The sequence below is a fragment of the Nicotiana sylvestris genome, chromosome 11 (genome assembly GCF_000393655.2).
Source record: "Nicotiana sylvestris chromosome 11, ASM39365v2, whole genome shotgun sequence".
Lineage (NCBI taxonomy): Eukaryota > Viridiplantae > Streptophyta > Magnoliopsida > Solanales > Solanaceae > Nicotiana > Nicotiana sylvestris.
In genome coordinates, this window is record NC_091067.1 from 122,001,093 (window position 1) to 122,073,181 (window position 72,089).

Here is a 72,089-nt window from a genome sequence, read left to right on the forward strand (position 1 = left end):
GCGGAGCATGACCGGAGAAGCTATAGAAATGAAGATCTGAGAAGATCTGGAAGAACCATCGAAGTCAACCTTCAAAACATCGAACACCCAAGGTATAATGATGGAGAGGGGTGAGTACATACCGTCCATGTCCTGAGAAGCCATGGATTCCGATGAAAACATGGTGCAATAAGGTAGGAGGAGGCTAGGGTTTCGAAGAGCTGATGAGAGGATTTAAGAGCGTTTGGGATTCAAAGGCGGCAGGTCAGGTGAGAATGAGGGATATTAGGGTATGGTCGTTTGGTTTAATTATGGAAGGGTGAGTTACGGCCGTTGGTCTTGTGTGATCAACGACCCAGATTTAGGAGAGTAGGTGGGAACCGGGTAAGGGTCATTTGGATCGGGTTGTGGGTTTGGTCAAATTAAAAATTGGGCTGGTCCAAATGGGTTAAGATTGTGTCAAGTAATGGTTAAAATTGAAAGGTAAAAAGGCTGTTTTTGAAATGGAATGAGGCTAGATGTTAAATAGCTAGTTTTCCCTTTTATTTTATAAAAATAGTAAAAAATAATTTTAAAAGCAAACTAAAAGTACTGAGCCAATTAATAATAATAAATATTAATTTAAAAATACTGGAAATAATTTAACAATTGTAAAATGCTATTAATCTTAAAGTAGGCTAGAATTGCAATTATATGCAATTTAGCTTTAAAAATACCAAATAAAATTTGTAAAAATATACAAAAATCACCTTAACTATATTTTGGTATAAATATGAGAATAAGATAAGTTATTCACCAAAATGATAATCTTGGGAATAATTATTGATTTTTGTACTACTAAAGTGGACAATAACTTGATTTTAAAATCTTTTAAAAAAAATTAGAAAAAATACCAAAACACTTGGGCATGCTTATATATGCATATATATGCTATTTTGAAAGTATTTTGTTTATATAAAAATACATAGAAAAAAATTGGGTATCAACAAGTAGTTAATTATTTTGTGTAGGGTTTTGATGGAACCTGTTGAGGGATGAGCTTCTTGTTGTGTTAATAGTTTGCCCAATTTAATCTCTATTTGTTCAACTACATTATTGTAGTTAATTGATAGGATCCTCAATTAGGTTTGCCTATTTAATATGTATTACTCGGGAGAGACTGCATATTTAGGTAGTTGTTGAACAACACCACTCCCAAAGTATATGAGGAATAAATAACCGAGGGTTTAAAGGTGGGATTAGGGAAAACGAAACCTTGGGTGCAATCTAAGTGAGCTATAATAAAAGCCAGCTAGCGTAACTCGGGAGAGTGCGTCTAGTAAATTGTCGTAAATTACTGGGGAGAGAGTTACAGTAGGAAGAGTGCTCATGATCAATAGAGACGAGTAGGCAAATCTATACGAAACATAATAGGAGAGGATTCCATCAATAGGGTAAATCACAACTTTAGATCCTTCTCTTATTTGTTTACAACTCAGTCATAGTTAGCTCTTAGTTTACTTAATTTTATTCAGTTATAGTTAGTAGAAATATCACCAAGTATTATTCAAAATATCTGGGAAGTTAATTACGGATAATTCAGTGAGTCTAATAAAAGTAATTAGTAGGTTAATTCCCTGTGGGATCCGACCCTAGGCTAAATACCCAGATTATAATTGCAACGACCGCTTAGTCCTTTTTATAAGGCATAGTTGGGCAAGATCAAATTTTGGCGTCGTTGCCGGGAAATTAATGGTGTTATCAATTACAGTTGAAAGAAATACAAAATTCTTAGTATAGTTAGTTTTCTTTATTTTCAATACATACATTGAAATTTTAACATTTGTTAACTTGGTTGTACATGTGCATGCCTAGAAACTCATCGAGAACTGGTGAAGTGTTTGAAGCATTATCAGATCCCGAGAAAGTTTTTAAGGCCTTGAATCGGGCCAATCTGAAAAACAAATAAGAACAATCAACTGAATAACCTGAACCAGACATGGCAGACCAGGTAAACAATAGAGAAAACAATAGGGATAACGTGGTAGACCCAGCTGCGCAGGTAGTGGTGCCTCTAGTGCCAGAGGCTCCTTTATATGGCTGGGTGCAACCCACAGAATTTGGCCACAGTGATATTAGTCCCACAGATACATGCTGAATCTTTTCAAATCACAAACAACATGTTGCACTTGTTGCAAAACAAGGGACTATTTTTGGGGTCATACATTGAAGATCCTCAACAGTACTTGAAGAATTTCCTGTCAATCTACAAAACTCAAAGGCAGCCCAATGTAACTCAGAAAGCAATAAAACTATTGTTGTTTCCATTCTCAGTGACAGGAGCTGCCCAGACTTGGCTAAATTCACTCCCTATTAATTCCATCATGACTTGGGAGTTAGTCAAGCAATTTGTGAATAAGTTTCATCCACCCAAAAAGACTGCTCAGTAAATTGATGAAATTTTGAGCTTCAGACAGAAACCAATGGAAACATTGCAAGAAACATGGGAACGATTCAAAAGGATGTTGGTTATATGTCTGCACCACGGTATTCAAAAGAAACATGGGAACGATTCAGCTGGTGGAGCATTCTTGAGTAAATCATGGAGAGAAAGTCAGATCCTACTTGACAAGATGTCACAAAATTCGGGGTGGACAACCAGGAATGCACCTATCACTCTAGTAGTTCACTCAGTGCCCTTAGATCCAGCCAACACTCTTGCTGAAAATATGGCCACCTTAATAACACAAATGAGCATACTCACCAAAAAGGTGGAAGAGTCAGGGCAGAAGCAATAAGTGCACATTGTAGATACAACCAATGGGGGCTTATGTACATCTTGCATTAATCAGCCAATTGGTAGCCAGTGGAATGTAGAAAGCGATCATCATCATTACCCTGAGGACATGAATTATGTGTCTAATTATGGGGGTCAGAGACAGGGTGATCAGAATTGGGGGCAATAGAATTAGCCATATAGGCCAGTCTAGCCACAACACAACAATGGAAATATGGGAGCCATGCGACCTCACAATAATGTGGCGCCCTACCAAAGACCACAGGGGTACAACAACCAAAATCAGTAGCAGGGTTATCATCCTCCTCAGCAGCGACATGGTGGGAGACAAAAAGATGGGTTTGCTAGACTTGAGGCAATGATGCAGCAGGTTATTGGGTCAAATGCGAAAATGAGTGAAAGAGTAGATGCACATGAGTCAGCTATAAAGAATATTGAAGTGCAAATGGGCCAAATCTCGATGTCTTTAAATAATTATCCTCATGGGACATTGCATGCAGACACTCAGGTAAATACAAAAGATCAAGGTTCGAAGCAGCTGATGGCACTGGGTCTACGTAATGGCAGAGACCTAGACTTGGAGTAAGAGAGGGCTCGAGAAAGCAGACAGGCTGAGACAATTATACCAGTGCCCATTGAGCTAGATGATTCAACAAAACTGATAGAGGTGACAGTACAACCTGCCTAGGAAGAAACCAACACACATATTGAGGTTGAGAAAGAAGCTGAGACAACCCAGGAACCGGTAGTTGAGGTGGTGTCTAACAAGGAGAAAACCCAAATCACTGGAAAGAAGAGACCTCCAGCACCATTCCCACAGAGGCTAGCCAAATACCAGAAAGAGGAACAATACAAGAAATTCTTGGAGATGTTGAAACAAATTCAGGTAAATATTCCATTGATTGATGCTTTGAAGGAGATGCCTGGTTATGCAAAAATGATGAAGGACTTGTTGTCCCAAAAATTCGACTTCCAAGAATTGGCCACAGTGACTCTAACTCAGACCTGCAGTGCTGTGGTGACTAGACCAGTTGCTGAAAAGTTGTCTCATTCAGGGAGTTTCACAATTCCTTGCACCATTGGTAACTTTGCCTTTGCCAAGACACTCTGTGATTTGGGGGCTAGCATAAATCTTATGCCCCTGGCGATCTATAAGAGGTTGGGGATTGGAAGAGCTAGACCCACGTCTATGTTGTTGCAGTTGGCTGACAGAACTGTGAAAAGACCCTCAGGTATTTTGGATGACGTGTTGATACATGTAGGAAATTTGTGTTCCCTGCAGATTTTGTGATTTTGGATTGTAGAGTGGATGAAGAAATTCCCATAATTTTGGGAAGGCCATTCTTGGCAACAGGGTGAGCCCTCATTGATTATGAAACTGGGGAGCTCAAGATGAGGTTGAACGATAAGGAGATAACATTCAACATGTAGAAATCTATGAGGCGACCAAGTGAATTCGCCAATTGTTCTCTTAATGATATCGTGGATGTAATCGTGGAAGAGGATGATGAGACATTGACTATTGAGGATCCTCTTGCTGCATGTCTTATGAATTTAGATGAAGTGAATGAGGAAGAATTGGCAGAATATGTGCTGGATCTATAGGGCAGAGGGTTTTGGGAGAGATCACTTGAATTCGAGCCCCTGCACTTAGAAAAAAGAGAAACTCATCCAGCCAAGCCATCCATAGAAGAACCATCAAAGCTGGAGTTGAAGCCACTGCCCGCCCATCTCAGGTATGCGTTCCTAGGACCTAACTCCACATTACCTGTTATTATCTCATCTAGTTTGTTAGATGTGCAGGCACTACAGCTTTTGTAGGTACTCACGGAGTGCAAGACTGCCATTGGGTGGACCATGGCAGACATTAAAGGGATCAACCCGACATATTGTATGCATAAAATTCTGTTGGAAGAGGGGCACAAACCTTCCAGGGAGCACCAAAGAAGGCTGAACCCCAACATGAAGAAAGTGGTGAAGAAGGAGGTTATTAAGTGGTTGAATGCAGGAATCATTTTCCCCATATCTGATAGCAACTATTTTAGCCCGGTGCAATATGTTCCTAAGAAGGGTGGTTTGACGATGGTAAAAAATGATAACAATGAGCTGATCTCAAAAAGAACCGTCACCGGCTGGAGAATTTGTACGGACTATAGAAAATTGAATCTGGTCACCCGGAAAGATCACTTCCTACTTCCCTTCATTGATCAGATGCTTAGCAGACTAGCAGGGAGGTTCTACTTCTTTTTTCTGGATGGGTACTCAGGGTACAACCAAATCTCCATTGCACCAGAGGATAGAGAGAAGACCTCATTCACATGTCCATATGGGATTTATGCCTTCCAGAGGATGCCTTTTGGCCTATGCAATGCACCCTCCATATTCTAAAGGTGCATGATGGCCATATTCACCAACATGGTTGAAGACATAATGGAGGTGTTCATGGATGATTTCTCAGTGGTAGGAAACTCATTCGATAAGTGCCTTACAAACCTGACCCGAGTGTTGAAAAGGTGTATGGAGACTAACCTTGTACTTAATTGGGAAAAATGTCATTTCATGGTACAAGGGTGTATAGCTTGGGAAACCGTGTATCAAGCAAGGGAATCAAGGTGGATCGTGCTAAAGTTGATGTGATAGAAAAACGGCCACCCCCCACATCAGTCAAGGCAATCAGGAGCTTCCTCGGGCATGTCGGTTTCTACCGGAGATTCATCAAAGACTTCTCAAAAATTGCCAACCCTCTATGTAAGTTGTTAGAAAAAGATCACCCTTTCATGTTTTCTGATGATTGCAGGGTAGCATTCAAGGAGTTGAAAAAGAGGCTAGTCACAACACCCATTATTTTTTCCCCCGACAGGGAGCAACCATTCGAACTCATGTGTGACGCCAGTGACTATTCAGTTGGGGCAGTGCTAGGATAGCGGAAAGACAAGATAATGCACCCAATTTACTATGCCAGTAGAATGTTGAATGGAGCCTAGCTGAACTATATTGTGACTGAAAATGAGATGTTGGCTATGGTGTTTGCATTCGACAAGTTCAGATCATACCTGATTGGCTCTAAGGCAATTATATATACTGATCACGCTGCTCTCAGGTACTTGATTGAAACAAAGGAGTCCACACCATGCCTGATTCGTTGGGTGCTGCTACTGCAAGAGTTCGACCTGGAGATTCGTGACCGTAAGGGCACTGAAAACTAGGTCGCTGATCATTTATCACGACTTGAAGGAGCTAAAAACTCAGTTGAGGCAGAGGATATTATGGAAACCTTTCCAGACGATCAACCACTCGCTATAAGCCTTAAGGAAGTGCCATGGTATGCAGACTTTGCAAATTGCCTAGCAAGCGGTATAGTTCCCTATGACCTTTCCTCTGTTCAAAAGAAAAAGTTTTATTGTGACTACCACATGTATTACTGGGACGAACCTTATCTGTTTAGAATTTGTGTTGACAATATGATCCGGAGGTGCATCCCCTAGATAGAAAAATCTTCTGCTTTGTAGGCATGTCACGTATCGGCATATGGCGGACATTTTGGAGGAGTCAGGACGGTAGCAAAAGTTCTAGAAGCCGGGTTCTACTGGCCAACCGTGTTTAAGGATGCACATCAATGGGTGAAGGGCTGTGATGAATGTCAGTGAACCGGGAACATCTCTCGTCGCCATGAGATGCCCATAAACCCAATTCAAGAGGTTGAAGTATTCGATGTATGGGGTATAGACTTTATGGGTCCCTTCGTCAGCTCCTTTGGCAATAAGTACATACTTGTTGCTGTAGATTATGTGTCCAAATGGGTGGAAGCTGCAGCACTCCCCACCAACGATGCAAGGGTGGTGGTGGGTTTTTTATAAGAATATATTCACCCACTTCGGGATCCCGAAAGCTATTATCAGTGACAGAGGCACTCACTTCTGCAATCGAGCCTTCGAGAAATTGCTAGCAAAGTACGATGTGCGCCACAAGGTGGCAACCCCATATCATCCTCAAACCAGTGGATGGGTTGAAGTGTCAAATAGAGAAATAAAGAGTTTGCTGACTAAGATTGTACACGCCACAAGAACTGATTGGGAGAAAAATCTAGATGATGCACTCTGGGCCTGCAGAACCGCTTTCGAAACACCAATTGGTATGTCACCATACAAGTTGGTGTTCGGGAAGGCCTAATACTAGCCAGTGGAACTAGAACATAGAGCTTGGTGGGCAATGAAACAACTAAATCTGGACATTGAGACTGAGGGAACAAATAGAGTCACAGAATTGCATGAGCTAGACGAGTTCCGATTTCTTGCTTTCGGAGCACGAGGTTATACAAGGAGATAATGAAGAGGTTGCATGACAAGAACATTGTTGAGCAAAATTTCAATCCCGGAGACATGGTGTTGCTTTATAACTCACGACTAAGGCTATTTCCGAGTAAACTCAAGTCACGATGGTATGGACCATTTCGGGTGGTCGAAGTGCTCCCTTCAATTTCCATAGAGATTGCCTCAGAGAAAGATTCCCATACATTTAGAGTTAATGGGCAAAATTGAAACCATATGTGGGCATGGATGAAAACAAGGAAGTGTCAATGATCCATCTGACTGAACCTCAAAGGTCGAGCGAGCCTTAAATGCGCTCATCTGCATCGTGCCGTGGCATTAAATCAGGCGATGCATGGGAGGAAACCATTGACTTGTTGTAACTGTCGTGCCACGACATTAACTAAGGTGCTGGTTGGGAGGAAACCCAATGCATAGTGACTTTAGTATAGTTAGTATTTGTTATTTTTTATTTTGGTAAGTACTAACCAGTGCAGGTGAGCTTGGGCGAGTGATAAGTCCATCAGACGCTGAAGGAAAAGGTAAAAAGTGGAAATATTTCGAGGCCCAGAAGCGCGCCCGTGCTAGTGGCCATGCAAAAGGCAAAGTATTCTACCTCAAACCTTCCGCCCAGGAGCGCGGTTGCGCTATGGACATGCTAGTGACCGCACACATGGCCAAGTACTCTGTTTCACTAGCACGGCCGCGCTCGGACCGCGCTAGTGCTGTTCTACCTGCCACTTTGTAAAACTTAACATTTTTTTATTTTTTATTTTTTTTATTTCCTTATTTTGTATGTTAATTGTTTTATTTTATTTATTCCTCGCCCCCCACCATAACTATTCCCCTCTTCTCCTATCAACACCCCATAATCCGAGCCCTAATTCCCATCTTCTCCTAATTCCTCTATTCTCCAAATTTCCTTCTTCTCCATTCCCAAATAATCCTAGCCCTAATTCCCCAAGGTTCAAGCCAATCCCTCCACTACTCTTCTTCACTTCTCACAATCTCCTCCCACTGCAGGTAAGGTTTTCTTTTTACCAATTTTCGTGGATTTTTTTGACTTCTTAATTATGTAGTAGCTTTTCTTCTCTTTTCTTAGAAGTAATTTGTAGTGTATACGTAGTACTTGTGGGTGGTGATGTTTGTGGAGTTGTATCTCTTAACTTAGTTGGGTGAATTTGGGGCAATTGTGGTGGTAATTGTGTTACAACATGTTAAATTGGGGGTTTCGGTAAATGATGCCCAAAAGGTGTTTATTTAAATGCCATAGTGAGTGTCAATGGTAATTGTGACCAATTGTGCGGGTGAAGTATGAGCAACCGTAGTTGAGTCACACCTTTTATGTTGTGCTAATGCTATTCTTCTTCCAGGTACTATGGCTCCCTCTAGGAAATGTCGAACCATCGGTGCTTCATCCAGCGGTCAATCTGGATCTTCCAGGGCGCGCGGGTCAGCTCCTACTCGTCCTTTTGATAGTAATAGGTTTGTCTCCGCCAAGGCTCAGGACCATTTTGCTGATAAGGCTTCTAAGAAACCAATACCGGAGAGGGGCATAGATATAGGGTCGCTCCAACTTGGCTGCCCCAACTTGTATGATGAGCTGGTCAAGGGGGGCTGCAAATCTTCTTTGAAGAGCCGAATGATGCGAATTTGATGGTTGTACGCGAATTCTATGCCAACGTAAAAGAACATGTGAATGGTATAGTAATAGTGCACAAGAAGGCTGTGGATGCCTCTGTTGAGGCTATTCGGAGGATATACCGGCTACCCACACCTGTGGAAGAGTTGGACGACTATTATGAACTGTATAGTAGAAAATACACCCAGTGGGATAGGTTCTTTGAAACCATTTGGGTACCCGGCAAGGAAATTGTGTGGATGAAATATGGGAAGAAGTTTCATTCAGCGATGCTCACCTTTGAAGGGAAGTGCTGGTTGTATGCCATCAACAACCGCCTACTCCCGTCTTACAACACAACGGAAGTGAATTCTCCTCGAGTTACTTTAATTTGGTGCTTTGTAAATAGTCACAACTTTGACGTGGCCAAGCTTATTCACTAAGAGATGTTTACACGTTGTCCGGTGAAGAGGTATGGTTTCTTTTTCCCTCCCCTAGTCACTAGGATTTGCCGGGCAGCTCGGGTGCCGGAAAATTTGAATGTGGATGGGATAGTGCCGAGAGACGCCAAGTTCCGAGCTGATAATGTGACTACTGGGAAGGAACCTGTGGCACCTGGTGGTGATGATAGTGATGACTCAGATGCATCTGAGGAGGGAGAGGATGAGTAGGAGGAAGCGGAAGTCGAGCCTCCCACCCATGCTCCAGTTGCAGAAGCTACAGGACCATCTGGAGTTGGTCGGGTTACCCGATTAACAACCTTAGAGCAGGATGTGGCAGGGTTGCATACTTCGGTAGCTGACATAAGCACGCGTGTTGATGCGGTGGCCACCCCGCAAGTTAAATCTGAGAACAAAATAATGGGCTGGCTGCGAGCTCTGGGTCGTGCATATCATCTGGACCCGGGGACGGTCTCCGATCAAGATTGATCCATCAGGGAAGTTCCTTTACCTCATTGTTATTTATTTTGTATGCCTTGAGGACATGTCTTCTTTTCAAGTGTGGGGTGGGGGGATACTTCGGTGTATGTGTATATATGTAAGAACTTGATTGTTTTATGTTTTCTTTGGTTTTATGGCTTTGAGTAGCAGTCAAATTAGGTAAGTCGACTTGTCCCGATGACAGATCTCTTTCGATGGGGTTCTTGAGAGTCTAAGTCGACCTTTAAAAAAACATAAATATGTTGGATTCTTCCTGATGACGGATTTTATAGACAGTTTTCTTGAGGGAAGTAAGTCTAAAGAAAATACCAAAAAGATTTTCTGTTTTAGGTAGTGTAGTAACTCCCCCTTGATTTTTCTTTGGGTTGCGATTCTTTTCCAAGGCTTTTGCTTGAACCGGGTGTAGTTAGTTTTTGTTTATTTTGTTTCTAGTTTTTAGTTGGTACTTATGGGCTGTGTGTTGAGATAGGAAGAGAATCCCTTAGCGTTAAAACACCTGAACCTGGTAGACACTAAAGTGTGATGCTTAGTCTTAGTTGTTGCCTCTTGTTAGCGTTCCTTAAATTGTATGTTTGTAACTGACTTGAGTACTCAACAAGAGTGTTTTGATAAGCCAATCTAGAGTGAGTCATGTGCCATGTGTGTGTGAGTTGTATTGTATTCTATGCTCTGCATTTGATGCCTAGAACTTACCCTGTATGTTTGCAAAGCAAAATAGTAGCTTTATTCTATCTTAGAAGTGATATAGGCATTTCTTTGTTAAGCCAGATATATAAAATAGACCCACCTAAATGCGATACATCGTAGTTAACCCCGTTGAGCCTATAAGCCTGTTTCTTTGGCAACCACATTATAAACTTTACCCAAGTGTTTAAACGACCCATTTGTTTGAACCCCTTTACCTCCCATGAGCACTTGAATGATTATGAAATATGCAAAAGTTAAAATGTGGGGTGGTGGTTTGGTTTTCGAGTGGAACCAAAAAAATAAAGAAAAAAGGTGTAGTGATTTGAAAAAGGAAAGAATATGCGCCACTTAAAAAGAAAAAAAAAGAAAAGAAAATAAGTAAGTAGTCCTTGATAAGTGGTGACTTGATACAATTGCACCTAAAGGAGTTTGAGGTATTATAAATAGAAGTGTGGTGGAATGTCTGGTCTAACATAAGTATGGTTCTGAATGCAAAAGTGATTGTACTAAAAGTGCTTAGGGAGGTTAGTCACTATATCCAAATATATCCTACCCGTCCCTTAGCCTATATTACAACCAAATAAAGTCCTAATTGATCTTAGACTGAATGAGCTCGATTAGTAGAGTAGTAAACTACGGGCAAGCCTATGGCGCATCTTTGTAGCATATGAATGTTCTTTCTGAGAGTGAGTAAATTTTGTCTATCTAAGTTCCTAATTGTTCTTAATATTATTATTCGTGGAACTACTCTCTTGTGTGATGTGAGGGCATTTGATTCACGAAGGAAAGGTAAGTCTTGACCTCTGTATGGAGTAATTTGAATAAGTATGAATATTGCACGGAGAGTCGACTCTTGAGGTAAAGATGTTACACTACTAGACACAACTTTGGTGATATGTTCTTGGTGTGATACGTTAGGGAAAAGCTTAGTGAAGGAACCTTTATATAGTATGGTGGATTGCTCGGGGAATAGCAATGATTTAGGTGTGGGGTTTTGATAATAGGCTAGATTGATGTTGTTTGGCGACTATTTATGCCCCAACTTGACTATGCTTCACTGTTCTAGGAATGTTAAATGACGATAAAATGGCGCTAATTGTGAATTTCATGTTTTTTAGGAGCAAAATGTGCTTATAAGGACTTAGGACAGTGTTTGAGGCTAAATTAAAGCAAGATTTTCATAGTTTTGTTGAAGGCAAGAAGAGGCAAGAGGCAAGAGGCAAGAGGCAAGGAGGATAATTCGGCATCGAGTTCATATGTGCGGCCACTAGCGTGGTTCGAGTGTGGCCGCGCTAGTCATTCCGGAATGCAGAAATTTCAGGGGTAAACTTGGAAGTTTGGAGGCAATTCCACTTAACCTACAAGAGGTCCAGCTCACCCAAAAAGAGGATATCAAGGTTCTCATAGTTTTGTTGAAGGCAAGAAGAGGCAAGAGGCAAGGAGGATAACTCAACATCGAGTTCTACCTTTCTTCGTTTTGTTTTTATCATTCATGATGAATTTTGTTGTTGTTATTATGAACACGATTATGAGTAGCTAATTATTTAGTCTAAGGTTTTAATGGAACCTGTTGAGGGATGAACTTCTTGTTGTGTTAATATAGTTTGCCTAGTTTAATCTATATTTGTTCAACTACGTTCTTGTTGTAGTTAATTGATAGGATCCTCAATTAGTTGTGCCTATATAATATGTATTACTCGGGAGAGAGTGCATATTTAGGTTGTTGTTGAACAAAACCACTCCCAAAGTATATGAGGAATCAATAACCGAGGGTTTAAAGGTGAGATTAGGAATAACGAAACCTTGAGTGCGATCTAAGTGAGCAATAATAAAATCTAGCTAGCGTAACTCGGGAGAGTGCGTCTAGTAAATTGTCATAAATTACTCGGGAGAGAGTTACGGTAGGAAGAGTGCTCATGATCGATAGAGACGAGTAGGCAAATCTATACGAAACATAACAGGAGGGGATTCCATCAATAGGGAAAATCACAACGTTAGATCCTTCTCTTATTTGTTTACAACTCAGTCATAGTTAGCTCTTAGTTTAATTAATTTTATTCAGTTATAGTAAGTAGAAATATCACCAAGTGTTATTCAAAATATCTGGGAAGTTGATTATGGAGAATTTAGTGAGTCTGACAAAAGTAATTGGTAGGCTAATTCCCTATGGGATTCGACTCTGAGCTAAATACCCGGATTATATTTGCAATGACCGCTTAGTCCTTTTTATAAGGCATAGTTGGGCGTGATCATATATACATGCAAGCGTTGAACTGACAGGAGGAACTGCTATGGACAGAAATTAATAAGAAAGGAAGGAATGCAGAGGTGGAACTTTACAGAATGGTGATTGCTGGATGCATCTATCATGTATGGCAAGAAAGAAACATTAGAATATTTCAGGAGAAACATAGATCAGTGCAGGGGATCATTAAGTAGATTATTTAGGAGGTAACATGTAAAGGGACACTGAAGCCAAAGCTAGAAAGGAAGTTAGTTTCTCTTAATTTCTACCCTTAGGCCTTAAGTGTACTAGTTCAATGTAGGGAGGTAGCAGTAGTAGTGATGTTCTGGTTTGGGGCCTGTCCAAAGCAGTTGCTTTTGTTTTATACTTGTACATATTTGCTATTGGCCGGTAAGCAAAATAGTTTACTTGCCCAAAAAAAAAGTTTACTTTCAAGAACAATTAATATCTTTGATTTTTTATTACGTTTTTCTTGAGTCTAAGGTCTATTAGAAACAACTTCTCTACCTTCACAAAGTAAAGGTAAAGTCTGCACATGGATACATGAGAAGACTAACACCAGCAAATCTTGTCACTCAAAAATTGTAAATTAAGGATAGAGTTCGATTCTTGTAGAATCTAATTTTTAACTAAAGATGCTTTAAAATGTGCAAAAAACTATGGAGTGGGCCTCGACACCCCACCCTTCTAGATGAAAATGGACGTGCTAGGCTGCTAGCCATCGTACCAAGTACGCTTGATTGTCCAATGGTGTCATTTTGTCAATATATCAGTTTTCTCTGTCCACTGTTTATATGTGTATTTAGTAAAATTTTCGGCGAAGTGGTGTCGAATGGAACGCAGCTTCGACTAATGTACGTCTGCCCTTGGATTTGCATATACACTACCCTAATCAAACCTCACTTGTGAAATTACACTGAAATGTTGTTAACGAAACGAGAAAAAGTTTATTAATTATATTTTGATTTTCTAAATAACAAATATTTTAAACCAGTTAGTTTTAATAACCATGACAACTGCAATGTATGGGAGGGAGTATGATTGATGCATATTATAGTGTGAAGATATCTAGAGCAAGCAAACATTAAGAAAGGTATATATAATAGCTGTGCGTGATACACACTCTCAAAGGATTTAATTACAAATTTACTAATTAGAAGTCAACTTACAACTAACAATCTGATAGTTGCACATGACCAATAATAAGGCCCACAGTATATTAATACTCGCACAGTTCACTAACAAAAGTATGTTCCTCATTTTCAAGCATTTGAAGCTGATCAATTCCATGGCCTCGAGCTTTTCCTCCCTCGGCTCCATTGCTAAAAGGTAAGTTTATTTTGTTATCTTTTCCTCAATGTTGGGCTCCTCAAATATGAATGTCGTATTATAATTATTCGGCTGTATGCCTTTTAGGATATTGGGGAGTTCATCATAGGCGAATTCTGTATTTAGAGTCAGAATGAGTGGATCTAATTAATTATATGTATATATTTAAATTAAATTAAATAAGTATATACACTTCGAGCTCAAAGGAAAATGAGTTCAACTGTTCAATAGGGATTGTGGCGGAGTGATAAGTATTCATTCATCCTTAATCAAAGGTCTTCGATTTGAACCCTCAGTATAAAGTTATCTTGGTTAGGAAGCATTTACTCTCCAATATGGGACTTCCGGCCGGCGCAAATCCCGATTTAATCGGCTCAATGCTAGTATTGAACACCGGATGAAAAATCCAATCCCGTCCTAGATTCGCCCCTAGAAGTTACCCTTATTGTTGCTCTAGTGATCAACTTAAGCACAATCCTATGAAATCGAATGTTGAATTATACTCCTATATATATTGTATCAGGCTAGAGGGCAAAGTTGCAATCGTAACAGGCGGCGGTAGTGGAATTGGTGAAGCCGCAGCAAGACTTTTCATCAAACACGGAGCAAAAGTAGTAATTGCAGACGTCCAAGACGATCTTGGCCAATCCATCATTGAAAAAGTAGGTGAAACGGGAGCTGTTTCCTACATACATTGCGATGTAAAAGTGGAAAAAGACGTCGAAAATGCAGTGGACATAGCAATTTCCAAGTACGGGAAACTTAACATTATGTTCAGCAACGCTGGATCTGATTCCACCATCTTAGAATCTGACTACGAAAATTTCAAAGCAGTATTTGATGTGAATGTCTTTGGGGCATTAATATGTGCAAAACACGCGGCGTGTGTGATGATCCCAGCTAAGAAAGGTAGCATTCTTTTCACTTCCAGTGTTGCTTCAGTGCCTTATGGCGATGTCTCTCATACGTATTCTGCGTCAAAGCATGCAGTAGTTGGGCTTGCTAAGAATTTGGGTGTAGAATTAGGACAATATGGAATTAGAGTAAATTGTGTTTCTCCATTTGGGGTGGCAACTCCAACGTTACGTTGTTGAATTGTCTAGGTATTAAGGAGAAGGAAAAGGCTGAGGAATTTTTATCTGAAATTGCAAACCTCAAAGGAACAATGTTGGAGGATGAGGATGTTGCAGAAGCAGCATTGTATCTTGCTAGTGATGAATCTAAGTATATAAGTGGGATGAATTTTGTGATTGATGGTGGATATAGTACTACTAATATTGCTCTCAAAGAAGGCATTATAAGGAGGATGAAAGTCTTGAATGAATAAATTCTCTTTTCAGATTAAAAGTTTGGGCCATTTTTCTTTGTAGGTTGTTTGGACGGTGGTTGTCCATATTATGTTATTGTATTGTAATGTTAATTTTGTTATTGTTTAACCAAAAAATGGAATTTTAGTCAAAGCTAGAATTTAGAAGAACATGGGTTACTGATAATCGAAATATGTAAAAGAGAATAATTTGGGTAGCAAGAATATAATCAGGAGAAAAACAAGTAAACCAAAGTATATTCCAATAGTGTTTTGTGTCCCAACAATTGATCAATTATCTCCCTTTTATAGCTATTTGGGAGATATGTGTTTTGCTCTAGTCTTAATAAGGCTATTATGAGTAATTAAAGACATTGAATGCTACGTTACACAATCATTGTATTTAATACAGATTCTCTAACGTATTCAGTATTTAATGCTCATTAAATACTGTATCTGTATTCTCATATATTGTCAGATTTATTCCCCTTGATTCCCTTACCTAAATGACTTAAATAGATACGGGCGTCGAGTCCTTTGATTATCTGCCCGTGTCTCTTCCTTTGCCTTTGCTCGTATCTGTTGCAACTCGTGTCTCTTTGCCAGTTGTAACTCTGTGACTAGTCTACGTGTCTTGACACGTCATCCTTATTCCACTTTAATATGTAAACTCAATTTTTCCCAATACAGATAGTCCCTCCACTTGCCATTTATACATCAATTGAATATTTGGGAAGTGGATTTCATTAAAACGAGAATTTTTGTCACCATTAATGCTATGACAAAATTGACGCTTCAATTGTCACTTATATTTAATGCTCTTTACACGTGTCACCTTTTTATTAGTTCTGCAATTCTGCAGTCCTTTTTAAGGCTTTTTCATGGCTCCACTATTCACGATGCGTCAGTTATCATTATTATGGTACTTCCATCATCACACTTTTTCCTTCGGCGGTCGCTTATCAGTATAAATATAACTTCTTTCTTTGTCTTTTCTACATAAAGTTTATTGAATATTCAATCTCTCAAATCCATGTTTGCTTCTTTATCGTATCATCCTTCTTCATCATGTCTTCTTCAAATTCTAACCCTAGAAAGGTTCCCATAATTGATTCCTTCCCTAATGCCCCCATTAGAAGCAGAAGGGGAGGTAGGCTTTGTAATTTAGGATCTATTCGCGATTCTTCCACTCCTTTACCTAGTTCCGGCCCTTCTTCTAGAACTAGGGGTTCCCTTTCACAAAGATCTTCTTCAAGAGGTAAAAAACCTTTTGAACCTCTTCGTGAGCCTACAGTAGAGGAGATAGTTCCCACGGAACTATCTTTTTATCATGACAGAATCTCTTAGGAACCAAGTCTCTGGTTTAGATTGTGCTGATATTTATCCCACTCAAATTACAGAAGGTTTGATTTCTGTAGTTCGTAGAGACTGTCATTAGAATAGTGATTTTCCCTATTATTATCCCTAATCCAAATCAAAGAATCACCTCTTACATAATCGGGTTTCTTTTATTTATACATACCTTTTCACCTTAGGGTTTAGACCATCTATTGACCCTGTTATTCTTGAGTTCTGTCATTTTTTTTATGTTTGCTTGGGTCAAATTGGCCCAATCATATGGAGGGTTGTTGCCTGTTTGAGGCATTTGACCAACACAGCTGGTGTTCCCTTTACTTTCCCTCATTTGATTCACCTTTACTCCCCTAGACTCTTTCGCAATGGTATTTTCACACTAGTAGCCAGGAGCAAGTAAGTTTTGGTAAGCCCTGAGGATAACAAAGATTGTGGCTGGTATGCCAGGCCCCTACTGTTGGTTTAGTGGGTGATGATAATTTTCCCTTCCCTGAGAAGTGGAATTTTGCACGTAAGTCTTTTTAACTTTCTCGTACCTTTTTTCTTCAAATTTGTCAACTTTTCTAATTTTGCTTATTCTTTTTTTTAGCTACTATGGGAGTTGTGGAAGACGTTCCCAATTTCCGTGATTGGGTAGACAAGTTATTGAGGACCGCACCAATTAATGGTAGGTCTTGGAAGACACTTTCTAACCGTTTTGGTTGGAAAGTAAAAACTCATGGTAAGAACTTTTATTTCATCTTTTCGTGTATATTTTTTTTATTGCACTAATTTCAATCCATTTTTTTATCAGGATTTGCTATTCGCGGAGTCACTGCCGAGGCAGTCGCGGCTTCTCGCATCTCTTTGGAAAGGGCTTAAGAAATAATCTTGGGTTCTTCTACAAAAAGAAAAGTCGTTGTTGTTGAGGAACAAGACTCTGAAGAGGAGGAAGACGGGGGCTCTTTGGTGACAAGGCCACGAGCTCGAAGACGCATCATTTATAATAATGAAGCAGAGGTATCCCCCCGTCGTTCTGTTCCTCTTACCGAGTCTGCTGAAACTCCGATACTAATTCTTGATGATGACGTTGCTCCCGCTTCTGCTCATAACTCTGCTGAGCAGCTTTTTATTAGCGGGTTTGGTAGTGAAGGCTTAGGTCCTGTTTTGGATGAAGTACCCTTGGCTTCTTTTTCGACACCTGTGTCTGTAACTCATTCTTTGCCAGTTTCGATTGTTTCTGTTCCTCCCCAGACTATCTTTACCACCTCTTCTGTTCCTCCTTCGACAATTCCTCATCCAAACTTTCATCGCACTGAGGTTGGCTCCTCAAGTAAGAATGCTGCTATGAGGCGAGTAGTCATTGAAGTTCCTACTAAGGGCAGTCTCTTAAGGAAATCAGGTCAAGCGGATGTATGGCTAGAGCCTTTAATTGGCCCAATTGAGAAAGCTAAGCTAGAGAGCCATAGTTCCTTGACCCTGATGAACGATATTGTGCACGCCACTTTGAAGGTATTCCCCTTCTCTTCTTTCTTTTACTTTATAATTTTTCTATCTTTGAGGATTCTTTTTTCTTTTTCCCCTTTTTAGGCCAACCTTATCAGCACAGAGATGATGAAAAGAATTATCCACTCAGATCAATTAGTGCGTGATTCTAAGTTAGAGGCGTGCAATTGGAAAAAAACAGTTTGAGAGCTTGCAAATTGATGTGGAGTACTTAGAAGAGAGCAAAAGTATCTTGGAGCAGCAGGTACGAGCTTTGACTTCGGAGTTGGCGGTTGAAAAGACTTGCTTAAGCCAAGCAGATAAAGAAAAAACTCACCTTGAAACTTCCTATTCAGAACAGCTGTCCAAGGCTGGTGAAGAAATCATAGAGTTGAAGGCTCTTTTGAATAAAAAGGAAGCTTACGCTGGGGAGCTCGTACAAAATTTGATTCAGGCACAAGAAGACCTTCGAGCTTCTTTTGATAAGGTGCGTGCTTTAGAAAGCTCCCATGCCTCTCTCCAGACTTCTTACACATCTGCCTTGGCTGAAAATGAGAAGTTAAATAACGAAATTGCTGACTGGGAAAGGGATTATGAGATCCTTGAAGATAAATCTGCTATTGAAATAAGTTGGGCATTTTTGAATTCACGCCGTGATACCCTAATTGAAGTTGGCCAAGAAAATTTCAACTTGGAATCTGAGTTGGCAAAAATCAATGAAACTATTGAGAAAGTTCAGCAAACTCAAGATTTTCCTTCTCCCGTGGCCGAAGCTTCCGTGAATGTTGAAGTCGATAAGGGTATCCCTACTATTTCAAGTCCAGTCGAGCCTGTTGCTGCAGGTCAAATTGAGCCCGCAACTGTTGATACTCTTGCCCAAGTTGAGCCCGTTGTTGATGATACTTCTACTTCAGTTCCTCCAATTTCTCAGTGATCAGCCTTAGTTATTTGAATAACTTTGTTTTTGTTTCATTTGAAAAATTGTGGTGAAACCCTTGGTTCCATTTAAGGGTTTATTTTGAGAATTAAAGTCCCCAGACCTTTTATGGGCCAGTTTGTACAAACAATTAATAGTTTTGTGACTAAGTTCGTACTTAGTCTTAGAGTATAAACAATTCATAGTTTTGTGATTAAGTTCGTACTTAGTCTTAAGTTTTTAAATATTAAGAAGTTTTTCATGTTATTATCTTGAACTTCTGTTTATTTTATTCTTGCCTTTATTTTTAAGGACTTACAGAATCATTTGCATTTTTGTTCTTCGTAAATGCTTTTGTTATCCTCATGACTAATTAATTTGAACATGAATTTTATAAAAGAGGACCCTTTTATACTTCGACACTTAATGAAGAAGATGTCTTACCTTCATAATGGTGTTAACATACGATAAAAGAAATAGGAACACACATGTTTCTTTGAAATAACTTTGACAAGTTTTTATTTGAACTTTGTCTAGTTTTGAATAATACTTTACATGTATTTAAAGTACATCTATAACTTTCTCGTAACTGTTTTTCTTGTAACAGATTTAAAAAAGTAAAAATAATAAACTCGAGGTTTTTATTTATAACCCATTTTAGTACATAGCCTTTACCCTAACTATAGTAAGGTTTTCTTTGGCCTTGGCTCGTGACTTTTACTCTGCACTGGACTCTTTTAGGCTTGATTTTTCCTCCATCTACTTTAACTTCTTTATACACATGCCCGTGTATATTATGTAGTCCCCCAAGTGTTTGAGTGTTGAAGTATGAAGCCTTGAGCACTTGATTGTTTCTCTCATTTGGTCCTTTTCCTGAAAAGGAAAACATACGGGACTCGGAGGTACAATTATAGATGAAGACTGCTTAACCCATTTGTATTTCTATCAGAATAATTGTAACCCTAGGCCAGGAATTTTAGTTTATTCTGTGTGCCTTACAGGTTGTGACTCATCATTTAGTACGGGTTAGTGTTTTGGCTATCATCTAAAATTGTTAGTAAAATTTTAACAATTCAAAAATTATATTCAAAATGTTGATACCTGATCGTGGGTATTCCTTAGAAATAGTATCTCTTCAAGTGAACAACATTCCAATGTGAAGGTAGTATCTTTCCATCCATTGTCTCCAGTTCATATGCTTCTTTTCCTGCAATATCACGAACTCTATAGGGTCCTTCCCATGTTGGACATAATTTACCTGCGTTAGCTGTCTTTGTATATTGAAAAACCTTTTCAAGCATGAAGTCCCCAATTTTGAAGAACATGAGGCGTGCTTTCCTATTGTAGTATCTTTCTAGGACCTGCTTTTGTGGTGCCATTCTTATTAGTGCAGCTTCTCTCCTTCCTTCGAGTAAATCAAGATTTAAACGCATCTCCTTGTCATTGGACTCTTCTGTTGCATGCGTGAACCTTGTACTTGGATCCCCTATCTCAACAGGAATTAAAGCTTCTACTCCATAAACCAACGAAAATGGTGTTTCTCCCGTACTTGTTTTCGCCATTGTACGATATGCCCATAAAACACCAGGTAGCACTTCTGGCCAATTCCCTTTTGACTCTTCTAGTCGTTTCTTTAAATTGTTGATAATGACTTTATTTGTTGATTTTGCTTGCCCATTACCCACCGGATGATAAGGCATAGACGTAATCCTTTAATTTGCCAACTTTGAAGGAATTCCGTGATTTGAGCTCCAATAAACTGAGGTCTATTATCACATACAATCTCCTTTGGTACACCGAATCGACATATGATATTCCGCCAAATAAAATCTTTGACTTCCTTTTCTCGCACCTGTTTGAATGGTCCTGCCTCTACCCATTTAGTAAAATAATCAGTGAGTATGAGCAAAAATTTTACCTGTCCTTTTGCTTGAGGTAATAGACCTACGATATCCATTCCCCATTTCATAAATGGTCACGGCGCGATGACCGGATGTAATAACTCCGCAGGTCTATACATATTGTTACCGTACCTTTGACATTTATCACATTTGGCCACGAAACTTTCTGCTTCTTCTTCCATTTTAGGTCAGTAATAACCTGCCCTAATTAAGGTTCTTACCAGTGATCTTCCACCTGCGTGGTTCCCACAATGTCCTTCGTGTATTTCTCTCATTACATATTCCGTTTGCGAAGGTCTGAGGCATCTTGCTAAGGGACCACCGAATATTTTATGATATAGATTGCCTTGCTTTAAGCAGTACCGAGCAACCTTTTTTTGAAGCGCGTGAGCTTTTTCTTATCATCAGGGACGATACCATACTGCAAAAAAGCAACAATCTCGTTCCTCCAATCCCAAGTTAAATTATTAAAATTTACCTCATTCTTATCAGGGTCAAGAACTGAATGAGATAAATGTATAAGTGAGGCGTTTGCATCACTTGCCACATCAGCCGCAGATGCGAGATTAGCTAGGGCGTCCGCTTCTACATTTTCATCCCTTGGTATTTGTATAACTTTTCAGGTTTGAAATTGCTTTATCAATTCCCGTACCTTTTCTAAATATTGTTGCATCCTCGCTTCCCTGGCTGTATAAGTCCCCAGCATTTGATTAACCACGAGTTGCGAATCACTTTTGATTATAATCTGATTTATGCCAAGTTCCCGTGCCCATTCTAGACCTGCAATTACAGCCTCATACTCCGCCTCATTGTTAGTTATAGAATGACATTTAATAGCTTGTCGCATGGTTTCACCCATAGGTGATACCAAAACAATCCCTAAACCTGCACCTTTTACGTTAGGTGAACTATCAGTGAATAAAGTTCAAGTTCCTGGGTTAGCTCCATTGAACACCTGTAATTCTCTCTCTGCTTCTAATTTCATCCCATGGCTAAAATCAGCCACGAAATCAGCTAACACTTGTGATTTTATAGCAGTTCTAGGTTGGTACGTGATTTCGTATTCACTTAATTCTATAGCCCACTTAGCCAACCTACCTGATAACTCATGCTTATGTAATATATTACGTAAAGGATAGGCAATTACTACAGCAATAGGATGACACTGAAAGTAAGGTCTTAACTTCCTAGATGTCATGATTAATGCGAGTGCAAGTTTTTCTAATTGAGGATACCGCGTCTCCGCATCTAACAAAGATTTACTAACATAATAGATGGGGGATTGTTAACCTTGTTCTTCCGGGACCAAAACAGCACTTACCGCTACTTCTGAAACAGCAAGGTAAATGAGTAGTCTTTCCCCAGCCTTTGATTTTGCCAGCAAAGGTGGATTTGATAAGTATGTTTTCAAATTCCTGAGTGCCTGTTGACATTCCTCATTCCATTCAAAATGATCCTGCTTTTTAAGGGCTGAGAAGAATTTAAAGCACTTCTCTGATGATTTAGAAATGAATCTTCCCAAGGCTGCAATTCTCCCTGTTAATCTTTGAACTTCTTTCTTGTTTGAAAGTATATCAGGGACTTTTTTCAATGGCCTTAATCTGTGCAGGATTCACTTCAATACCACGGTTAGAAACAAGAAAACCCAAAAACTTACCTGATGCAACACCAAATGGACATTTCTCGGGATTTAACTTCATATTAAATTTGCAAAATTGAAAATATGTCAGATAAGTGTAATATGTGATCTTTTGAATACTAAGTTTTAACAAGAACATCATCTATATACACTTCCATAGTTTTTCCTAAATGCTCTTGAAATATTTTGGTAACTAACCTCTGATACATTGCACCTGCATTCTTTAGACCAAAGGGCATTACTTTATAACAGTAAGTCCCCCTGTCTGTTATGAATGAAGTTTTTTATTCATCTCCCAGATCTATTTTAATCTGATTATAACCTGAATATGCATCTAAAAAACTTAATAGCTCATGACCTGCAGTTGCATCAATCAATTGATCTATGTGTGGTAGTGGAAAAGAATCTTTAGGGAAGGCTTTATTAAGATTTGTGTAATCTACACAAACCCGCCACTTACCGTTCTTCTTTGGAACTAAAACAGTATTAGCTAACCAGTTAGGATACTTCACCTCACGAATGGAACCAATTTTTAGCAATTTTTGGTCTTCTTCTTGAATCACCTGATTCTTGAAAGTTCCTTGCTTTCTTTTCTTTTGCTTGACAGGAGGGTATGATGGGTCTTCATTTAATTTATGAGTCATCACCTCCGGTGGTATCCCTGTCATATCAGAGTGGGACCAAGCAAAGCAGTCCACGTTAGTTTTCAAAAATTTAATTAACTTACCTCTCATGCCTTGGCTAAGATTGGCCCCAACGTAGACTTTCTTATCATGCCATTAAGCAAATAACACAATAGGCTCTAATTCCTCTATTGTTGTTTTGATATTTTCATTCTCTTCTGGTTCTTGAATGGTATCAAGCCTTGAATCTACATCTGTTTGCCCCTGTTCAGTTGAAGTTTGTGTTGTGGTGTCCTCAACTGCCTTCTGTGATTGCTATTTTTCTTCATTTCTCGTGCTTGTATCTGCAACAGAGTTGATAGTCCTGGATGTATGTTGATCTCCATGAATTTGACAAGTTCCCCATGGCGACGGAAATTTGATAACTTGATGCAAGGTTGAAGGAACTGCATCCATCTCGTGGATCCATGGTCTCCCAAGGATCATGTTGTAAGCCATCTCCATATCTACTACCTGGAACTTTGTATCTTTGTCGACTCTTTCAGCGAATGTGGTGAGTGTTACTTCTCCTTTCGTCACAACACTAGAATTATCAAATCCAGATAGAGTAAGCGCCTTTGGTATTACTTTATCTTCAGCTTTCATCTCATGTAATACTCTTAGCAAAATAATGTTCACAGAACTACCTGGATCAATCAAGACTCGTTTTACATTAGTATCATATACAATTAGAGATATTACTAGTGCATCGTTATGAGGGGTTAACACGCCATCTGCGTTTGCATCACTGAATGTAATGGTGTCTTCCTCTAAGTTATGCCGCACCCGTTTCTTTTGGGTAATTGCAACTTTGGAAATTTTGTTAGCTGCAGCATTGATATACCATTGATGTCTTCACCCCCACTTATAACGTTGACAGTTCTTTTAGGGGAAGGTGGTTTTGGAGGTTTCTGCCTGTTCTTCATGTAAGTTTGCTTACCTTTCTCACTGAGCAACTCAGTAAGATATTCTGATTTCAATAAATGATCAACTTTACTTTGTAAAAATCTGCAGTCTGTTGTTTTATGCCCGTGGTCATTATGAAACTCGCACCAATGATCAGGGTTGCGCCTGTTTGGATTCGATCTCATTTTTTTGGCCATCGAACCTTATCACCCATGCTTCTCAAAACAGCTACGAGCTCGGAGGTGCTGACATTAAAATTGTAACCACTGAATCTTGCTTTTAAGTTTTTATCATCATCTCGTGACTCATAGTTGTTTCGATCGTTCCTAAATCTTGATGAAGAACCTGATTCTCTATTCCTTGATCTGTGATCATACCTTTGATTGTCCTGCTTTAACCGTGAGTATTTTCCTGCAAGTCCCATATACGGCTCGTACCTGTTTTTACCAGATATTTTTTCAGTCTCCGCACGTCTCGAACTTACCTTTTCTTCTTTTTGAAATCGCGGAACAGTATCTTCTTCGATCCTCAGCTTTGTGCTATACATGCTATAAACATCATTCCACGTTGTAGCTGGGAATTCACGAAGGCTTTCCTTGAGTCTCCTTGTAACTTCCGAGCTTTTCTCATTCAAGTTGCTTGTGAAAGCTATAACTGCCCAATTATCAGGTACACGAGGTAAGGTCATTCCTTCACGTTGGAACCTGTCCACGAATTCTCTAAGCAATTCTGAATCCCTTTGCTTGATCTTGAAAATATCTTCCATTCTTTTTTCGACTTTTTGAGCTCCCGAATGTGCTTTAATGAAAGAATCTGCAAGCTCAGCCAAAGAGTTTATAGAATTTTTGGGTAAAAGAGAATAGCATGTTAATGCACCCTTAGTGAGTGTTTCACCGAATTTTTTGACTAATACTGATTCAATCTCCTGCTTAGTCAAATCATTGCCTTTTACGCCTATTGTGAATGCAGTCACGTGATCTCGTGGGTCTGTTGTTCCATCGTATTTTGGAATATCAGGCATTTTGAATTTCTTTGGAATTGGAAGGGGAGCAGCATTTGGCTTCCAAGGTTGTTGAGAATATTTATCCATATCTACTCCTTTGATTACGGGCGGCGCCCCGGGTATTTTCTCTATGCGGTCACTTTGCTCCTTGAGCTGTTTCTGCAATGTTAGTACTAAAGTTTGCAAATCTGAATTAACTAACCAGTTCTCCCTCTTGCGATTCACTGGGGGTTCCACCACTACCTGAATTAACAAGCCCGCAATGAGGGTTCTCCAGAGTGTTGTTATTTTGGAGTAGGTGTGGGTGGTGCAGCAGGTAACTGGCTAACCAAGGCCTGAATGGCTTTATTGACCTGTGCGGTAATAAATTTTTGCAAAGCCTCATCCATAGCTTCAATATTTTCGAATTGAGCCTGTCCATCTGTATGAGATCCATCAGGAGTGCCTTCACGAGATCGCCGAGGAGAGCCTCGTGGAGAAATAATCAGTGCGTTATTATCCTGAGGATCTCTCTGAAGTTGTTGGTTTGTTTGGTTTTCTTGGTTTCCTTGAATGTTGTCATTGTTGTTCGACATAGTTGATGCAACAAGGAAAGTTAAGCAAAAAGAAAATAGATTATCAGAGTCCCGGTAACGGAACCAATTTGTTTAACCAAAAAATAGAATTTTAGTCAAAGCTAGAATTTAGAAGAACACGGGTTACTGATAATCGAAAGAATATGTAAAAGAGAGTAATTTGGGTAGCAAGAATATAATCAGGAGAAAAACAAGTAAACCAAAGTATATTCCAATAGTGTTTCGTGTCCCTACAATTGATCAATTATCTCTCTTTTATAGCTATTTGGGAGATATGCATTTTGCCCTTGTCTTAATAAGGCTATTATGAGTAATTAAAGACATTGAATGCTATGTTACACAATCATTGTATTTAATACAGATTCTCTAACGTATTCAGTATTTAATGCTCATTAAATACTGTATCTGTACTCTCATATATTGTCTGATTCATTCCCTTTGATTCCCTTACCTAAATGACTTAAATAGATACGGGCGCCGAGTCCTTTGAGTATTTACCTGTGTCTCTTCCTTTGACTATGCTCGTATCTGTTGCAACTCGTGTCTCTTTGCCAGTTATAACTCTGTGACTAGTAAGGCACGTCATCCTTATTCCACTTTAATATGTAAATTCAATTTTTCCCAATACAGTTATTACTTAATAATGAAACATCATTTTATGTAACAGTTATTTGGTATGGTGAGATCGTTATGTTATTTCTCTTTTGCATTTACTTATTTCATAATGGAGTACTATTTTACCCTTTATTCTACTTTTCTATTTAATTTCACCCTATACCTTATAAGACATCTATACCTCATATTTTTTTGTTCGTTTGCCGCTACCTTTTTCTTTCTATCCATTTAGTCATTCTCAATTTCTTATGAATATTCTCCATTTGAAAGAATATGCGGAGGGATAAGCGTTGATAATATCACATAATGGTGCGGAACCAAGTCTAGCCTCACCTTTAGTTTGCAGTTCAATTATTGTATCTTGTAAAGCGTTAGAGATATGGTGTCATTTAATCCTTGTACTCCATATATAAGTAACACTTGTTAATGTGTTTGAATTTATGTCTTAGTTTGCAATACTGTAAAAACTTGAAAATAAAGTAAGTTTATAACGCAAATTGGAATATGTAACTTTTATTGTGAAAACCATCAACAAACCAAAAACTTGAAAATTCAAAAACAATCAAACACAAAAAATAAAATTGGCCAAAAAATTATTCACCTTCTTTCCGTTCCAATGATTTTTTGTTAAATTTTTATTTTGCTGAAATATACCAGGGGCGTGCGCATAATTTTTTGAAAGTGGTGTCATCATTTAAAAAATAAATACCGTAGTGACATGAAAAGAAAAAAAAGTTGAAGAGTAACACCAGCAAATCCGCGCACTCATAAGTTGTAAATAATAGAGAAAGAAGAGCAAGTTTATTTGTTAAAATTATAGTTCTAAATCCGTTTAAGTTATACTGCAATAAGTGCATGTTATATTTGTTAATTTTTTATCACTTTGATTAATGCGTGACGAATTTAGTGTATTGGTTTAACCAATGTTTTTAGCTTAAAGGACAGAGTTCGATCCCAACAGAATTCGACCCCCCACCCTTGTGTGAAAGTGGATGCGCTGCCCATCAGACCAGGTAAGATTGTTTGTCCAACTACCGCTGAGTCCGCCCCTGAAATATAGTACTATAGTTGGAGTAATAGTTATAGAAACTAGTGAAGTCAAAGTCGTCTTTTAGAGCAAGTTTAACATATATTGCCGATTCTGCAAGTGTATGAAGTCTATATGTATAAGTCTCTGGCAACCATTCTGTTTAATTATAATACTCCTATTATTGATGATATTGTCGACCAAACACACATGTCTAGGCCATTATCACACGGAAAACATTTATTAATGTTGGAATTAACGTAGATTCTTCTTGTTTGCTGTAACTAGAAAAAAACTTACTCCCTCCGTTCACTTTTACTTGGCACGTTTTGACTTTTCACGCCCTTAAGAAGTAATAAATGAAGTGCATAATTTACCATGATACTCATATTAATTGATGCATATTTTATTGGATTTGAAAAAAATGATTTAAAATGGGTAATAAATACGATGAGTGTAAGAGAATTTTTTTTTTGTCTTTTCTTAATATGCGTGAAATGACAAGTAAAAATAAAAATCTATTTTTAATAGACATACCGCCAAGTAAAAGCAAATGGAGATGGGAGTAATCCCAATTGTCAGTTTAAAGATTAAGATATTGAAAGAGATGAATGCGGAACATGTAGATATAATAAAATATGTTTTGTTGCTCCTTGATTATTTACCATCTTCCATTTCCAAATTGTAGAAGAACCTTGGAGCAACGGTAAAGTTGTCTCCGTTTGATCTATAAGTCATGGGTTCGAGCTGTGGAAGCAGCCACTAATGTTTGCATTAATGGAGGCCGTTTATATCACATTCTAGAAATGCGACACTTTCCCGGACCTTACGTAAATGCGGGATGTTTTATGCACCGAGCTGCCCTTTCCATTTTCAAACTCCAACGCCGATGTATATAACTGTAAGAGGAGGACCTGCTAGTAGCTCACAGAAAGAGAGCTAAAATGGCCGCGTCTAGGATTCTTTCTCTATCTCAAAAGATCATTAAGCCTCTTTCCCTACTCCTTCTTCACTTAAACGACACAATCTCTCTTTCCTTGATCAAATCTCACTTTTTATATATGCACCAATTGCCGCTTTCTACTCTAAACCTGCAAATAACAACATAAATCAGATTCTTGAAAACTCCCTTTCAAAAGTATTATCTTCTTATTATCCCTTTGCCGGAAGAATAAAGGATAATAAATACGTTGATTGCAATGATGTGGGCGTTCGGTATTCAAACGTTCGAGTCAATTGTCCAATGTCTGAAATTCTCAACCACCCTTATAATGATGCTACAGATATAGTCTTCCCACAAGATTTGCCTTGGAGTAGTTCCTTTGACCAAACTCCACTAGTATAGTGGTTCAATTAAGTCATTTCGATTGTGGTGGAATAACAATCAGTATATGTATATCGCACAAGATTGCTGATGGCTATAGTCTATCGAAGTTCCTTAATGATTGGGCTGCTACAAATCGAGAGTTGGATTTCGAACCATCTACTCAGTTTGATGCAGCTTCGTTTTTCCCACCGATGGATGATCCTCCAGTAATACCTGATGTTGTACGTGAACAATGCGTGTCAAGAATGTTCAATATTTCATCTTATAGTTTGGGCAAACTCAAGGATATCGTTTCAACTAATTCAGGAATCCAACTCGCATTGAAGTTGCTACAGCACTTATTCATAAATGTGGATAGCAGTATCTATGGCGAATTTATGCTTGTTCAGACCATCTTTAGTGACGAATTTACACCCGCATTTGCCCCTACACACCATTGGAAATGCTTATTGTTTCCTTAACTCAGCAACAACGACAGAAGATGAGATAGAACTGGCCCACGTCGTTGCTCAACTACGCAAGGCTAAACAACATCAACGCGACAAATTGAAGGATATGAGTCCAGATAAGATAGCCTTACACGCGCTTGAATCAATCAATGTGGGTGTTAACATAATTTTAGAGAGGAATTATGATCCTTATATGTACAGCAGCTTGTGCAATATAGGATTATATAAGACTGATTTTGGATGGGGTAAGCCCATAAGTGTGACATTAGCGAGAAGTCCAATGAAAAACAACATTGTTTTCTTGGATGATCCAAGTGGAGAAGGGATAAATGCACTAATCACTTTGACAGAAGCTGATATGTTGATATTTCAGAGTAACAAAGAGCTCCTAGAATTTGCTTCTCCAGTTGCTTACTCACCGGAACGTGGTCCTTCCTCAAACCCTACATGAACGCGAGATATCTTGTACATTATACTGCCCTTTTAGTTGTTTACTCATCGGAATAAGCTAAAAACCATCTTGCCAAGCTATTACTTGTGTAATCTTCATATCCTCAAGTTATTCTTATTAGGCAAAAAGGTCTCCTGAATACTTAAACTTGTACCTTATTATTATGCCGGTAAATGAACTTTCAAAATTTTCCTATGAACACTTCAACTTGAGCATAAGTGAATTAATAAACACCTCCGACCTATGACTCAATCTACCGTGTGCATTACAATTTTACAAACGTAGCAACCCAGTCAGCAATAAACAAATAAAAACCTTCCACATGTTAGGCGTGAAAACCCACTAAGCACCGGCTATTTCCCATTCATTTTTGCCCTAAAACACTAATTTCATTTTCATTTCAGTCGTCTTTCTCAATTCCCTTCTAACATTTTCAATCATCTGCTCAAAATGGAGTGAACGATTGAGCATAAGGATTCTATTATATCATCTGAAGGTTTTGTTTATGCCTTTTTCTTTCAAAATCGGTTCCAAAACAAGAATCTGAGATAATCGTGTACCGTCGATTTTTCCTCCACCAGAAACATAGAAGTCATTAAAGGACCGATTGTCGTTGTCTTTCATGAAATTTCTGGTTGTTTTCTTGTATTTTTATTCGTCATTGAAGTTGGTCATGATAGAATAATGTTTTGTATGCATGCAATGGTTCTTTCGTTATTTAGGGTCTAAAATTAAGGCTTTTTGGAATAACATACTAAATTCTTATTTTTTTTCTCTGGATTTTATCGGTTTCATCTCTGATTTGGAATATAGGGTTAAAAATTAGGGCTTTTTATCATATCGAAAATTTTTGTCTCTTAAAGTGATAAAGTTAGGGTTCTTTTCCCTCATTTGCTTGTTGTTTTTCAAACAATATTGTCTCTTCCTTTTAAATATTTTACTGATTTGGACTTATCTTATCTTACTTTTATAGGCATAGTGAGGCAGGATGGTTGTTCTTGTGAAATTACAATTTCACCATCAGGCACAACTAGTAGCTGGCCCATTAATGAGGTATGAAAATGGTATAACATGGCTTACTATTGTAACTGCTAACACTGATGAATTGCATATTATTCAATTCAACAAATGGGAAAATGAATGGGGTACTTAGATGTGGAGAAATTTGCATGTCAAATCAATAAAAAAGGACCATTTCAATTTATTAAGTATGATGCTGATGTGTTAGAATTCTGCAAAGACCTTCATGATGGGGATTTTATTGATGTTTATTTATGTCACACTGTTAATATACTATGTGTTGATATTGAATTGGATGAAATGTTAAGTAATGGTGTGGACCCTAGTGATATCCCATATGACCAAACAGTTGGCTTTAATGAAGTGCTACAAGGGCAAACAAGTAAAGTTAATGCTAGGGCAAAAAACTCACCTACCAATAATATAAATAGTGGTTGTTTCACTGAGGGGAAGGGTAAAGGGGGGGCTGCTGATATAGAAGATTCTACTAAGGATGAAGGGGAGTTCTACAACTTTCATCTAGCCACAGATTCAGATTGTGATGTATTTGAGAGTAATTCTGAGAGTGAGGATGGTGAATATGAGGGTGTTTCTACTTAAGAGGATACATATGACTCACTTTATGATGCCGACGAGGATGTTGTTGGAGAGACAAGTGATATAGAAGCTAACCTTGTTGTTGCTAGACAGACCAAAGTAAATTAGAAGAACTGGAAAGAGAGATCTAGTGATATTAATGTAGATGAGCTACCTAGTGGCCCTGTTAGCATTGACCCAGAATTTGAAGACATTTACAAGGACAAAACTGCTAAATATTCTAACAAATTAGGAGAGGATGAGCAGTACCTAGACAGTTTAGATCCAGGGAGTGAAGATAGTACTGATGATGATGTAGATGCAAATGATTAGGTGCATAACCTTCCTCCAAGAAGATACAGTGGAAAGGTCTACTTTGACTCTAACTGTAAGAAAATTATTTTTCAACTGGGAATGGTCTTTGAAAATGTTAGACAATTTAGATTTGCTTTACAAAATTATGTTGTACACAGGAGAGTTCAGTTAAAGTTGAAAACAAGTGAAAGGAATAGAGTCAGGGCGATATGTTTGAACTCTAGTAGATGTAGATGGCATATTTTAGGCAGTTTACAGGGCCACACACAACACTTCATTGTCAACACATACTACCCTGTCCATTTATGCTTCCCAGTCATAAAGAATAAGCTTGCTAACACAACTTGGATAGTTAAACATTACAAAGATAAGATCATTAATCAGTCTGACATAAAGCTCAAGAAATTGCAAGAGTTGATAAGGATTAAGTATGGTGTGTATGTAGGAAAAACAATATGTGTCAGGGCTAGACAGAAGGTAATAGGTAAGTATTTAGGTTATTACAAAATAGAGTTGCTAGGATTTATGATTATACTGACATGATAAGAACTACTAACATAGGCAGCACTATTGTGGTGAGGACTTTAAAAGAAATAGAACTTGGTAAAGAGGTCTTTGTGAGGATATACATTTGTTTACATACTTTGAAAACTGGTTGGTTAGAAGGGCGTAGAGATGTAATTAGATTTGATGGTGCATTTCTGAAGGGAGTATGTAAAAGTGAGTTATTGTCATGCATTGCTAAAGATGGTAATAACCAAATGTATCATGTTGCTTGGGCAGTGGTTGAGAAAGAGACCAAGAACAGTTGGTCTTGATTTTTTAGGTGTCTAATGAAGGACTTGAAACTAATAGAATCTGAAGGTGAAGGACTAACAATTATGTCTGATATGCAGAATGTATGTGTATTGTTTTTTCTTTTTTTTTTTACTTTAATATTTAAGATTGCATTGAATGAACTCTAACAGTGTATTTTTGTTGTTCAAGGGACTTGTTCAAGCTGTATCTGAATTGATGCCAAATGCTGAGCATAAAATGTGTGTAAGGCATATATGGAGCAACTGGAAGAAAATTTGGAGTGGTGAGGAAAGAAGGAAGAAGTTCTGGGGTTGTGCAAGAGCTTCATTTGTAGCATTTCTGAAGGTTAAACTAGATGAGTTGGCAGAATTGGGTGGCAGTAAGATAATAGAAGACTTGCTTAGATATCTCAAACAGTCATGGTGCAGGGCCTTTTTTAAAGACTGTAGTAAGTGTGATGTTATGGAGAATAACATGTGTGAGACCTTCAACAGTTGGATACTTACTTCTAGGAACAATTTAATCATAACCATATTGGAAGAGATCAGAGTGAAGGTAATGGAGATGATGACTAATATGAGAGAATTTGCTACAAAGTGAAATTTTGATATATCTCCTATGGCAATAGGGTACATTGAAGAGCAATCTATGAGAGCCACCAAGCATGAATATAAATGGAATGGGGACACTGGATTTGAGATCTAAGATGGAATTTGCAAACACATAGTTGATTTTGTAAAGAAAGAGTGCACATGTAGAATGTGGCAGCTGAAAGGCATACCCTGCTCCCATATACTTTGTGCAATTTTTTTAAAAGGTATGACACTGCTGATTATGTTGAGCATTGGTATAAGAAGGAAACATATCTCAAGGCATTCAATTGTTATATTCAACTTATGACCAACATGGAGATATAACCTCCAACTCAAAATCCCAAAGTTGAGTCTCCTATAATTACTAAGATGTCTGGTAGACCTAAGAAACATAGAAGAAAGGCTCAAGATGAGCCTACAAAGAAATTTAGTAAGAGATCAAGAAAGGGGACACCAATGACCTGTTCTCATTGCAAGACAATAGGTCATAACAAGAAAGGCTGTGCAATCCTGGTAAGAATCAAATACTTCTTATGCTTTAAGTGTTTTTAGTCTTTTGCGGAATTTTTATATTCTAGGTGTTTTAGAAAGGGCAAAGTTCAACTGCTGGTGCTGAGAGTAGTACTGCAAATGCCCAGGCTACAACAGCTGCATCAGGAGGTCATTCTGGTACTATTGCTGGTGGTGGATCTGCAGCACAACAATCTGCTACTATTGCAACACCAAGAAATTTTGGAACTACTGCTGATGGTGGATCAGGAACACAACAATCTAGAACTACAAAAGAAAGATCAAGGACTCCTCGACAAATTCTTAGAACTTTAGGTGGAAGGCCTAGGACTGCTGTATTTGGAATACTATTTGGTGAATCAGGGACAGTCATAGAGAGGGTAAGTATGTAAAATTTTGTCCAATTGTTGTGTCTAATTACTATACTAAGTTCTAAAATTATATTTCTATTTGAATGTAGTTTGGTTTAAGGGACAGAGTCGCACATGATCCTAGGCAAACAATTGATGCTAACCAGATTAATATTAATCTTGGATATAGAGTACCTGGACTAAGGTGGAAAGGAACAAATACAGTAATACAAAGGCAGCTTCAACTAGGGCTGTGCATGGATTGGATCGGATCGGATTTAGCATATTTCGGATTGAAATTTCGGATTTCGGATTCCAAAAATTGCAATCCGAATCCGATCCGAATTATATCGGATTGGATCGGATTTTTAAATTTTGGATCGGTTTGGTGATCGGATTTTCGGATCGGATTGTACGTATTATTAAGGAGTGTGTATAACTGTATATGGATAATGGATATTACATAATACAATAGCATTTAAAAGACCAAAAATAGCAAACAAATGACTATAAATTACAGCACCTCAAGATTTTAATTTTGGCTTCATTCCAATTAATAAATGTTACTAATGTCTAATAGTACAGTATTGTAGCAGTATAGTATTGTAACTGGTTAAAGCTGATAGTCTTATTGTACTTGACCCATAAAGGTACACAATATTGCACAAATTCATTTCCCAGTTGAAGCATAGCAGAAACATAGCTAACAGTTACAAGACCAGAAGCATAGCAGAAGAGCAGAAACACAAAATGGAACCAAGTTCTACTGATCATTCTAACAGTTACATAACTGTAACATAGAACCAAAACATAACTGTAAGATAGCTAACAGTTACAAGTTCTACTGATCATTCTCATTCAATCCAGATCTATAGATAACTATAATTGTTACAAGTTCTTATAGATAACTATAACTGTAAGATAGCTAACAGTCCAGTTCTACAAAATTAACTAAAATCCCAAATAGCTGTTTAATCACTAATGAACTGAAATCCTCAACCAGAATTCCCTAATGCAGCAACCTTAAGTTCTGGCACACTGGAACTGAAATCCTCAACCTGGCACACTTTCAAGTTCTGCAATACTACACTTGTCAAAAATGAGAGAGTCAGTAAATGTGTATCATGTCAAGTTGGGCAACCTGTGCAGCAGCTTGACTGTTTGGTGGTAGAACAAAATAATACAATAGAGAAGGCTTAATGCAGCAGTTTGGTTCAATTTATTAGAAGGCTTAAGAAAACTTTTAACATGCCACGAACTCGTACCTTTTATATGTCGACGATGCAAGGCTCTCTTCCGGTATTAATCAAGTCTGTAGAATAAGATAGTAATAGAATAAATTAGTTTAAAAATAATCTAAAGAAACATAACATAAGTATACATTAAACACAAGTAAAGTAATAGAAGAAATAAGATAGTCTTACCCGCTTCAAGTTGTTCAAGATTATCTAAATCTTCTTCAATTTTAACCGGAGTTGTTGATTCATTCCGAAGCCAATCTTGGACACACACAAGAGCTTGAACCAATCTAGGTGTCAATGAACTCCTAAATGGATCAAGTATGCGTCCACCGGTACTAAAGGCTGATTCTGAGGCAACACTAGAAATAGGAATGGCTAGCACATCACGTGCCATCTCAGCAAGTGCGGGAAATCTGGGTGAATTCAACTTCCACCACCCCAGAATTTTAAAATTTTCAAAGTCTTCCTCAATATCTTCACTCAAATATTTATCTAACTCTGTTTTAGAATCAATTCCTTCACCCTTCTTATGCTTCTTTAAATCTAACATGAATTTTGAAAGCGATGATGAAGAAGTAGATGAAGTTGGAGAAGATGGACATGAACCAGGGGAAGATGGAGAAGATGGACATGAACCGGAAGATGGAGAATATGGAAATGAACCAGAACCACCATTCTTCTTTCCATACACATTGAACAAAGATTCCATGTATGTCTTCACCTCAATTTGTATTTTCACACCTATTGTTTCTCCAAACATGGCAGCAAGAGCAAACGAAAGAGATTGAAACTTGTGGCGTGGATCGAACACACATGAAATAAAAATCATTTTGTTCATCTTTTGTGGATCCCCCCAATACTTATCAAACTTCTCTTTCATATTATTTGCCATTTCTTTCAAGGTAGCATCTTCACTTTGCATCAACTCTTTCAAAGAAGAACCAACAACACATATCTCAAGAAAGTGCACATTAGACGTAATATAAAGTGTACCTGATACCTTCAAGGTGAGTTCATAAAATATTTCAAGAAACTTCACAATACGTCTTACACTATCCCAATCAGTACTTAAAAGTGGACCTGCAGGCTGTCCATCCTCACAAATACAGTTAGCAATACATGACATCAAACCATAATCAATATCACAATATTTTGTAAAGGCTTCCTCATAAACTGTAGCAACCTTCAACATCAAATATGTGGAGTTCCACCTAGTAGGAACATCCAAGCACAATGATTTTTTAGAAGTTATCCTATCTAGATCACAACATTCTTTAAACTTCTTCCATCTTGCTGGAGATTGTCTAATGTACCTAACAGCTTGTCTTATTCGTTCCACAGACACACTCCCTTCTCTCAACCCATCTTGAACAACTAGATTGATGATGTGAGCCATACATCTAACATGAATATGCTTACCTTCCATCAAGTTAGTGTTCCATCTAGTAAATTATTTGGATAATTCTTTAACCATGACATCGTTAGAATTGCATTATCAACTGTCACAGTAAATACTTTATCCACCCCCCATTCAAATAAACACTTAGCAACACCACTAGCTAAATCTTGACCTTTGTGACTAGTAATTGGACAAAAATTTAATATCTTTTTATGCAAATTCCAATTCTTGTCAATGTAATGTGCTGTAACACACATATAGTTAATTCTTTGAATTGATGTCCATGTATCAGTCGTAATACAAATTCTCTGTTTTGATTCTTTAAAAATTGACTTCAAAGCAAGTTTTTCATCATGGTAAATCTCAAAACAATCTCTAGTCATAGTAGTACGAGATGGAATATGAAATAAAGGTTGAAGAGCTCTCACGAAGTCTCTAAATCCATCCTTTTCAACAGAAATGAAGGGTTGTTCATCTATAATTATCATACGAGCTAAAGCCCTCCTACATGCCTCTTGATCAAATTTTCAATTGATAAGTGAGACATCACCTGTTTGACCTTTCAGTTGAAAAGCTAATTTTGTCTGGCTTGTCTCCGGCTTGTGGGGATTGTTCGGACACTTGAGAAGATGTGATAGCAAATTGCTTGTACCACTGTTTTTGGTGTTAGCTACATATTCTTCTGGACAGTACTTGCATTTCGCTTTTTAAACACCCTCGTCATCAGTGAACTTACTGAAGTGTCGCCAAGAGACTGATCTTTTTTTCATAATTTTTCTTTTCTTCGAACCAGAATCAGATTCGACGTTGCTTGTGGAATCATTTGAAGCACCACTTTTACCACATTTTACAAGGGCTTGAACTTTATTCACCATCTCTACCTCATCTTCCATCTACGAAACAAAACAAAAAATTAAAATTAAAATCGGATTCAAAATAGTAGTATAGTATGGTCTATTTCTGTTTAAGAAAATCAAGAGTGAAACCCCCAATTTATTTCATCAATTTTATCCGAGAAATAAAAGAGAACAAAGAGACCTAACCCTAGTGTCTTTCTTAAGAATTTCATCAATTCTTAGTGTCTTACCAGTTACCAGTGCGGTCGCCGGAACACAGAGAAGAGCTAGAGGAAACGACGAGCAGGAGGGAGCAGCTTGAGGCGTCGCGTGAAGACTGAAGTGAGCAGCACCAGCACAGCAGTCTCTGGGTGCGACTTGTGAGGCATGAAGAAGAGTGAAGACTGAAGCTGTGAAGTGAGGACTGAGTCTGAGCTGAGGCGTGAGAACTGAGAAAGTGAAAAGGGTTAACTGAGAAAGTGAGGCGCAGACCGCAGCAACATCAAAAATTTGCTTCTGAGAATTAGATGGAGGCAGACCGCAGAATGAAATAAGGGTTAGGTGACCTAACCCTAAAAATAAAATTAGTATTTATTATTCCCTTAATAAATTCGGATTTCGGATCGGATCGGGTTCAAACTATACACATCCGAATCCAATCCGAAAATCCGAAATTTTAAAAAATCAAATCCGAATCCGATCCAAATATCCGAAATCCGAAATCCGAAATTGAGCGGATCGGATCGGATTTCGGATATCCGATCCAAATGCACAGCCCTAGCTTCAACAACAGGCTAGAAGGAGACAAACTCAGGCAACCCTAAGCCAGTCTGAAGCTCCTTCTTCAACTCAACCAAACCTGAGCTAATCTCAGTCCAACTTCAACCTGTCTCAACCATAATGATTTGAAAAAATATTTTTTTTTTGTGAAAGTTTAAGTCTGTTAGTATCAGAATTTATTTGTAGGTTATTTTGTGGAAGATTTGGTCTGAAATATTCAGAACTTAGTTAATGTTGTTTTGGTTTGGTTTTAGACACAGTAGTAAACTGATTTCTCCTAGTGTGCAGATTTGATGGCCTACTATTAACAATCAAAATAGTTGTTTTGAACTTGTCTAATATAGGTTCATATGTTAATGCCAAGCATAACTTTTCATTACAGCAAAATACTTCATACACTTTACCTTGTCTTGTTTGTTAAGAATAAACATACAATACAAAGATCCTAAGCTAAGAATAACACTACAAAGAGCAGTGCAGCAACAACAAACGCAATTACATATTGTTTTCTCATGTTCTTTCAATGCTCATTGATGTGAATTCTTGATAGCAGTCCCAAAATTACTTGTTTTGTAATGATCTGGAAGAGGTGGGTCAATCCACATGAAAAATTACAGTAACTAGTTGTACCATAATTTGAGCATTCTAAGAACCTTCTACCTGGATTGGTGGGCTTCCAGGTTATGCACACAACAGCGTCAACTCCACAACGACAAACTACACGAGTTTCCATTGCATTCTTGGCTTGAAGAATAAAATATCGACTTAGAGAAAGAAAAAAATACTTGAATCTGTAAAAAATTTGAAGAGAAGAAGTGCTACAGAGCTTGTATACGTCAATAATGGAGGTTGTAGGCCAAAGGAGGAAAAAGAAGCCCTCTAAATATATGGGCCCTTGTGTTTATGACCGTTGGGCATCGAAAAAAACTCATTCACGCTCCTGCCATGCGTGACTTACACGCACAACAACTGATTAGGAATAACTGATGCCACGTAGATTGAGTCATAGGTCGGAGGTGTTTATTAGTTCATGTATGCTCAAGTTGAAGTGTTCATATGAAAATTTTGAAAGTTCATTTACTGGCATGACAATCGGGTACAAGTTTAAGTGGCCAGGAGACCATTTTACCTTCTTATTAAAGTTGTGTAAATCTCCATGTTATCTTTTCAATTCAGTTGTCTATATTAACTTCTACTAAATTGGTATCTTCTTTTTTTATATTACCTCTGCACCCTTTCTTTCTTAGGGATCAGAAAAGCTGCATATAGCGTGACAATTCTGTGAACCTCATCTTGTACTGTTTTATTCTTTTATGCTCTTTTACTACTTCATTTATATATAACTTGAATATTCTGGTTCAATAAAGTTCATTAACTAACACTTGTTTCTACTTTGAGAAGATAAAGTGGAATGCTAGTTTTTCATGTAAATCGCCGGTTAGTTGGCCAATTCTAATGCTCCAATTTCGCATCACTATGTATGTTTTGAAGTTCTTGTTTGAGCTCTTGTTATAAGTCTTCTAAAAGCGCTTTCAAAGCTTCACCCATGTCCTTTAATGGGGCTATGCTTCCATAGATGCTAGAAATGAGTAATATATATGTTTCATTATATATATAATGTTGGGGGGAAGTAGAAATAGAGAGAAAATTTGATATTTGGAGTAAAATCTTCAACTTCTAGAAGTCATTTTTAAAATTTAAGTATTCTTATCATATGTTAGTTAAGTTAATTTATCAAACATATAATATATATATATATATCATTAGATAAATTAACTTAACTAACATATGATAAGAATACTTAAATTTTAAAAATGACTTCTAGAAGTTGAAGATTTTACTCCAAATATCAAATTTTCTCTCTATTTCTATTTTTTTTTCCCAACATTATATGACTTCACTCATGTCATGGTTGCTATAAAGCAAATAAATGCTCGTGTATTCAAATATTAGAGGATCTCTTTTATCATTTAAGAAATAAATTGGGTACAAAAATCAACTTCAACAATTTCTCATCATTATTATTTTCAACTCCATAACTATAATACAAAGACAGATAACATGAACATTTACATTGTGTTGCTAGGTCAAAAATTTATTTTTATGTATATATATATGCATATATACCATTATATGTTTACTTCTTTATATTTGATACCCCTTGGTGAAATTCTTGGTCGTGCCGGTGCTATCAAATCCTCTTTACTTATTGTGATCAGTAATTTATTTTCTTTATCAAGATTATAAATCTCGCTTTATAGGGTTACCATACCACAGTATGGATATATAGTGTAAAAGTTTGGCGGGTCAAGACAAGTCGGCCCGATTCACGCACGAACGTTTAAATTTCAGTTCCAACGGTTCGAACTGTAAAGCCAGCTAAACGAGCAATGATTGTAAGGCCGTGTTTTAAAAAAATAAGGCCTCTCCTGCATTTCACTAATCCATTAGACATCCATTATTGTTCTCATTCGCAGGCCATTGATTTGGCAGCAGAAACTCAAGCTGAATCAACTGCATGTTCAGATTATCGCCACGTGCACCACCTGTTTGATGAAAATCCACAGAGAGTTTCTCTGAACAATCACTTGCTTTTTGAGTACTCTAGGAACAGTATCAATGAAGAGGCTCTGAATCTTTTTGTTGGTGTTCATCGTACAGGACTTTTGATTGATGGGTCTAGCCTTTCTTGTATATTGAAGGTCTGTGCATGCCTGTCTGATCTAACTTTTGGTAAACAAGTGCATGCTCTCTGTATAAGATCCGGTTATTTTGACAATGTTAGTGTTGGGACTTCACTTGTTGACATGTACATGAAAATGGAGAACGTGGATGAAGGTCGGAGAGTGTTTGACGAAATGGAGGACAAGAATGTTGTGACGTGGACTTCGTTGCTTTCGGGTTATTCGTGCAATAAGCTGGTTGATAGAGCGTTACAAGTGTTTCATATGATGTTAGTTGGAGGAGTTAATCCTAATGCGTTTACTTTCGCAACAGTTCTTGGAGTTTTGGCCGATAAATGTGCAGTTGAAAAAGGAATTCAAGTGCATACTATGGTTATCAAGTGTGGTTTTGAGGTGATAACATCTGTGGGAAATTCTTTGATCAATATGTATTTGAAGTCTGGGATGGTTAGAGAGGCCACAGTTGTATTTGAAAGTATGGGAAATAGGAATGAAGTGTCTTGGAATGGCATGATTGGTGGTCTTGTGACTAATGGGCTTTATTCTGAAGCAGTTAAGTTGTTCCACATGATGAGACTTGCAGGTGTGGAACTGACGCGGTCGATCTATGTTACGGCTGTCAAATTATGTACTAATCTTAAAGAATTGGTTTTTGCTCGGCAGCTTCATGGTCGCGTTACGAAGAACGGGTTCTATTTAGACAATAATATTAGAACGGCACTCATGGTCTCTTATACTAAGTGTGGGGAAATGGATGATGCCTTCAACTTATTCTCTATGATGCACACATTCAGGAATGTGGTTTCTTGGACAGCAATGATTGGGGGGTATATGCAGAATAATAGACCAGAGCAAGCAGCAAATCTCTTTTGCCAAATGAAGAAGGATGGTATTAGACCAAACGATTTCACGTATTCAACTATTCTTGCTGCTCAACCCTCTATTTCTTTGTTCCAAGTACACGCAGAAATTATCAAAACCAAGTACGAAGGTTCACCTACTGTAGGAACTGCATTATTAGACGCATATGTGAAAACAGGAAATATTGGTGAGGCTGCTAAAGTTTTTGAAGAGATTGATGAGAAGGACATCATTGCTTGGTCTGCTATGTTATCTGGTTATGCTCAAAGAGGAGACATTCAAGGTGCTGTGAGAGTTTTCCGGCAATTATCCAAAAGTGGGGTTTGGCCAAATGAGTTTACCTTCTCCAGCGTCATCAATGCATGCACTACTTCCATGGCATCAGTGGAGCAAGGAAAACAATTTCATGCAAGCTCAATAAAATCAGGTTATAGTAATGCTTTCTGTGTGAGCAGCGCCCTGGTTACTATGTATGCTAAAAGAGGGAACATAGAAAGTGCAAATGAGGTTTTCAAGAGACAGAAAGAAAGAGACTTAGTCTCATGGAACTCAATGATATCAGGATATGCACAACATGGTTATGGCAGAAAAGCACTAAAGATATTCGAGGAAATGCGAAAAAAGAATTTAGAAATGGATAATATAACATTCATTGGAGTTATTTCTGCCTGTACTCATGCAGGACTACTGAATGAAGGTCAAAAGTATTTTGACATGATGGTAAACAACTTACATATTTCTCCAACAATGGAGATCTACTCTTGCATGGTAGACTTGTATAGCCGAGCTGGTATGCTGGATAAAGCCATGGCTATTATCAATGGGATGTCATTTCCTGCTGGTGCCATCGTATGGCGTACTCTTCTGGCAGCAAGCCGAGTTCACCGCAATGTTGAGCTTGGGAAACTTGCCGCAGATAATCTTATTTCCCTTCAGCCACAGGACTCAGCTGCATATGTCCTCCTATCTAATCTCTATGCTGCAACTGGAAATTGGCAAGAAAGAGCAAAAATAAGAAAATTAATGGATGTGAGAAAAGTTAAAAAGGAGATTGGTTATAGCTGGATTGAGGTTAAGAACAAGACCTACTCATTCATGGCGGGTGATGTGTCACATCCCTTAGCTGACAGTATATACGTGAAACTTGACGAGCTTAGTGTCCGACTGAAGGATGCAGGATATAAACCAGATACAAATTATGTTCTTCATGATGTGGAAGATGAACATAAAGAAGCCATTCTTTCTCGGCACAGTGAAAGGTTAGCTATTGCTTTTGGATTAATTGCCACATCTCCAGGAATTCCCATCCAGATTGTCAAGAATCTCAGAGTCTGTGGTGACTGTCACACCGTTATTAAACTAATATCGAAGATAGAGGGAAGGGAAATCGTTGTCAGGGATTCAAATAGATTCCATCACTTTAAAGGAGGTCTATGCTCTTGCGGTGATTATTGGTGAATTCAAGCTCTTCAAAAGAACTAAGAGATAGCAGCATTTCACTGTTGATGCTTGTAGAAGCAAAAGCGAGCTTTAGTCAGAGGCGGACCTATGTTGTAGGTTGAGGGGTCACAGGACCCCGTTAGTCTCGACAAAAACCCTGTATATATATATGGGACCCCTTAAAAATTTTACCTGTGACCCCAGAAACTAAAAGGCGAATGGCAGAAGTGGTTGATCAGTCGCTTCAGTTCCATTCATTATCAGAACATGACGAGGGTTCAAGACCAACTTCAGCTTCTTTCGCCTCTTTTTTATCTTTTTTTTCCTCTTTTGTATTTTAATTCTCGTTTCTCCTCCGTTCTATCTTAGTTATTTTTTCTCCTCCTTTCTATTTTAGGGTTCTTTTTTCTCCTCCTTTCCATTTTAGTTCTTTGAATACAACGTAATTTATATTTAATAGCAAACTACTTTATTTTTTATTCTTATCTTTTTTTGAATTCAATTATAGTTTATTTCTCCTCCTTTCCATTTTAGTTCTTTGAATACAATGTAATTTATATTTAATAGCAAACTACTTTATTTTTTATTCTTATCTTTTTTTGAATTCAATTATAGTTTACTACTAATACATAACAGTCAATTTAATTTATTTTATTCGTTTTCAAACCCCTTCCTTAAATTTAAAAGCCTCAGTTTGCAACTTACAAATAGAAAAATACGAATCCTTCTGGCACAACCTTCTTCAACAATTACTTTGACACCTACTCGGCAATGACAGCTAAGAGTTTGAGACTTTTCTTCAATTCATTGACTGTTAACATGCACTTCATTTTAATTTTTAGGAAGTTTTTGATAATTTAAAGTTTGAACGCCCTTTCGATCTCTGACCCTCTTTTTTTTTTTTTTTTTTTTGTATACTAAAAAACTAGAATTTTTAAAGGGCGAAACATGCTTAATCTAACACCTTCCCATACCATAGCACCTATTTTGCGAAGAAGTTTCTCTCTCTATTTGGTTCTTTTTTTTAGAACTTCTTTTTGTTTATACTTGGATAATAAGTCATTATAATCATTGAGTTTTCCAAGAGTTGCAGGCCAAATTTTATCGCTAGATAAGTAAACAGTGATGCCCCCGTCGTGCTCAATTCCTAGGTCCGCCTCTGGCTTTAGTGAACAGGTCTATATCCGAAGTTGCATCAATTACAAGCACCCAGATAGTGCTAGCACTAAACTTGTTGCGTTCATGGATCCAAACTTTGATAGTGCGTGGTCAAGAGGAAGAGACAAAGATTGTGCTAATTTCAGGTATCCTGGGAGCCATGAGGTTTGTTTATGGACTGAGGACACCGAGAAGTTGTCATTTTGGCTGACCTTTAAGAGTAGTTGACACACTCTGATCAGCCTTAGAATAACAGCAAGAAGCATTCATTTATGTTGAGCGGCGGCTAAAGAAAGCCAGTTCCTCTTGTCACTTACCTAGACTTGAAGTTTGTCCAGTCGGTATTCTTCTCAACATGGTCTGGTCTTGACGCTCCTAATGGTGTATTCTATAGAGAAGGTGATCTTGCAACAACGATGCAAAGATCAGCTAGCTGCTCTTTCATTTCTACCCTTCTTTCTGATTATGTTTTCATTAGAACCTACTGAGCATGCCAAACTCATGAAGGACGTGGAAATGATCGTGCCCAGGAAGGACCATTCAGTAACGTCTTCTGACATGGCTGAAAACATAGAGATCTCCCTGCAACCCATAATAACCTCTTCTAGAAGATCTATGTCCTCGATGCTGCTATTGATTCAGATACTGGTGAGAACATTTAAATGTGTTTATGCCTACCTACATTACTGAGTTTATCTAACTGATGAGTCCATTTTGATTCTGTTGACCTTTATGCGTGTATACATCAGACTTGGAGAAGAGAAGTTGTGCATATGCACTGGCTTTTCGACTTGTGTGCATCTGTGGTCAACTATGTTTTCTGGAAATTGTTAGGTTTCCTTGTTTGGTGAGGATTATTTGGGTGGGGGGGGGGTGGGGGGGGGGCTGTAAGAGGAGGCTTGTAGTATGTCTAAAGGGAATCTTGGATGGCGTTTTTGAGGAGAGAACAAGGACTGAACAAAGAATTCTTGACAAGACAAGGTTTTAACCATAGATTTTTCGTTCTACTAATTTTCTTTCTATGTTCTTGATGTTCGGGAATGATGTTCTAAAAGTCCTATCTTGAGATAAATTTGTTCTCTGGGGTTATGGTGGATCCTATTATGCAACTTGGGTTGTTTTGCTATCGTTCTTGGTTCCTATTAATGAAGAATGAGTCGTTTATTCAATCTTGTATTTCATGCTTCTAAATTCTAATTGACTGACCGATTAGATCGTTCAAGTATTTCAAAGGAACTTGCAAAGAGGACTTGGGATTGAATAGCATATGATAATATTCATGGAATGCTTAGATCAATATGATTTATTCATAAGATATAGAGATACTTTTAATCCACATGCATTCAAATTATGTTTTTGTTTTTGTTTTTTGCTAAACATTCAAATTATGGTTGTCTTCGTGCATCTTCCTTATCCTAATAATCAGAGTGCGCCCACACATGTTAGATCCATTTGAAGATGAAGCTTGCACCAATCATGAGCTTGAGTACACTTGTATTTTACTTAGAGTCATCAACTTGAAAACTTCAAAAGGTAAGTAGGAGGTTATGAAATGACTACAAACATCTATCTATATATATATATATAAGAGGGAATGGACAAGATGACTTGGCATCTCTCTTTGGCCAAGGCTCCTATTTATTTTTTTTCTCCTTTTTTTTGCCTTTTCTTCATTCATTTAATTTAATTTGTTCAATAATTAAAAATTGATCATTTTCTATTGTATTTATTGCATCTCATTATATTAATTTCAAGTCCCTTAACTATTTTCAGTTTCTAAAACCTTTCATTTCCAATACCTTTTCATTAGCTGGTAGTAAATGAAGGACATTAATAGTGATCTTGCAATCTATATTATGACACGATGAATAAATTGGGTATGATGATCTGAAGACGTGAGTTGCAGAAAGACAACAATAGCTATGAAGGGAGCAGCGAAGGAAAAGAAACCATACATTTGTTATTACCTCCTTGCCTTTTGATTTTCCACTTTAAACTTGTAGCTTTCAGAATTCCTTCTTCCTAGAATATCTTGCATTCTCACTTTTTTATAATTCAATCTCTGTTATTGATTTCTTTGTTATTGTGGCTAACTTATTTTTGTCATTTTCCACCACTGATATAGGGATCTTTTACTCCTCTTTTTTATTTTTAATAATACTATTGCATTGGTACTCAATGTTGCATACGTTTTGTTTTATAATTTGAGCATTATTTGATATTTGAGCCTTAATGTTTTTTAATCTCTTGTATTCTCAATTTCTCACTTTTTCGTCTTTTTTGCTAATGTCTAATTTGTGGATTTATTTGTTTTTTCCTTTCTCTTTTACATTTTTTTCTTTTGTTCTCTTTCCTCTTTTTCTTTTTGCGGATGATGATTATATATGGATTATTTATATATTATACATCTACGGGCTATTTTAAGTTTAAGCGATTGGGTGAATGTCTATTTAGATTGATTCTTCATATAAAAAATCCCAAAGGCAGTAGGTCATATCTGAATTTTATCTCATAAAATCACTTTAATTATCATAAGTTTCTTCAGTTATTTTATATTCATAAGAATATTTTACATGTCAAATATTGCCATTGGTTTAGTTGTTGTCACTATCTTATTGATTTTGATTTTTGTTATTTAGTGTAGTTCTATATAGACCGAAGACCAGCATCTATATTATTAATTATGCTTCAAAGTTTTAGAGAACTTTTTTTTGAAAATGAAATTGATAATCCAATTGATCTGATCGATCAGAGAAAAACCCAGCTTCCTATTATTTTGAGAAATAAAACTAGGCATTTTATCAATATGAAAAATATTATATTTTGGCCAGAAAATTCGTCTTTAAGGTAGCTGTGGAAGAAATACGAGTAGATTTGTTTCAAATAGCAAAGTAGCCTTCAAAACAAAAACAAACAAAAAATAGCTAAATAGTTCAAATTATATTGGATGGAATGTATATTAAAGTCAAACTTATAACTCAAAGTGAAAAAGAAATAAATAATTCAAATTAGTTATAGATTGGTCAAGGTTACATGAAAAAATTTCATTTCTTCCTTTCACAAGAAGTCCAAAATATCAACAACAACCCAGTATAATCTCACAAGTGCGATCTGAGTAGGGTAGTATGTAAAGCAAACATTATCCCTACCCTAGGATAGGGAAACTGTTTTCGAATAAACTATTTGCACAAGAAGATGAAATACACAATAGAATAGTAACAACAACAAGAAGTCAAAAATATCATTTTATAAATTTAAAGTTGATGTCTTCGCGCGGGCAACTTCTCTAGTTTCACTTAGTAATTGTGGGTGCATGGACATGTATATATATATATAGAGAGAGAGAGAGAGATAAGTGGGCAATAGAAAAGTGAGGTGACATCTCTCTTAAGCCAAGAAACACACTTATTTTTTTTCTCTTTTTTTTGGGTTTTTTCATTTATTTTATATTAAAAATTCTATCTTCATAACTCACACCTCTTTATCTTCATAACCTATATTTTTAATAATCTCAATAACTCTCATGCCTTTCATATTCATAACCTCTAAATATTTAATATGTAAGTTTATGACAATTTATTATATGTTCCTCTGTATGTACCTATATAAGGACTTCTATGTTTTGAACAAATATGATTGATACTAACTTTATATTTTGCTTATAATGGTTTGAGCTATCTCTATGTCAAAGACTGTAGTGGAAAAGAAAAATTATAAGGTATGGTATGGTTTCTATTTTTTTTTTTTTTGTTTAAGGTAAATGCACGAAGATATTTTATACAGGTGTGAATCTTAAGAAGAATGTTTAAGAGGAAGTGCCAAATAATGAGGTGAAGATCGAACTAAAGCGTATTTCAGAATTCTCATTAATGGTCTTTGATTTTGTCATCTTTAGGTTTATGTTGTATAAGTTGAAATAGTGATTTTTTTTTTTTCAAATAATACATAGAGATTTTGATATCTGTTTTTTGTTGTATATATTCATACTCTACAATTGCAATAACTTTGAGTTGTGATTTTCTCCGATATCGAAGTGAGATTCTAATATATTTTTCTTTTCTGTTATATATAGATGTATCATTTTTATAAATAAAAATTTTCTATATGTTCTTAATTCTTTTTGCCTCTATTTCTTTTCTTCAATGAACTTTTTTGAATTGTTTTTCCTTTTCTGAAGTTGTTTCTCTTCTAACACTCTTTAAATTTTCTTCAAATGGGTTTTGTAAATTTCTTTCCATGTTTTCATAATACTCAAAAGATTTATTTATTTTTTGTGTTTAAAAAAGAAATAAAGAAACCAAAGCAAATAAGAATGAGATCAAAAGAAGAATGGCCCCATAAAGAAAAAGTGTGGCGCCGTAACCTTTCTTGAGGAACGAAGACAATTCTACCATCATCATCGTAAAAGCTTTATTTGTGTTATGAAGGTTGTGCCAAAAAATTCAACCATTCAATTCACTAGGCATTAATCTATAACATTCATTGACAATTTATAGATAACTTTAAGTTAACATATAATATAATCTAATTAATTAAAAAATTACATGTGATAATAGATTATTACTGATAAAAAATTTTAACACTATGAATGGGGTAGGCTTTCAGTAGTTTAAAAATCGCTAGACAACGAATTATTAACTTTATGAAATAAAGTTTGTTTATTTTCGAGTTATACTATTGATGATTGAAGACTTAGTAAGGTTCATAATTAACTTGCAAATAATACTTATTATTCTAATATTAGAATTTACGCACAGTTAGTTTTGTTCTTAGTTTATTAAGTGTGTTATTGAAAGATTTTCTTATTAAAAAAATTAAATGTTCCTGTGAATGCTTGGTGGATTTTATTCTTTAAAGTATGTCATTATCTCTAATTTAATGTTGCAGTTACTCAATTAAATGTATCCCATAAAAGTATGATTTATCTACCAGAATAATACAATAAATTAACGGAATAAAGGTTTTAACATTTCTATTGCAAGGTAAAAGGATGAGGCCTTCTAATGATCTTTTGTCAACAAGTATATATTTTTTCTCATAGAAAGTTTCAGCATCTCAATATACAACTAATAATAATTTATTTTATTTTATTTATATAATTAGTAGTTTTAAGAATCTATGCAACTTTTATTTTAATTTTAGTTTTTATTTTTCTTAGTATTGGACTTTCTTAATTAGATAAAATTTAAGTAATATTCATTGATAATATACAGTTAACTATACATCACATATATTATTTGCTACAATTAAATTAAATTTATGAATTAAACCAAATGTATTTTATTTATTGGTGATTTTCTTTCTCATAAAAAGAGGGATAATATCGACATTGTTATTAATTCGATAATTTTTTTTAAAATTTTATTGATGTTTCTTTAACCCGTGCAAAGCGCGGGTAAGTTTACTAGTTGTCTAGTAATATTGAGTTGCTATGCAGCTTCCATTGAGAACAAGCAAAATTCTAAATTTGTAGTCTGGTGAGGAACCAATTCTCACTATTTTGTTCTTTGATGGCAAGTCTTTGATGTCAGGTAACACTTGGAAATTCTTTGATGTCTCACAGAGCAGCAGTACCTTTTCCTTTAATATATTCTCCAACCGGTAACACTCGGAAATTCTAGTTAAACTGTCACATAAACTCTGCATTATTATTACATGTTGTGTCGTTCGTTTCCGTTACCCTATTACCTTGTTGCTATTATTTGTTGCTTTATTTTCACTGTTCCTTGTGCCAAGAGTCTACCAGAAACAACCTCTCTATCTTTACAAGGTAGGGGTAAGGTCTGCGTGCCCATTAGCATTTCCCGAGAAGCTACAATAGGAAAGAATGGGAGCAATTGCTGACAATTTGTGAATAAAGTGATTGCAATTAGAATTGTAAACGGCAGGCATACAACCAAAGATACTTGAAATGTTCTGTCTTGACATTGATAGATACATGCAAAGCTAAAACTAACACAATTCCTAAAAGGATAAAGAATGTCCACGTCCCGTTTGAAGAGCCTTTAATGAATATTGCAATTTTTTCATACAAGAAGCAGAGAATACAAATCATGGCAACTCCAGGTATAGCAGTTACCAGCGATACATCAATTTCTTCAACCTTCTTCTCCAAACTCCTTTGTGAATCTGTCATGCACTTCAAGGTCAGATTTACTCACTGTTGGTCTTTGACGTGCGAGAACCTTGTCAAAGTCTGTCTTTGTAATGGGTGGCGGGATTATCTGCAAAGGCATTAAACAGCAAGCGGTTTTAACTAGTCCATCCAGTTACAAGGACAACGCATCCAAACCCATCTCATACTAAAATATCAGGTGATATCGGCTACCCTTTCTTTTGGGTAATCTAGCCATTCAGGACAGAAACTTAGGAAGATGTAGTTCAGTAACTGCACCATCTCTCTTGCATTTAGTTCCACTTAAGTGTATGATGCGTAAACCTTATAAAAATATACAGTAGAATCACATTTAATTACTGAATAACTCAAGGAAGTCAAGTTTCCAGGAATGTGCAACTATTAGCCCCCAATATATCCAACTCAAACCCATATAAGCACAAGTTACAGTTTAGCGGTAAAGTGAAAAATTAATTATTGTAGTGATCTCAAACTACATATGTATCCAGAGTACCTGGGATGCAAGTCCTTTAGCAGCAAGCTCCTGCATAGTTGTCTGCACAGCACCCGGTTGCTTTGGTCCACATGGCACCCAGGTACCATTAGAAGTCTGAGTAAAGAACATAGCATCCTGAGTTTTTCGTACAGGTTCAAATAGCACGTCCTTGACCTGTCCAGGAAGAGCAAGTATAAATACATTAGCAGAACATAGAGGAATTGCTCCCTTGTTTTCCTTCATCGTTTAACAGGTTGGATTGGAGTTGGAGAAAGGATCTCTTCCCAAACTACAAACTGGCAAACAACATGTTGGGTGTAAGACATAAAGTCAAATTCATTAGGCTCCAGACTTACGCAAACGGAAATATCTGAACCAGAAAACCCCTCTGTCTTACGGGCCAGGTCTTCAAAGTCGCCCTCGCTCAAGTTATGGGGGGTATCACCTAAGTGAACCTGCAAGCATAACAAGCCAAACTAAATAACCTAGAGCTCTGACAAGAGGAATAGCAGTATATATTTCCCTGAACTGCACTTTCCGAGAAAAATCACAGAGCAGGATTTACTTTGAACATGTGTTGCCGTGCCTTCAGATCTGGGAGAGGAATGTAGATACGCTTATCAAATCTTCGCCGTATAGCCTGTAGAGAACAATATCTGTCAGCAAAAGACTTCTATGTTAATATGATATGCTACTTTATACTGCAGATCATTCTATACCTGATCTAGGGCATAGGGTGTATTTGTTGCTGCAAGAACAAGAACTTTATCATCATTGTGTCCAACACCCTGAAAATACAAATTGAATAAAAAAAAAGGCGCATTTAGCCAGGGGGATTTCTCTTCCTCTTTTCTTTCTGATGGGATAAAGGGTGGTTATGAGAGATCAAAGAATCATACTATAGCCACGATATATCAATTACCTGCATCTGCACAAGGAGTTCTGTTTTAATACGTCGGGAAGCTTCACTCTCATTTCCTTCTCCTCGCTGTCCACACAGGGAATCGATTTCATCAACGAATATAATGGAAGGAGCACTTTCACGAGCCATTTGGAAAAGGTTTGAAACTAGCTTCTCACTTTCACCCATCCACTTGGATACAAGGTCTGATGATGAGACACTGCATGAAAATAGCAGTTGGCACTCGCCAACTTTACAGCCTAAGTTCTTGAAAATGGGAAACTGAGAGAATGCTGAAAAAGAAGAGATACACGACAACATTCATGCAGGCAACTCATGTTTATATACATTCATCTAGATCGTTATATGCAAATTAAAAGAGAAATCCATAGTGCAGTTAGAAGATTTATTACCAGCGGAAACTGCAGATATTTCAGAGTGCTTGCAGGTAGGGTCATTAAAAAAATCAGACATCTTGACATTGCCAGCATACTATGGCAGCAGAGAGCATCAAATTTTCAGGGAAGTAGTCATTATACATCTTATTTTTTGCTTTCAGAAAGGCATCAAACCAATAATTTCAAATGCTATAGCATTGTTTTCCCTATACCAAAAATGCAAGGCATCCATATGACCTCGGCAGGACAACTTTTTTCTTTTGGGGGGGGATAGCTATTAAAGCATAGCTTCTATGAAGCAAAAGCTCTAAACGTTGACCTCAACCGGAAGTAACTTTGAGACAAACAAAGCTGATTGATCGTGCTCATATAACCATACTAAAATTTATTATTGTAAGTTTGAAACTTTTTATTAAAATGACTGCAATCACAACCAAGGCCTTAGCTGAAAGCTCAATTTGACTCTTCTCTACATCAAAATAGTACAAATGTACTGGTCATATCTTAACATTTATGGGTTTGCAGCACGTACATTGGCAGAGTTATCCGAATTTCCCACAAACTGGAGAACTCTGAGATCATTCCATCAGGTGGTTAAAACCACATACCAGTTGAGAAGCTGAACTATAAAACCCAAAATGACAGGCTCATTGGTCATCCCCACATGCTATACTATAGTCTTCACATCCTGAATACTTCCCAAAATGCACATCTAGGCAAAGTCATTGATATAATGCCGGATGCCGGATGCCGGATGCACTCCTTGATTTGGGCAGCTGTTAAATCGGTATCAAAAGAAAACATTCACCAGTCAACACTCTCGAATACAAGAGTATATATATCAACCAATTCCAACATTACATTCTGCCCTAGATGTATAGATCTGCAACTGGCACACCACTGAGGCGGATGATCTAGATCAGTGTTGTCAAAAGCGAAAAGCTCTAAAAAGCACTCTAGGTCTATGGGACTTTAAGCGCAAAGCGCAATTAAAATGTGGGCTTTATTAAAAAAAGGCGCAATGAAAGGGAAAAAATATATATATATGTAATTCAAGAAAAAAGAGTAACAAATTCACTCATGATGCTTTACTTAACAACTAATACACTTATTTGTCGATTATTATTGTTGTTTAGTACTGCCTGATTCAAGATAGAACTCATGGAAAATAAGGCACGCGCCTTAGTGTCTTGCTTATACGGAAGCGCAGCTTAAGCGACGCGACGCTCGCCCCCTAAGCTTTTCTGAGCTTCAGGGCTTAAGCGCGCCTTAAATGAGCCTTTGACAACACTGATCCAGATGTGACATCTCTAGAGGAATAGAACCTCATAAAAGTAGGTATCAAAAGAACCATAAATCTTTAACAGAAGTAGAGCCAGCGTAAATACTACTCCCTCCATTTCAATTTATGTGAATCCATTTGACTGGGCACGGAGTTTAAGAAAAAAGAGAAGACTTTTGGACTTGTGGTATAAAATGAGGTACATATATTTTGTGTGGCTATAAATCATTGCATAATGGTAAAATGTTTCCAAATATGGAAAGATGTCATTCTTTTTGGCACAGACTAAAAGGAGCAAGATCCGTATTGAGCATATAAACATGCTGGAGTCTTGAGCATATAAAGAGGTTTAGATCAGTCAACTCTGAGCAAAGGGACAAGCCATCCCACCAACTCCAAGTAAAAAACACAGTCAATGTAAAAGTCTAGGCTTGGATGTTAAACCACATTCTGTAATTAGTAACTGAGCCCTTCACATTCATTACTACTTCACTTCTGATTCTTTTAAATCAGGCACCAAATTATGTTAAAGCAACAATTATGAGAAGAAGAAAAAAAACAACATAAATTTTGAGAAACAAAGGCCATAAAAAATATACAGGAAATAAAAGAGAAAACCTAACAAACAAATGGCAGCAATCAGTTGCATCTTCACCCTCGACTTCTTCTACGTGTTGGTATTCCATAATTTTTCCTTTATAATCTTAAAGCCTGCTAAGAAGATTCTCATTTTGGTCAAGTTCTTTTTACTAATGAGGATATGATGTACAAAATTTGCAATTTAGAAAACAACACTTGGTTTTTTCCTAAAACAAATTGCAGTGAATCAGAAAATATCTGAAGTTGATAGCTCCAAGTGCAGCAAAATGGACAAACATTATAAACAAAAACAATTGTGTAGGAAGACAAATACCTAAAAAATGTGGATTCTGCTTCAGTAGCAACAGCTTTGGCCAAGTAAGACTTTCCAGTTCCAGGAGGACCATATAGAAGAAAAGCTCTCCATGGCCGCCTCTTGCCTGAAGGGACATGAGAAAGAGAAAACAACCCTCAAATTGTGACGATTAGGTGATGCACCCGTAGCAAAACTACTCAACCATCTCTAAGTGTACCACAAAAAGAAAACGAACATAATTACTCACAATTTCTCTGCCTTAATGATTTTTATCCCACCATTACTTTTTTGGATGAGCTGGAAGGAGCTGTAACATGTATCCTCTGAGCAACTATAAAGAGAAACTTTAAAATATGGGATTCGCAGTTCATCTCTCGTACTCCAAGCTATTATACGGTCATATTGATGATACTTATCAAGCTTCCATGTCCAAAGCATTTAGAGAGTACAGCAAATAACATCCACAAAATCACCATTAATCCACAGACTAAACTGGCACATTGTGATCCTCAAACTGAAAGGGTTTAAAATGTACAATAGGTAAACACTCAAACTTACTTCTTCCATTGGTAGTTAACGACTAGGAACTATTGGAACCCATGTAACCCCAATTCTGACATAAGTTAAAATCTTTCTAAAATCTGTATACTTACCTGTAATTTTCAGCATAACTAATACAATGTTTGGTTATCAATACAACACTCTGTATACTTACCTGTAATTTTCACCGCATAATAAGTATTATAAAACCCTCTATATAACTAGTCCGTGAATCAAACACCACACCTAACATCTTAAAGCTACCACAAGATTATAAACCTCTCAAAGCTACTTCAGAATCACAAGAAAACCTTAAATCAAAGCAGTAATCTTTACAAACAAAATGCAGGCAAAAACACAAACAAATCCAACAAAAGCGAACACACACACACACACACACCTGTGAAGAACTGAGGGAATTTCACAGGCAAAATAACAGCTTCCTGCAAAGCCTGTTTAGCACTTTCCAATCCAGCAACATCATTCCACTTCACATTAGGTTTCTCCCTAATAATCGCCGAATTAAGCCCAGCTCTAAGCTTATCTTTCTCAGGATCCTCCCCACCACCATCTTCACCACCATCTTTGGGCTTAGCAACCACAGCTCCATTTGAACCAGGCCCACTTCCAACACCTTCATCTAACACGGCCCGAATCTCCTCGGCCCGGCGCAAGTACTCTGTAAACTTCTGAGTTATTGCCTCCTTAATCTTAGGGTTTTTCTCGTACTTCAAATGAGTCTTAAAGTACTCTAAAGCATTCATATATAAAGGAAATGCCTTTGCATAGTTCCCTGCATTGTCTTCTTGTACTGCTTGCCTCACGTACTCTATAGCTTGCTCTTTAAAATTGCTATACATCTTCGATCATATATGAGACAACAAAATTAATATATGGGTTTTGATCAGAACTCAAAAGATGAATTTGAAATTGGAACCCTAAAGGTTGGGATCTTCTTGGATTTGATCACAGCTGATAACAGTGTTTTGAGTAATGGATCTTTTTGAGCATTTTTTTCTTCTCTGTGTTTAAAGAAAGATTAGAGATAGAAGGTAATAGGAAAATGGATTATGGAAGAAGAAAACATTTTTGAAAGAATTCAAAATTCAGGGTTCGGGGAAAAGTTTGTGGGAAGTACGCGTGAGACACACGTGCGTGTTAAGGAAACAATAAATTTATTTATGTACTAGTGTATTTGCTTAAAAAATATTATAAATTTATAAATATAAATAAGATATAATTGAGAATATATATATATTTAAAATTTTATTTTGGATATTTCTCCTTACACAAAAAAGGATGTAAAATTAATATAATACAGTTAAAAAAATAAAATTAAATTACAAACAAATAAATTTGCATATGATGAAACAACGATAACAATAATAATAATAATAATAATAATAATAATAATAATAATAATAATAAAAAGTTGCACCCACTCGGCCCGTTGGCCATTTCTATCTCGAAAACACAATGATTTCATGAGGAAAGATAATTTTTTAGATGTGATCATCTCTTTCAAGAGTGAGGCTTGTAAAATCTATTCTTGTCCTTCGTAGTCAGTTTGAAGATGATTTTGCTTAATATTTTTAAAAAGATAATAGAAAAATAAAAGGTCCAATTTTACTTAATGCCATGAATTCTTACATGATTTCTATATTACGGTTCTTGCTTTTATCACTTTCTCTAGTGGAAATCAACTACCAAATTTTATTTTTAGTAATATTGTTTGTTGAGTGTTCTAAAGTTCCAACAAAGTCATAACTCATAAGTGGCTAATTTGAGCCTAAAAAAAATATAAACTTGCGACAATCAGAAATTTATAGAACACCAAACTAAGAGAAGACACAAGACAGTAAATATAGAAGAAGAAAAAATACAACAGACATCATATTTGGGATTTTAATAATAGAAAATATAAGAAAACAGAAATATAGAATCAGTACATAGTTTCCCAAGCTCTTATTGATACCATCTTTCGCAAACCGAACATCATTCAAGAGCCTTCTTCCTTGAGTGAAACTAAAACATGAATCTAATATTGTAGTTACGCTATTACTATTTCAAATATGGATTGAAAAGGGTAACCTTGGGTAGGTAGGGGTCTCATGAAATAAAAGTTATGAATTTATATAGGCAAATATAGAGGAATACCATAAGGTATCTTAATAATATCCATAACTTCCATACTTTTCATAACTCCCAAATCATCATATCATATCATCATATCTCATCTCATATCTCATATACTATACTAAAAGTGGGAACCTCAAATGTCAAACTTGAATTACTAAACTGCCCATTAAAAATTGAATGACTATAATACCCTTAGAAAAATAAATAAAAATTTCTTTCATAAACCAATGCAATAACTGATATTCTCTGCGTTGAGATGAAAAATATGGAGAACTTGAAGAGTTGTAATTTCTAATTCAATATATATTAAACGCAATTGAATCTCTTTCAGCGTGCCATTATTATAAAATTCTAGAAATATATACACTTAAGTAGTTACAGTTACAAATAAAGTTCAAATAACCTAAGCCTGAGAGAAAATGAAGAGACAATGGTATCAATATATGATTTATGTAGTATAATGGTAGTAATTAACAAAAAACTAGAGATCTACAATAATTAAGAAAAGTGTTATTGCCCAATACAACTGGTGCTTCAGTTTATGCAGCCGCACGTCTTGAATATTAGGCCACTGAAATAAGAATAGCCTGCCTATTTCTTCATTCTTTCCACATACATATACTAATTGAGATCATCGGATTCAAGACTTGCAGTTTTGTTTGAGGTAAAATAGGTGTACATATTTTTTGAATAACCTTTGCTTGATCTTTGACTTAATTTTTGTGATATAATATTATTTGCTGTCCTTTTTAATTTCACCCAATATATAATGTAGGATGCATATTAGATATATATATGTTTAATGAGCACTTCACAGTTTGGATAGTTAAGATTTATTTTTAGAATATGATTACTGATATATCTCTTGCAAGGAGTGTTTAATTTTACGAAACTAATGGTTGTAGGACGCCCGAAAATATAAATGTGAAAGAGAGATCAAACTTTTGGCTCATGTATCTTTTTTTAGCAGCTGAAAGATTTTCAAAGACTATAAAATTTTAGATAAAGCGATTTAAGCTTAAGTCTCAAGTCTCATGCTGTCAGAGGTATTAAGTTTTTTGTTTCCTTTTTTTGATACTTATGAGATGGATCAGCTATGATAAAGTTGTCATGAATCGGAGTTTAACATTTTGAGTCTTGGAATTGGCACAGAAAATATATACTACTCATGAGTCATGACACCAAGTACTGAATCATGCCAAGGCATCTTGTCTTGGTTATGAGGAATAAAATACTCCTTGCTGATGTGACCATCACACATAGTATTGTTCATCTAACCATCACCCAATTTATTGTAAAATAACTGTTCACCTTATGTTCAGATGATATTTGGTCGTTTCGATCACTAAAATGAAATCAGTTATGATTTTGAGCTTGCACGTCTTTTATGTTTATTTTTGTAATGGTCAGGTACATATTTTAACAATATATGTGATTTTTAAAAATTAATATCAATTTACATAATATGCACGTGCAACGCACGTGACCAGAAACTAGTATTTAAAATGAGATAAATCATCATAAATTTACCCATAAAAGAGTAACGTAATATTGATACCTATTTAAACATTTCATTAATTTGGCACGTAAAGAGGAATAAGAAGTTTTAAAAATTGACTTTTGGAATTCTTAAAATGTGTCACGCCCCGAACCTGGGCCTGGACGTAACACGACACTCGGTGCCTGACTATATGTGACCGAGCGAACCAACTGGCTAGCTGAATCAACATGTGGTATCATAACATACTGAATGCGGAAGATAAACTAACACATGCTGATATATTGAAAGTCTGGATGATATAAATCAAAGTGCGGAAATACTAATACAATTCTAAAACATATTTGTAGCCAACATAGCTTAATATGAAAAGCCCGTGACTTTGTCTAACTGTTACTCTAGTCTATGAAGCCTCTAAAAAGTACTGAAAACACTGACTGTAACAAAAAAAATACTGAAGACTGTAAGGTAATGAAAATGCCCCGAAAGAACTGGGATCACCAAATAGCTGGTACGAGAATCCTAGCGCTCGGAATCATCAACCTGTAAATCATTACCTGCATTGTGAAATGCAGGCCCCGGGCAAAAGGGACGTCAGTACATTTGAATTGTACTGGTATGTAAAGCAACTGAAAGAAAGAATTATAAATGCTGAAACTGAAATTAAGCTGATAACTGAGATTTGATAATTGATAACTGAAATGATAACTATTGAAACTGAAACTGAAATGATAACTGATAACTGAACTGATATCTGATAGCTGAACTGGTAACTGATAACTGATAGCTGAACTGATAACTGATAACTAAACTGATAACTGGCAACTAAAATGGTAACTAATAATTGAACTGAACCAAGGAAGTAAGGATATGAATACTCCCTCTCCTGAATGATGAACAACTTGTTTATCTGAATAATAAACTGCGGCCTCAGGCCCAATATATATATATATATATATATATATATATATATATATATATATGTGTGTGCACAAACTGCGGCATCGGGCCCAAGTATACGTATACATAACTGCGACCTCAGGTCCAAAATGCATAAAGCATAAATTGTGGCCTCAGGCCCAAAGATGCATAAAGCATAGACTGCGGCCTCAGGTCCAAAGATGCATAAAGCATTGACTGCGGCCTCAGGCCCAAATACAGGTGTTCAACATTCAGGGATTTTAAAATCAGGAACTGAGAATCATACTGCAATACATAATAGTGAAATACTGAATCACGCTGAGTTACATGATACTGGAATACTGGGTCATACTGAGTACATAATACTGGAATACTGAATCATACTGAGCTACATAATACTGGAATACTGAATAGGACTAGAATGAGATATGTATTCTTGAACTGATTATGAACACCGAAACTTCAACTGTTTATGACATGTTGAGTAAGCCATACTGAGACTTAGGGACATCAAACCCAAGTCTATATTGAATACGAACTGAGCTCACAGCGTTCGGAATGAAAGTCATGAACGAGTTATGAAGCTAGAGAATAGAAGCTCTACAACTATTCAAGGAACTAGGCTTAACTATATTTCTGAAGCAATTGATACGTCGTAAAAGAAACGTAGTGTAGGGAGGATCATTAACATTCTCAAACATAGAGAGTCAGCCTCACATACCTCAATGTCGCCCCTTAGTGATACTACAATGATCCACAACACTAAGAACCTTCAATCTACAATAGCAATATCCAATGGAACCAATATTAGTAACAAATTCCATAACTTAAGCCATTTAGACATATTATCAAACACCTTGTAGGCATAAACCTCTACATCTCATCACCATATAATTAGTTCATCTAATTACCACCATTCATCAACAATTTATCCTACCATCATGATTAACCAATTTATAACTTTCAACATCACGTATATGACCATCCATTCACACCCAACCAACAAATCCTATCAAATAATCACCCTTAAATCCCTACCATGATCATATATTTAAATTGGAAATTTATGGCTTCCGATCACCATACCATAAGTTGTAATACTTGATTTATACTCATGATTCCATAATAACACCATATATGTAAGTCTAAGGGTGTAGGATTACCTCTTGTAGACCAAATCTTGAAAGACAACTTTTGGGGTGTTCTTGAGATTTTGAAGAAATCCTATGAAACCCAATCAAAATCATGTTGTAACTAGTGATTGAGAAGTGAAATCACCATGAAAACACACTTAAAAACTCACTTTAGGTGTGCAATTGGATGCCTTGGTCGAGTTGGGGTGTAGAAGAAACCCTAAGCTTGATAAGTGACTCAATTTCTATTATTTCCGGCCTTTAAAGTATTTAAAACCTTCCAGACGCGCGAGTTCGCGCGCGAGGCAGAATACTCAGCAAAAACGCGCGACTTCGCGCTAGTGACACCTGCCCAGTAAAATGGTGATAACTTTCTGTATAGATTTCCAAATGATAAACGGTTTGTTGAGTTGGAAACTAGACTCAAAGGACTTTAATTTGATAGGTTATGTATCACACAACCCATTATATAACCGGAGATATGATCGTTCAAAGTGAGGTCATGTGCGTATTCATTCACAGCTTTAGTCCATTTTAAAATTTTCCAACTTGGCTTAGACTTAGGCCTCTCCTTAGACCCCAATTCACCTCTAACATAACTTATACACTTATTAACATAACCACTCAATTACCATCACACTAATACTCGTTTAATGCATCCACAACTGATTCAAATTACGGGGTATTACATAAATAGTCCTTGTCCGTACACAGCTGATTCATATTTACGGAGTATTACATTACACATACTCATCTTGATAAGGCTTCACATGTCTAAAAGATCACATTAATAGTCATCTAACATATCCACAACTAATCCGAATTTATGGGGTGTTACATTATCTCCCCCTTGGGATCATTCGTCCTCGAATGATTATTCTGGTTGTATCTTAGGATAACTCTGGACCATAAATGGGTCTAGTGGGAACATGAACTTTCCTTAACTCGTGCATACTAAACTGAATGAATACACGATCACTAAATTGATGAGGTACTGAATTGAATAGGTACTAGACTGAATGGCTACTAAACGCTGAAAGACATGGAGATTTTAATATAAGGCCTGAATGAGAAGGTTAGATAACTTCGACATTTCTCCAAAATACCTACCAGCTAACCGAGCATAACACTAGCTCCATAGGGCATAATAATATGCATAACATGAAACATATACATGAATACTGAACTGGCACGAATAATCGAGTGCTGAACTGACGTGAATATCTACTCACTAAACTCACATCAATACCTGAGTATTAAGCTGTTATGAATATCTGAGTACTGGACTGATATGAGTATCTGAGTACTGAACTGACTTGAATGTTCTAACGTGATATCTGAAAACTGAAAACATAAATGTCATGACATGAGATTTGAATACTTCGAAACTTGAATATTATAACATGACACGTGAAATACTGGTGTACAACCGCTAATTATGGTAGAAATTCTAACTCATAAGCTACTTACCCGATCCTTCATAGGATCCTATATGGGCTGATGTATCTGGGATTGAGCTTTCCTTTCTTTCCAAATCTTATAATACCTTTCATAGGCGAAACTTTTAGAAACACCCAATCATCAACTTGAAACTCTAGGTCTCTATGTTGCATATTCAAATAGGACCTTTGACAACTCTGAGCTGTCTACAAATGCTATTGAATCAACTTGACTTTCTCCATAGACAGATACACCAAATCTGGTCCCCGCAACTCTGCTTCGCCAACTTCGAACCAACTAATTGGCAATCTACACCTTCGCCCATAAAAATCATACTTTCAAAATAAGCGAGATAATCCTATTATAAGGTCCATATTTACCATCTCCACTAATGGATGTGTGTGTTCTGAACTTGGTTTTCTGTTGCTCGACTTTCACTTGCTGACAATTTAAACACTTGGCCACAAGGTCTGCAACTTTCTTTTTCATGTCGTTCCACCAATAAATCTTCTTAAGATCATGATACATCTTTGGGAAGCCTAGGTGGATAGAATACCTGAAATTTTGGGCTTATAACATCTTCCTCCCTCGCTAAGTCCATCTGTGGTTGGAACACACAATTTATCCTGGTACCTCAAAGTACCATCATCTCCCCCTTGTTCAAAAGCCATCATCTTAAGCATGTGAATCCTCTATTTCAGCTACAACAAGTAGGGATCATCAAACCATTTCTACTTCACTTCGGCTACTAAGGAGGAATAGGTCATGTTCTAGACAATAACTCCACTATCTTTGGTGTCTGAAAGTCGAACTCCTACCTTGGCTAAGCAGTGAACTTCTTTCAACATAGTTCTCTTGTCTACCTTATTCTTGAGCTTTACTTCCCACACTTGATTATATTCTTAAGCACTTCCTGAAAACACTTATAGAATTGTTGTGAGCTAAGTCTATACTCCGAAAATTAGAGTCTCATGCGATGGCACTACCCTCGTGATACATAAGTGGGCATGATTTTTTTATAGCCTTTCTGTGATCACTTTATCATCAATAACTAAGCTCGGTGATCATTCTACTCACTTTGTGTTTCTTACACATGCTAGACATAATTCCTGTGGTAATTATACAATTTTCCCTCATTACCGAACTGATTTTCTTTTTCATATCTCATGCTAACTATTCGAGTTTCAGATCTCCAACTGGACTTACTGAAAATTTTCACATCACCCCTTAGACTACATGTCTTATACTTGTGGATCCTTCTCTTTTTGCTGGGATCCAAATAACTTTCGTTATTTTCTGCAATTCCTTGCACTCTACGTCAATGACGACTCATCTTCCAACTTACTTCTGAAAAATCTTTCTTACTAGGAAAAACTAAATTATTCACTTAACGGAAAGCTAATGTATTCACATCTATCATATACAATCTTAATAATTTAACTCTGCTCACACTGTCAATCCTGGAGAAACCACATTACAATAATTCCTAAAGGCTATTCTTCTATAGTTTGTGCTCTCACTGCTAGCTAATATTTTTTCTCACTGCTGTTGTACTTCGAGTTTAACTTAAACTATTTGGGTTCTAACACACGTTCGGTATTTCAAACTGTCATCCACTCACTAGAGTAAACCTGGCTAAGTGAATCAAATTGTACCCCTACTAGCTCTGCTGAAAGTGCTAATTCACTGTATCAACTCAAAACTTACTTACTATTCTTTTACTAACCACCTGCTAGCATCATATTTTCTCCTCCTGCTTTGAATAACTAAAGTGAAGCATAAGGTTACTCCTAAATTCCCTCATCATCTGACCATATTCTTTTGTCGCATACTATCATTCTTTTCGAACTATGTACATGGATCACATTTAGGGAAATTCATTTGTCTTAAACAAAATTAGAATATGTAACCCCAAACTTTCTATATAATATAAAATCATACTATAAACATCCCGGGTAATCACTTAGTCACATAACTTAAGGGGAATTGTCATATCCTTTATCTCACAATAATAGCTGCTTCTTATAGCAATTCACTAACGTGGTACTTTCTAATTCTGATTTGAATAAATTTAAACAACTTAAAATCATTCCCTGAAATTCACTATTGGTTGATCTTAGTTCTCATTGCATGCATCATATCTTATAGTCATTTGCATGAGTTGTACGAAATCACATCTTTGGTAATAACAAACGTTTCTGACTCCTAGGTATTTTACCCTTAGACTCTTTTCTGTCCAAAACTATAATGACCAATGTTGGGGTCTAACATCCAAACTATCATCATCCAACTTGTGGCTCCATTTCCAAGAATTAAAAGAAATTGTTCTCTAAGGTAAAACGCATACGAATACACTACCATGCACAAACTTATCCTTCAAAGTATACCATCATTTGATAAATCACTTCTTGCACCATCCGGTGAGTCTTGGTCTTAATCCAGACCTAAAGTATGCAAAGGTTTCGCTATAATCACTATTACTTATATTTTCTTTGAGCATCCATATGCATCACCGTATACTCACAAGTCTCCAGAAATTTTGATACACTGAAAATTGGATATTTGGTAAACATATAACTGAATACTAGCATACTGAATAACCATAAATTTGCTAACTGAAAGACTGTATAACTGGTAACTGAGGTAAACTAATAGCCATGAGACATGATAACTGCTTTGGTACTTTCTGATAAGGTTATGCTATAATCTGTACTTCTATCCATTGCATCCCACTTTCAACATCTCCTCAAATCTCATTTGTTACCTACATGTATTCCATAGTAATACTACAATAGGCAAATCATCCTTTCTAGAACCTTATACCTTTCTTGCGCGTCGCTTGGGTATAATACGTTTGGAATTCGATAGGAAAAGAAGGTTAACTATTGCTCTAAGCTTCATGGCACGATCTAGAGTAGAAAGAGATGAGACAATCCTGAATTTCTTGGTAGTTAACCGTTTATATGAGTGACCGGCACACACATATAAAGGAAACTCCACTAGACACGGCTTCATAGACTCCCTAGGACACTTGAACCTAGTGCTCTGATACCAAGCTTTGTCACTCCCCGAACCTGGGCCTGGATGTAACAAGGCACTCGGTGCCTGACTACATGTGACCGAGCGAACCAACTGGCTGACTGAATCAACATGTGGTATCATAACATACTCAATGCGGAAGATAAACTAACACATGCAGATATATTGAAAGTCTGGATGATATAAATCAAAGTGCGGAAATACTAATACAATTCTAAAACATATTTGTAGCCAACATAGCTTAATATGAAAAGCCCGTGACTTTGTCTAACTATTACTCTAGTCTATGAAGCCTCTAAAAAGTACTGAAAACACTGACTATAACAAAAAAAATACTGAAGACTGTAAGGTAATGAAAATGCCCCGAAAGAATTGGGATCGCCAAATAGCTGGTACGAGAATCCTAGCGCTCGGAATCATCAACCTGTAAATCATTACCTGCATTGTGAAATGCAGGCCCCGGGCAAAAGGGACGTCAGTACATTTGAATTGTACTGGTATGTAAAGCAACTGAAAGAAAGAATTATAAATGCTGAAACTGAAATTAAGCTGATAACTGAGATTTGATAATTGATAACTGAAATGATAACTATTGAAACTGAAATTGAAATGATAACTGATAATTGAACTGATATCTGATAGCTGAACTGGTAACTGATAACTGATAACTGATAGCTGAACTGATAACTGATAACTAATAACTAAACTGATAACTGGCAACTAAAATGGTAACTAATAATTGAACTAAACCAAGGAAGTAAGGATATGAATACTCCCTCTCCTGAATGATGAACAACTTGTTTATCTGAATAATAAACTGCGGCCTCAGGCCCAATATATATATATATATATATATATATGTGTGTGTGTGTGTGTGTGTGTGTGTGTGTGTGTGTGTGTGTGTGTGTGCACAAACTGCGACCTCGGGCCCAAGTATACGTATACATAACTGCGACCTCAGGTCCAAAATGCATAAAGCATAAACTGCGGCCTCAGGCCCAAAGATGCATAAATCATAAACTGCGGCCTCAGGCCCAAAGATGCATAAAGCATTGACTGCGGCCTCAGGCCCAAAGATGAACAAAGCATTGACTGCGTACTCAGGCCCAAATACTGGTGTTCAACATTTAGGGATTTTAAAATCAGGAACTGAGAATCATACTGCAATACATAATAGTGAAATACTGAATCACGCTGAGTTACATGATACTGGAATACTGGGTCATACTGAGTACATAATACTGGAATACTGAATCATACTGAGCTACATAATACTGGAATATTGAATAGGACTAGAATGAGATATGTATTCTTGAACTGATTATGAACACCGAAACTTCAACTGTTTATGGCATGTTGAGTAAGCCATACTGAGACTTAGGGACATCAAACCCAAGTCTATATTGAATACGAACTGAGCTCACAACGTTCGGAATGAAAGTCATGAACGAGTTATGAAGCTAGAGAATAGAAGCTCTACAACTATTCAAGGAACTAGGCTTAACTATATTTCTGAGGCAATTGATACGTCGTAAAAGAAACGTAGTGTAGGGAGGATCATTAACATTCCTAAACATAGAGAGTTAGCCTCACATACCTCAATGTCGCCCCTTAGTGATACTACAATGATCCACAACACTAAGAACCTTCAATCTACAATAGCAATATCCAATGGAACCAATATTAGTAACAAATTCCATAACTTAAGCCATTTAGGCATATTATCAAACACCTTGTAGGCATAAACCTCTACATCTCATCACCATATAATTAGTTCATCTAATTACCACCATTCATCAACAATTTATCCTACCATCATGATTAACCAATTTATAACTTTCAACATCACGTATATGACCATCCATTCACACCCAACCAACAAATCCTATCAAATAATCACCCTTAAATCCCTACCATGATCATGTATTTAAATTGGAAATTTATGGCTTCCAATCACCATACCATAAGTTGTAATACTTGATTTATACTCATGATTCCATAATAACACCATATATGTAAGTCTAAGGGTGTAGGATTACCTCTTGTAGACCAAATCTTGAAAGACAACTTTTGGGGTGTTCTTGAGATTTTGAAGAAATCCAATAAAACCCAATCAAAATCATGTTGTAACTAGTGATTGAGAAGTGAAATCACCATGAAAACACACTTAAAAACTCACCTTAGGTGTGCAATTGGATGCCTTGGTCGAGTTGGGGTATAGAGGAAACCCTAAGCTTGAGAAGTGACTCAATTTCTATTATTTCCGGCCTTTAAAGTATTTAAAACCTTCCAGATGCGCTTGTTCGCGCGCGAGGCAGAATACTCAGCAAAAACGCGCGACTTCGCGCTAGTAACACCTGCCCAGTAAAATGGTGATAACTTTCTGTATAGACCTCCAAATGACAAACGGTTTGTTGCGTTGGAATAGACTCAAAGGGATTTAGTTTGATAGGTTATGCATCATACAACTCGTTATAGAACCAGATATATGATCGTTCAAAGTGAGGTCATGTGCGTATTCATTCACAGCTTTAGTCCATTTTGAAATTTTCCAACTTGGCTTAGACTTAGGCCTCTCCTTAGACCCCAATTCACCTCTAACATAACTAATACACTTATTAAAATAACCAATCAATTACCATCACGCTAATACTCGTTTAATACATCCACAACCGATTCAAATTACGGGGTATTACATAAATATTCCTTGTCCGTACACAGTTGATTCATATTTACGGAGTATTACATTACTCATCTTGATAGGGCTTCACATGTCTAAATGATCACATTAATAGTCATCTAACACATCCACAACTAATACGGATTTATGGGGTGTTACAAAATGAATCAAAAGAAAAAATAAGGCGACAAAAGGCAAAAAAAGGAGAAAAAGATAAATAAGTTTCTTGACCAAAGAGAGGTATCAAGTCATCTTGTTTATTCACTCCTTTATATATATATATATATATATATATATATATATATATATATAGATAGATAGATAGATAGATAGATTGTGGTGATGGAAAATAGGTATGAACAGAGGAAGCAAATAGCCAGGATCACTTGCATGTAATATAGACAACACATAATTACATATTTTAATCAACCATAAAATCGATACTTATCTCTTGAAGCGTGACAACGATCGCGAAAAGAGCCTCCAAGCAAGAGCGCAAAACGTCCACGGGATCATCTTCCAGTTCCACAGTCTTCTGCTGTGTGACCCGAATAATGACCGGAATAAGCGAAACTCGTGTGGGCGAGTTTCTCCTAGGAAAACTGTATAGTAAAACTATAGCATCCTTATGGAATAAGACCCCTTTATATAGCCACAGGGTTTGGGGTTTAAAGCCTTTTCCTAAACCTGTTGGGTCTTACTTTTCCACCAAGAAATATAATTTCATTTAATTCCGAATTATTCGGTCACAGCAGGAACCACAATATTTAATTAACGAGGCTTCCTATTATGGAATTAATTCGAATTAATACTACCATAATAAATTATGAATTATTCCATTAAAAATTCGTAACTGCACTCCTCAGTTCAATTTCGAAATTCTTCCATTAAACATTATTTAACTCCCCATGTTAAGATTCAGATACTAATCTAATAAATTAAATTACTGACAATTTAATTCATTGATTATTTTCTTTAGACTTTCGCTTAACTTATTTCATGTGACGGATACAAAATCCACCTGCAGGGTTTACACATGAAAACTTATAAGCTTTCATAAAGGTGTATCATCAATCTCTAGACCGAGACATGGATTCCATCAACTAATTATTACTTCGCCAATGTATATCATCATTGTCCAATTTACCAGGCATATTGACCCACAAAAGAATCTTGCCTTTTAGTAAATCAAAACAATAAATAATATACACAACTAATAATAATTATATCAAGATTAAGAGTATAAGTACAATTAATGGCTAGAGAATTTATTTTATTAAGCCAGTATAAAATACTTATCTCTACTTGGTCCGTTCAATACATACAAAATGTACTAGCACAAGAAGTCGGAATTAAACCATTCTCATAATCAAGATAAATTATATTTAATCTTGTGCTACAATCATTCCTGATGGTTTGTCCAATTCCATCATTAGATTGTGAACATGATTTTTATACTTATAAGAACCGATGATTTAATCTTCTGTGTATAAGCTAAACTCTATACACTAAATCATCTACTATATAAGTAACGGACAGAAACGAATATATGATCTATTTAAAACTTTGTTAAACTTAAATAAATAATTATTTCATAATAAATACTATATCCAAACCAAAATCCATGGTTAATACTATATATCCCAACAATCTCTCACTTAGACTTTTAACCATGATAATTATTAGAATATACTATATCTAAATGCATGGTTAATAGTATATGTCCTAACAATCTCCCACTTAGACTCATAACCATGCATTTATAACTTTCACAGCTATCTTTTTGCAAGACTGTTAAAAGTATCTGCCAATAATCGTTTGCTAAAAGGAACTTGCCTAGTTATTTTCAAATGAAATCTTTGTCTAGTAGTGCTTTGTCGTAACTAACTAGTTTGGTATTAAGCTCTTCAGGAATCGTTGTTATGAAACTCTCCCAAGAGTACATACCAAACTATGATTTCCTTACTAGTCTCCCACTACGACGAAGTACTACTAATATTATCTTCATTACCTTGCGTATTGAAATATTAATGACTTCTTCATGTAGTGTTCTCTGCTCAATATTACTCCCACTACTTGAAGGTAGTAAATTTTGTCTATTAACGTTTCTCCCATTACTTAAATGCAATGAAACGTCAATTCCGACATATAAAGTTATATGTTCTTGAGCACCTGAATTTTAGATGATTCACACATTATTTCTTTGCTTAGTTCCTGTAAAACTAGTTTACATCTAGGAACATAGTTTATTAAATAATCCTATTATGGAGAACTGGTATTTGTGCTAACAATTACCTTCTTTTCTTTAGGAAAATAAAATAAACATCATTTCGTTCCCTTGGATATCCAATAAACGCGCATACATTCGTCCTTGATTTCATCTTTTACGTCTTCCCTTTCAGTATATATATATTGGACAGTTCCATATCTAAACTTGCCGCAGACCGGAATTACGTTAAGTCCACAGTTCTATGGGGTCCAAGATACTGACTTAGAAAGGACTAAGATTAGAATGTAATTGCAGTTTTTAAGGCGTATCCATAACAAAAAAAGGAATAAATCGGAATAACTCACCATTAATCTAGACATCTCCATAAGAGTCCTATTTCTTCACTTTACTACACCACTATATTATGGAGTATCCGGTGTAGACAATTGAGATATAATCTTCTATTTTAATAAGTAACTAACGAATTTTGTAGAGAAGTGCTAGCCACCTACGATCAAATCGTAGTGATTTATATATATTTTTATGGTGCTTCTCCGTATCAAGCCTTAAAATCCTGAAATTATTCAAAGCATTCAGACTTACGGTGCATCAAATAAATATATTCATAGTTTGAATAGTCATTTATGAACGTCATAAAAATACCCAAAATCACCTCTTGCTTATATGTTCATTTGATAGCACAATCACAAATAGATTAGTTCTAACTTATCACCAGCTCTCTTTCCTTTAGAGCAGAAATGTCTCTTAATCATATTTCCTTCTAAACAAGATCCACAAGTTGGCAGTGCCTCTACTTTTAATGAACCTTAAGGTTCATCATTGACCAACTGAAATCCTATCCAGATAATTATGACTTAGACGCAAGTTCACAGATAAGTTTCACTCAATTTTGAAGAACATTTTCTCTTATGAGGTAGACTAATATTGTTCTGTTCAGGAGAGACATTAATTAACAATAACAAAGTCATGCATCCATGTACCATAAGAGATAAAATATTTACCAAGCTCAATAACACAAGATTTATTCGAAAATAAACTAAATATCCATCTCTTGTTTTGCTTAGAAACCAGAATTAAATTCCTTCTAAAAAAAGTACATATATTGCATCCTTTAATTAATGTCTTATCGCTATCAAAGGAAATTTTAACAAGTAATACGGCAAATTGCATGAATTTGTTGTGGAGTTGAGATATAAATCATTAAATAGATCATAATAAGTCAAAACACTGAATTATAAATTCCGACTACATCCAATATATATACATACATGCATCTTGAATAGCAAATTTTGATGGGAAAAGAGTCATTCATGCAAAGTATAATATATAATGCAAGAAATATACAATCCAAAAGGAAACAGAACCAACTCAGATGGAGAGTAAACTGTTATTTAAGTCAATTGTATATAATTTAATATAAAAAATTCAAATGCACTACACACATATATTCATGCACCTTGAATAGCAAATTTCGACGGGAAAATAAATACTCATGCAACATACGTACGTAATGCCATATTATTCGCTCAAATAAATTAAAACAGACTCAACTCAGATGGAGAGTATACTGTCAATTTAAGTCAAGTGAACATCATAATTAATAGCTCTAGTTCCATTGATCCAACATGTATACTCAGATGGAGAGTAAGTACATGATTTCAATAACTAGTATTTCACTTAGTGAGCTTACAATAAATTCATCTGATATGGAGGAAAACCTAAAGTCGACACATATATTTACACTCACTTGAAATTAATAGTGGAAGACCATAAAAATATATTTCTGTCACCACTTAATCATAGTTTCATTATAATTACAAAATTGATTCAACGTGTAAACTCAGATGGAGAGTCAATACATGTTATCAACTACTAGTAATTATCTCAGTAAGTTCACAATAAATTTATCCGATATGGAGGAAGACCTAAAGTCGACACATAAATTTACACTTACTTGAAATTAATGGTGGAATATCATAAAAATATATTTATGTCACCACTTAATCATGGTTGCATTATAATTACAAAGATGATTCAACGTGTAAACTCAGATGGAGAATCAATACATGCTATCAACTACTATAGTTACACTCAGTAAGTTCATAATAAATTCATCCAATATGGAGGAATACCTAAAGTCGACACATAAATTTATTATCTTACTATAAATAAATAGTGGAGACCATAGGGGTTAATTCATATCACCACTTGATCACAACTACGAAATTTTCTCTAAGGATTAAGTTCCAAAATTTACAAAATGCTCAAAATAGCTATCTAGACAGTCATGAAGTACTAAATCAATGTTATCCACTGCACACAACAAGTATTATTTACTAGGG

General features: G+C 36.5%; 4 protein-coding genes, 1 long non-coding RNA gene and 2 pseudogenes across 7 annotated transcripts; 4 read left to right on the plus strand and 3 right to left on the minus strand.

Annotated features, from left to right (window-relative positions):
- The first annotated feature begins 13,811 nt into the window (after positions 1–13,811).
- On the plus strand, positions 13,812–15,232 carry LOC104228257 (short chain aldehyde dehydrogenase 1-like; annotated as a pseudogene).
- Positions 15,233–28,240: 13,008 nt separating this feature from the next.
- On the plus strand, positions 28,241–29,602 carry LOC104228258 (acylsugar acyltransferase 3-like; annotated as a pseudogene).
- Positions 29,603–31,489: 1,887 nt separating this feature from the next.
- On the plus strand, positions 31,490–32,208 carry LOC138881586 (uncharacterized). Its single transcript, XM_070161822.1, has 2 exons — positions 31,490–31,874; positions 31,952–32,208. Exons 1-2 carry the CDS (start codon positions 31,490–31,492, stop codon positions 32,206–32,208), a joined length of 642 nt encoding a protein of 213 aa, XP_070017923.1.
- Positions 32,209–34,611: 2,403 nt separating this feature from the next.
- On the minus strand, positions 34,612–35,170 carry LOC138882035 (uncharacterized). The gene is made up of 3 exons (XR_011403496.1): positions 35,066–35,170; positions 34,907–34,953; positions 34,612–34,725 (listed from the first exon to the last, which is right to left on the minus strand). It is a non-coding gene; the product is annotated as an uncharacterized lncRNA (long non-coding RNA).
- Positions 35,170–36,278, minus strand: LOC138881587 (zinc finger BED domain-containing protein RICESLEEPER 2-like). The gene is made up of 2 exons (XM_070161823.1): positions 35,274–36,278; positions 35,170–35,187 (listed from the first exon to the last, which is right to left on the minus strand). Exons 1-2 carry the CDS (start codon positions 36,276–36,278, stop codon positions 35,170–35,172), a joined length of 1,023 nt encoding a protein of 340 aa, XP_070017924.1.
- Positions 36,279–40,086: 3,808 nt separating this feature from the next.
- LOC104249805 (pentatricopeptide repeat-containing protein At2g27610) lies at positions 40,087–42,979 on the plus strand. The gene has a single exon (XM_009806298.2). The coding sequence runs from the start codon at positions 40,288–40,290 to the stop codon at positions 42,898–42,900; it is 2,613 nt and encodes an 870-aa protein (XP_009804600.1). The 5' UTR covers positions 40,087–40,287; the 3' UTR covers positions 42,901–42,979.
- Positions 42,980–49,887: 6,908 nt separating this feature from the next.
- On the minus strand, positions 49,888–55,763 carry LOC104249804 (protein SUPPRESSOR OF K(+) TRANSPORT GROWTH DEFECT 1-like). Of its 3 annotated transcripts, XM_009806295.1 has the most exons (8): positions 55,068–55,763; positions 54,146–54,251; positions 51,574–51,772; positions 51,371–51,439; positions 51,217–51,291; positions 51,008–51,106; positions 50,670–50,825; positions 49,888–50,264 (listed from the first exon to the last, which is right to left on the minus strand). In XM_009806295.1, exons 1-8 carry the CDS (start codon positions 55,525–55,527, stop codon positions 50,139–50,141), a joined length of 1,290 nt encoding a protein of 429 aa, XP_009804597.1. In that variant the 5' UTR covers positions 55,528–55,763; the 3' UTR covers positions 49,888–50,138. The 3 variants fall into 3 exon arrangements, with proteins under 3 accessions (XP_009804597.1, XP_009804599.1, XP_070019030.1); XM_009806297.2 differs by lacking the exons at positions 49,888–50,264; positions 50,670–50,825; positions 51,008–51,106; ... (1 more) ...; positions 51,371–51,439; positions 51,574–51,772 and adding an exon at positions 52,483–52,726 and having other exon boundaries at positions 55,068–55,743; XM_070162929.1 differs by lacking the exons at positions 49,888–50,264; positions 50,670–50,825; positions 51,008–51,106; ... (1 more) ...; positions 51,371–51,439; positions 51,574–51,772 and adding an exon at positions 52,735–53,943 and having other exon boundaries at positions 55,068–55,743.
- Between the last annotated feature and the right edge of the window lie 16,326 nt (positions 55,764–72,089).

Coding starts and splice junctions, on each gene's coding strand:
- LOC138881586 (XM_070161822.1), top strand. CDS start 31,490: ATGGTCTTTGAAAATGTTAGACAATTTAGATTTGCTTTACAAAATTAT. Junction 31,875..31,951: donor GGCTAGACAGAAGGTAATAG/GTAAGTATTTAG, acceptor CTACTAACATAG/GCAGCACTATTGTGGTGAGG.
- LOC138881587 (XM_070161823.1), bottom strand. CDS start 36,278: ATGGCTCACATCATCAATCTAGTTGTTCAAGATGGGTTGAGAGAAGGG.
- LOC104249805 (XM_009806298.2), top strand. CDS start 40,288: ATGATTGTAAGGCCGTGTTTTAAAAAAATAAGGCCTCTCCTGCATTTC.
- LOC104249804 (XM_009806295.1), bottom strand. CDS start 55,527: ATGTATAGCAATTTTAAAGAGCAAGCTATAGAGTACGTGAGGCAAGCA. Junction 51,440..51,573: donor AACTCCTTGTGCAGATGCAG/GTAATTGATATA, acceptor TTGTATTTTCAG/GGTGTTGGACACAATGATGA. Junction 51,292..51,370: donor CACCCTATGCCCTAGATCAG/GTATAGAATGAT, acceptor TGTTCTCTACAG/GCTATACGGCGAAGATTTGA.